Genomic DNA, 72,089 nt, shown 5'->3' with positions numbered 1-72,089 from the left:
AATAAAATGTATTTTTATTTTTATTTTTATTTTTCTCTGTAAATTTGGCTATAAAAGCCGATGATTGTACCTGCAAATTTTACGAAGAGATTACGCACATTGTATGCATACTATACGTTTATGCAAATACACAGAATATAGAAAAATCAGAGATATCAAAGGTGATCTCAAGTGTTTTTTTTTCCTTTTCTTTTCTCTTTCGATTTATCTCTTTAGTTGGCATGATTTTTTTGTTAAGAAATAAGTCGATACCGATGAAAACCCACACGTCTCAGGAATGAAGAGACTCGGGGAGGGTCGACCGTTTTCTTCGATCTTTGTTTATCTATTTTTTTGGTTTTCGAAGAAGTAAAATATGATTTGAGGTTGTTTTAAAACAAAAAAAAAAAACGAAGGAGAAAGGGGGGCTTACCGGATCTCCATGGTTGCGACTTGCGTGGGAAGGATTTGGCCGTTGATCGCATGTTGTCGGCCTTTGATGGAGCTATTTGCATGTCGGCTGCTAGCCAAGTGAAACCCTATCAATTGGGGGTTAATGGCTGCTGTTACTACTAAGAAATAATGAAAATCAGGTTCTGTTTGAAGGAAAAAGGGTTTAAAGTCACCTATAAAGCCAAACGGCAGCGTTTGCTGGCCATGAAGGTCCGCGCATTGGCCCGAATTGTGAATCGGATCTGCGCCAATTTTGTATGCAAGGGAAATTTGCACGCTAAGTCCTTTGCATTCACATGGGGCTTCGACTGCATCCTTTTTGCTTTGCTTTGTTTTTCAATTTGGCTTACTGATTTGAGCGCATTTTTTGTTTAAATTCATGATACAGTGATGTGATTTAGGCCTGGGAGAATTTACAATATCAGTCCCTATATATTTATGCATGTTATGCATTGATATATTTTATGGTCATTTTATTTACAAATTATCCTTCTTATCTTGATGTATTTTCAATTGAGTCTTATATTTGTATAATCGGTTAATTTAGAATACATTCAATATGTGTATGCCTTAATACATGTAAATAATTTTGTTTGTTACATTTGTATAATTATGGTAGATTATTTTTTTACATCATTTCTTTAAATATTTTACATATATTTGTATATTAATCATTCTTTTTAGTTTTTTATAATAACTATTGTTTTGCATGTTGTAAAATTTTTTTTATATTACATTGTTTTAATACCTTATTAATAAGTGTTGTCAATATATTTATATACATAAATTATTTAAAATATTTCTTAACTTATGTTTAATTTACATGTCTTTATGTACATATGATATTGTTTTGGAAATCTATCTTGGTATTTATAAAATTGTTATTTTGAAATATGTCTCCTTATTATGTTATCCTAATATGTTATTTAGTATTTCTTTTAAGTATTTTTGAGCATAATAGTATGTATATAATTTTCTAATTTCACATGTGTTTATTTTATACATAAGTTTTTAAATAAAAAATCTACCATGTGTATAATACCTTGCCATGTATTATTATTTCTTCATATTAAGTATATTATTTGAATTATTATTAAACATATATTTAGTACTTATATTTAACTTACATACATTATCAAAGCAATATTTTTTTACATGTAATTTTAGCAAATTTGTATATAATTGCAATTTTTTTTATGTTATTGATTATATATATAATTTATGCTAATTTTAAGTTAAATTTATAATTCATTTTTTATTTTATATTATTTTAATATTCAATTATTTTAAAAATGCTTTCACATGTATATAACACATATTAAATTATTTTTACTATAGTACATGTTACTATTTTCATATAACTTTATGTAAATATTTTTCACGTATATATCCTATTTTAAAGTTATTTATGTGTATAATATATTTCTTTTGAAAACCATATTTTAAATCATACCACTTATTTATTGTATACACTTATATATTATCCTTATGTATTTTTTTATATATATATTTTTTACCTATATAACTTAAATATTTACTTTGTTTTTCATACATTATTAATTTCATTTTTTTCCTTTTGTTACATTATACATAGAGTGATCATGGGCAGGCGGCCTGCCCAAAGCCCGCCTAAAAATGGGAGGTTTGGGTAAAAATATAGGCCTGAAAAATGGGCTTGGGTAAAAAACGAGGCCGTTTAGAAAATGGGTCGGGCCTCGGGTAAGTTTTTGACCGGGCCGACCTGGCCCGACCAGCCCAAATCAATTATATATTAATATATTTTTTTTATTTTTAAAATTATTTTAAATTTTTAATATAACTATTTTTATTATATTGTTAATTTGTGTATTGTTTTAAGAATTGTTTTAGTATTATTTTTATTTGTTTTAATATTTGTTTTATGTTTTTAAATATATTTGATTTATTATATTTTTAATTTTTATTTAATAAAATAAGAAAAAAATTTAATATGGGCCGGGCTCGGGCTTAGTAATTTTATTTCGGGCCGGGCTTGGACAAAATTTTAGGCCCATATTTAGGGCCGGGCCGGGCCCGAGCCTAGTAGACGGGCCTAAAATTTTATCTTGGCCCTGCCCAAACCCGGCTCGGCCCATGATCACCTCTAATTATACATAGAATAATTGTATTTAATTGTTGGATGTATTAAGTGAGGTTGTACTTTGTGTATATTATTTCATATTCTTTAACCTTTTTTTATATATACGTTTTGTTGCCATGCATTAATTTTTTTTTTAAAACAAATAAACATATTTCTTGAGCAAATTTCTAATTTTCTACCATTCAAAAAAATTCTGAAATAAGACAATATCCAATATTTGGGGAATTCGGAAAATCGTGCTCAATCGTACTAGGTATGATTTTTCTGATGAACTAAATATTTGGATAACCTTTTTATTTTAGTATGTGAGTTTTCAAAAGTCAAAAATCAATCGCATTTTAAAGGTATAAGGGATCGTATCCAATCGTACTGGGTATGAAACTGCATATATTTGAAACGAGAGAATTTTGACTACTAATTTAAACTATTTAAACATTTTAAAAAGAGTCATACTTTGGAAAATCTTTTCTTTTGATATAAGGATAGCATCAAATCAATTTGGTACCAATTTTTGGGCGTAATGAGGGTGCTAATCCTTCCTCATGCGTAACCGACTCCCGAACCCACTTTTTGATTTTTCATTAATAAAACATTTTAGTAGGTGACCCAATCACACCTAAATAAAGGGATTGGTGGCGACTCCACATTTTCGTTTTAAAAAGTCGATCCCCATTGTTTTCAAAATAAAAAGGGTTTCGACAACTGCCCCTCTTTGCTCATTGTCGTGTAATGAGAATAGAGCAAAGACTTCAAATAGGACCAATTTTACCCTGGTTTTGCTGAAATCTGACTGTAAGGAAATAGGACTGGTGACTTAAATCTGCTCCATTGCCAGTACATGAAGATAAGATTTGTCATCCCCGATCTGCTCCGCTACTACTTAGGGAGATAAAATCTTCAATTCTCAGCCTGCTTCCTTGCTACCTCAAGAAGATGAGACTCATTCTTCAACCTGCTCTCTTGCTACTTCAGAGAGATAAGGCTTAAGGCTTAAATCTGCTCCATTGCCGATACATAGAGATAATATTAGCCATCTGTGAAGATCTGCTCCCCTGCAACTTCAGGGAGATAGAATCTTCAATCTTCGGTCTGCTTCTTTGCTACCTCAAGAAGATAAGACTCATTCTTCAACTTGCTCTCTTGCTACCTCAGAGAGATGAGGTTAGTGGTAAAATCTGCTCCATTGCCGATACACGGAGATAAGATTCACCGTCTTCGATTTGCTCCACTACTGTTTAGGGAGATAAAACCTTCAATCTTCAGTCTGCTTTCTTGCTACCTCAGAAAGATAAGACTCAATCTTCAACTTGCTCTCTTGCTACCTCAGAGAGATAAGGCTTAAGGCTTAAATCTGCTCCATTGCCGATACATGGAGATAAGATTAGCCATCTGTGAAGATCTGCTCCGCTGTAACTTCAGGGAGATAAAATCTTTAATTCTCAGTCTGCTTCATTGCTACCTCAGGAAGATAAGACTCATTCTTCAACCTACTCTCTTGCTACCTTAGAGAGATAAGGCTTGGTGGTAAAATCTGCTCCATTATCGATACATGGAGATAAGATTCACCATCTCCAAAGATCTACTCCACTGCAACTTCAGGGAAATAAGATCTTCAATTTTTACCAATGTTGCTACACTGCCCTCTGGGGGACCTATCCTGTAGACTTCATTTTATATGCACATGCTTATGCCAAATAATTAGGATGCTATGATCGAAATGACCCAATGCTCCTAACTAAATGTGTTATGAATAATATATGCAGAAATGAGGATGATTCCATTTTAACAATTTAGGGTATCGTCACTCGTTGCTCATTAATATGCTGTTACTGACGTATTTGCTCAACCATCATCTTGAAGGGGTATCCCAAAGAAACAACCTATCTCGTCTGGCGAGCTTGCCCCACTGTAATTCCAACGTCCCTTCTACTACTCTTTTTGAGACAAAACATTGCAACTCATAGTTGAATTTTCCTTTGTTTAATCTACTACCTTACTCCTCAGGTGTTATAGCCAAGTGTGCATTTTTGCTCTTTGTATGAGTACAAAATGTCCTTTCCCTTTTCTCGAGAATAAAATTGTATCATCAATACTATATCTTGCCTGTTCGCTCTATCATCATTTTGGATAGAGATCTCAAAAAGGCGATTCATCCAAATATATCCTTGAACTTGAGCATATTCTAAACAATTATTCCACCTCAGATTCTTGTATTATCTAGAAACTCCTAGAATAATATGCAAAACTTCTATTGTGAAAACATCACTAGTTCATTCATCATTATGTCAATGCAACATGCTTGCAATCAAATCGTGATAATGAACAAGAATGGAATTAATCTTGAATTCAAAGTAAATTATCAAAAGAACAACAATAGCCATTAATTTGGGAATGTATATCTTGAAAAAGTAAGGATAATTCAAAGATAACCAATTTACTGAACATGAAGACTAGGTACCCTTGTTATCACAACCTGAGCTTCTCTGTACAAACTTCTTGAAGACCAATTCAAGCTCGACATGTGTTTTAGATATCAGAAGCACTTTGTCAATACCCCAAGATGCAACATATCCCCTTCATGGTTAATTCCAGTATATCAAGATCACAACCTCCTCACTTTGGATCCATATTTGAGCTGCCCTTTTTGGGTTTTCAACTCAAATTCCCTTTAGTCACAAGGCGCCCTTTGCGGGTTTTCACCTTGGCCTCTCTTTTTTATCTTTTTCTTTCTTTTTTATTATTGGGTCTCAAAGCTCCCTTTGTGGGTTTTCACTTTGGCCCTTTCCATTTTTATTCGAGTCCCAAAGTACCCTTTGCGGGTTTTCACTTTGGCCCATTTTTTTTTATTTTAAGAAGTCTCAAAGCACCTTTTGTGAGTTTTCACTTTGGCTTCATTCCCTTGTCAAGTGTAGTACCTTTTGACTGAATCCGAGTTCACCGGATTAGACAAATTTCTTCCATCCATTTCAGCTAGAATTAATGTACCACCGGAGAAAGCTTTCTTCACCACATAAGGCCCCTCCCAATTCAGCATCCATTTTCCTCTGAAATCCTTTTGTATGGGGAGAATCTTCTTTAAAACCAAATCTCCCTCATGAAATTCTCTTGGGCGGACCTTTTTATCATAAACCCGCATCATTCTTTTTTGATACATCTGTCCATGCTGAATAGCCTTTAGCCTCTTTTCCTCAATCAAGTTCAACTGATCATAACGAGATTGTATCCATTCTGCTTCATCTAACTTCAATTCTGACAAAACTCGAAGAGAAGGTATCTCCACTTCAATGGGTAGAACTGCTTCTATTCCATAGACCAATGAGAAAGGTGTTGCCCCAGTAGAAGTTCTGACAGATGTTCGATAAGCATAAAAAGCAAATGGCAACTTCTCATGCCAATCTTTGTAAGTTTCAGTCATTTTCCCCACAATCTTCTTAATATTTTTGTTAGCTGCTTCCACTGCCCCATTCATCTTCGAGCGATACGGTGATGAGTTATGATGTCTGATCTTAAACTGACTGCAAACCTCCACTATCGTACTATTGTTCAAGTTCAGTGCATTATCAGATATGATTTTCTCAGGCATTCCATATCGACATATAATTTCCTTCTTAAGAATCTACTGACTGTCGATTTAGTTACATTGGTATACGAAGTAGCTTCCACCCACTTGGTAAAATAATCAATGACCACAAAAATGAAACGATGCCCATTTGAAGCCTTTGGTGAAATTGGCCCTATGACATCCATGCCCCACATGGAAAACGGCAATGGAGAAGTCATAACATGCAAAGGCGAGGGAGGCACATGAATCTTATCACCATAAATTTGACATTTATGACATTTTTTGGCATAATTGATGCAGTCTCCTTCCATGGTTGACTAATAATATCCAAACCTCATAATTTGTCTGGCTATTGTGAACCCATTGGCATGCATTCCACAAACACTTTCGTGTATTTCTTCTAAGATTTTCTTGGACTCCACGGCATCCACACATCTCAAAAGTACCTGATCTTTCCTTCTTTTGTACAGGATCTCTCCATCTAGAACATAATCGCAGGCAAGCCTTCTCAATGTTTTTTTGTCATTCTCCGTGGCTTGATCTGGATATTCACGGTTTCTCATATATCGCAATATATCCTGATACCAAGGATGATTACCTCTTTCTTCTTCCTCTATATTATAACAATAAGACGGGGCCTCATAAATACTCATCTAAATGGGCTTCACATCCTCTTGTCTGCTTACTTTGATCATAGAAGCCAAAGTAGCCAAAGTATCTGCCATTTGGTTTTCATCACGCAGGAGATAATTGAAAGTAATATCATCAAACTCTTCAACTAACCCCAACACCAGCCTTCTATAATTGATTAGCTTGGAATCTCTTGTCTCCCATTCACCTCGAAGTTGGTAAATTACCAATGCAGAATCTTCATATACTTCCAATGATTTGATCTTGCGCTCTACAGCTGCTCTGCGCCCCATGATACATACTTCATATTCTGCCATATTATTCGTACAATAAAAATCCAATTTACATGTGAATGGATAATGATCTCCACCTGGGAATACTAGAACTGCCCCAACTCCATTACCCACAGCATTTGAAGCTCCGTCAAAATTCAATTTCCAACAGTGACTTTTTGTATTGTCCTCTTCAGCAGCTGCTACATACACTATCTTTTCATTGGGGAAGTCAAAATTCAAGGGCTCATAATCTTCTAGAGCTCGACTAGCCAGAAAATCTACTATTGCGCTCCCCTTTACAGCTTTTTAACTCATGTAGATTATATCAAATTCAGAAAGTAAAATTTTCCACCTAGCCATCCTTCCATTCAAGGCATTTGACTCCATCATATACTTTAAAGGATCCAACTTTGAAATTAGCCAGGTTGTATGATACAACATATATTGCCTCAATCTTCGTGCTGTCCAAACCAAAGTGCAATACAATTTTTCTATTGGTGAATATCTCAATTCACACTCAGTGAATTTCTTACTGAGGTAATATATTGCCCTTTCCTTTCTGCCTGACTCGTCATGTTGACCAAGCACACATCCCATTGATTACCAAACACTGTTAAATACAATATCAACGGCCTGTCTGAACTTGGAGGTGATAATACTGGAGGACTTGACAAATATTCTTTAACTTTATCAAAAGCCTTTTGACATTCATCATCTCATTCTCCTGGATTATGCTTTTTAAGAAGACGGAATATAGGGTCACACTTCTCTGTTAATTGAGAAATAAACTGCACAATGTAATTTAGTCTTCCGAGGAAACATCGAACTTCTTTTTGGGTGCGTGGTGGAGGCAACTCTTGTATGGCCCGAACTTTGTCTGAATCAATCTCAATTCCCTTCTCACTAACCAAAAAGCCTAATAGCTTTCCAGATCTAGCCCCAAAAGTATATTTTGTGGGATTAAGCTTTAACTGAAACTTTCTCAATCTCATGAACAGCTTTCTCAATACTTCGATATGCTCTTTTTCAGTTCGAGATTTGGCTATCATGTCGTCAACATACACTTCGATTTCCTTATGCATCATATCATGAAATAAAGTCACCATAGCTCTTTGATAAGTTGCTCCGGCATTCTTTAATCCAAATGGCATCACCTTGTAACAGAACGTGCCCCACAAAGTTATGAAGGTAGTCTTCCCCATGTCTTCAGGATGCATCTTTATCTGATTATACCTCGAGAAGCTATCCATGAAAGAAAACAACGAGTAGCTAGTCGTATTGTCTACCAGCGTATCAATATGAGGCAAAGGGAAATTGTCTTTTGGACTAGCCTTATTTAGATCTCTATAATCCATACACATTCGCACATTGCCATCTTTCTTGGGAACAGGCACAACATTGGCTACCTACTCTGAATACTTGATCACCTGAAGGAATCCTGCATCAAACTGCTTTTTGACCTCCTCCTTGATTTTTAAGACAATATCTGGCCTCATTCGTTGAAGCTTCTGTTGTACTGGTTTGCAATCTTCTCTTATGGGAAGGCAATGTACCGTAATATCAGGACTTAAACCAGGTATATCCTGGTATGACCATGCAAAAACGTCTTTGAATTCCTGAAGTAACCCAACAAGGTCTCACTTTGTTTCTTCAGCTATGCATGTTCCAATTTTTACAACTTTCCCCTCTTCCAAAGTCACCATGTCTATGGTTTCTTTATAAGGAAAAATTTACTTTTCCTCTTGTTCTACCATTCTTAACAAGTCCGGAGATAAATCACAATCTTTGTCATCTTCAAAGTCCTAAGATCCCTCTAAACACATGTCTTGCTCAAATAGTGATTCTGAGTCAGTAACAGCGTCACTCATGATATTGATATCCAGGGACCTATTATAAGTACAAGAATATACAAAGAATGAATGAATTTGGTAATTATTACTTTGTATGAATTTGGTAATTATTGCTTTGTATGATATGTTTATGAATAAAATAATGATTGAAGAAAGAATCAAGATAATTATTTAGATAGAAAGAATAACACAATTGATTGTGAAAAGAATAACATTTACTCAAAATGATAGCAAAAAATGTACTTCATTGAAATAATGATGTTTGAACATGAGCCTATCTCACAAAGAAATCTTTATTGTTTCTACGCTTAAAACAACAAGTTTGTTTTGAACATTACACTGAATGAGCTCTAAAAACTACAGGGAGATCCTCCGCAGTCCAATTGTCTAGAACACTCCCAGGCTCATATGGACGAATATTTGATGAAATCCCCTCTTTAATTGTCTCTTCAAAAATAGCATTGATGTACATGTTTTCTAATGCTTCTTTCATGCTTTCTTTCTCCAGCATCCCTCGTTTAGGATAAATAATTCCCCCTGATACAAAAGCCTTGGAGATATGAGGAATTATTATGGGCTCCCACTTGATTTCCCCACCACTCACTCATACTCTTCTTCTTTCTTGTATTCTTTCTAGTTCTTTTTTCTTTCGTCTTGCATCTGGCCTGAACCTCAAACCAAAGCGATCCTGTTTGTCTTTCAGCATTGGAACTGTAATTCTTCCTTGAAGGCATCTTCCAAGTCCCTTTCCTGGTACAGCTCCCCGGCCTACCATCAACTATAAACCTATCATCGTAGTTTTGGATATTTTGGGGTCTAGAATTCTACTGCCCTCAGTGATGAATGTTGCATTCACAAACTCCAAAGACCGAAAAGAACATTCAATGGCTTCCTCATCTGTCTCTACATATGGTGCACTACTACTCACGGTCGCGATAATATCTTCTTCAGCATTTACCGTTACCAATCGCCCTTCTGACACCAACTTTAGCTTTTGATGTAATGATGAAGGTACTGCCCCTGCCGAGTGTATCTAAGGCCTTCCCAGCAAGCAGTTATAAGAGGGATTAATATCCATTACTAGAAAATCTACCTCATACGTGGTTGGATCGATTAACAAGGGTATCTCTATTCTCCCCATGACTCTCCTCTTCGTGCCATCAAATGCTCGTACAATGTTCTGTCATCCTTTCATGTGAGAACTGTCCACCAGTAACTTGTTTAGCATTGACAAAGGCAACACATTCAATGCTGAACCATTATCTACCAATACCCCTAGTAACGTATACCCTTTACATCTAGTAGTTATATGCAAAGCTTTGGTAGATCCCATCCCTCCTGGCGGAATCTCATCATCATTGCAAAAGATAAAGTTGTCTGCACTTATGTTGTTAACCAACCAATCCAGCTTATTGACGGAAATATCGTTGGTTACATAGGTCTCATTTAGCACCTTCATCAGTGCACTCCGATGCACCTCTGAACTCAGAAGTAAGGCCAATATAGATATGCGGGCTGGCTGTTTACGCAACTGTTCCACCAGACTGTATTCACTGTGTTTCAGAAATTTCAAGAATTTTTTAGCTTCTTCTTCTTTCACTGGTTCATTAACAGGCACGTCAAGTTCAACTGCTTTTCTTTTTTTTTTTGCTTGACCAACATATTCCTTTCTTTCACTGGTTCTACTCGGGTATCATATCATCTTCCACTGCGTGTATGAGAGCCTATATTTTAATCCTCCTTTATTGGGCTCTCCTTTCCTGGGATTGTCACATTACATTTATACTTCCAGGGGACCTGTTTACTATCCTTGTAAGAAAAAACTGCTGGCTTCTGAATTGTAATATTTGGCGCCATTTGAACTCCTGCTTCATTCTTAGGATGCAAGATAATAACCACAAGCTAATTGACTTTTGGACTTGATGTAGATTTTGACGCATATATATACTCCTCCTCATTGACCACTTCATAAAACTCTATTTCCTTACTATCAATCAGGCCCTGAATAACAGTTCTATATTCTTCACATTCCTGGATTCTGTGTCCCTCTTTATGATGATAATTACAATAATTCTCCACCCCATTATCACTTGCTTCTGTGCTCGAAGTAACTAACCCTCTTCTTGCCATCTCCTTCCAAACTCGTTTCAAAGGAGTCTTTACTTCTAAAACATTCATCTTGGTCCTCTTTCCAACACTTCCATCTATTGCATTTACCCTGCTGTCAGCATAATTAGGCAGTGGATTTTCAGTGCTGGGCGCATTATCGAATTTCACAATATCTATCTGGATAAATCTCTCAACTAGCTTCTTAAAAGTGGTGCAATTTTCTATCGAATGACCCACAATTCCTGCATGATATTCATATTGAGAATTAGCATCGTACTATTTAGGGAACGGAGGCTGCAATGGCTTTAAGTAAAAAGGTGCCACCACATGTGCATCGAACAAACTTTGATATAATTCTTTGTATGTCATGGGAATTGGTGTAAATTGAATCTTCTCATTATTTGGTCTAGTTCCTGACTCTTGCCGTGATGAACCCTGACTAGCAGTTGTCGCCTTTGGTTGACTCACAGTAATAGACTTCGAATATCCCATATTCGCATTGTTCACCTCATTCTCTTTCTTCCGTGGCACAGACCTTTTAGCACTTTCTCCTGCGCCTATCCTTCCATTTCTTATGGCATTCTCAATCATTTCTCCTGTCATGACCACATCTGCAAAGCTCCTCGTCGCACTTCCTAGTATATGAGTTATAAACGGAGCCTTTAAGGTGTTAATAAAGAGCATCGTAGTTTCTTTCTCCAAGAGTGGTGGCTGAACTTGAATGGCCATTTCCTTCACCTCTGCGCATACTGCTTAAAACTTTCGTTTGGCTTCTTCTCCATATTTTGTGGAGTAATATCTGTCACATGACTGTACTGTTTCATGAACGCATGTGCTAAATCTCTCCATGAACTAATTCTGTTTCGATTCAATTGATTGTACCATTTAGCAGCTACTCCTACCAAGCTATCTTGGAAGCAATGAATCAACAATTAATTGTTATGAACATATCCCATCATTCTTCTGCAAAACATAGTGATATGAGCTTCAAGACAGCTCGTTCCATTATATTTCTCGAATTCTGGCATCTTGAACTTGTATGGAAGTACTAATTCTGGGACCAAACTCAAATCCTTTGCATCAATCCTAGGATGTCTATCACCACCCTCCATTGCTCTGACCTTTTCCTCCAGCTATTTGTACCGTTCTTCCAACTGCCTTTGTAATTCTGCTTTTGCTTTTTCCTCTTTTGCAACTCCATCCAAATCAGGGACTATTGGATTATGTGAGTTATTACCAAGATTATAACCTGAACCAGCTTGAAAATTCATTGAAACTGAAACCCCGGCCTGAATCTGCTGAGGCCTAATCGTAACAAATAGCTTCTGCAAATTAATCTCAAGTTGTGTCTGCGCATGTACAGGAGTGAAACTAGGAGGATATTGAGGGTTTTCGTTACTTTCTCCAATATTGTTCATAGGACCTTTCCCTTTATCCACTCTTCCCATCAACAATTGGGACAACTGACTCATCATCTCTCTTTGGGACTCCATCATCTGTTCTTTCATCTATTGTTGAATGCTCTTGCATCTATGACTGCATTTGCTCTTGCATATCCTTTTGCATTTGTTTTAACTTTTCCAGTCTTTTGTCCATTGACGTAGTTTTTTTTCTCGTACCGTAGGGATGCGTATTTGGTGTGTTTTGGTTGGTTTCCAGATTACTGAAATAATTTTTAATTAATTAGAATCTTATTATGACTTTTAATGCATATGATGTAATGTAATGCAAAATGCATGAATGCAAAAGAGGCATCAATTCTGATTCAATTCCTTTTAGAAAATTTCACTAGAAAATAAAACTCTTTACATAAAACTGAGTTACAAATACGACTTCGCCCTAACACTCAGGGCCTTAATTTTCCTAAGTAATGAAGCTAGTTCTTGTCCCCTATCTGACTCCAGCTCGTACTTCACACTTAATACGTCTGCTTGTACTGCCAAAGACTACAAGTAGTCAGCTACTTCTCGAATTTGCGTTACGGCTTCTCCCATGATGTAATCCTTGTTTCTCACTTGGTCTTGAGAGTGATGAAGCTGATTCTTCCATTGCTCCTCATTTGCCTCCAAGAACCCAATCCTTATTTCACAACTCTGTAATGCCGTTTCTAATTCTTTTATTTTCCCTTTCATCTCCTCGATCTTACTTAAGCTTGCTTTCAACTCGGTCACAGAATTGCGATTCCGGTATAAACACAGAGATCTCTCAAGTTCCGCCACTCTGGCTCTTAGTTCATCCTTCTCATTCTTACTCTCTGACAGACTTCTTTCCAAAGCTTCGTTCCGAACTTAAGCCTCCTGGAACCTCTTTTCCCATTGATCTGCCTTAGCCCTTTCTTCTCGAACCTCTTGGCGCCATTGTTCTGAAGTCTTTCCTAGCACAGCGGTCCTCATTGATAAGTGCAGCTTCTTATAATCTATTTTCAAACTTTCCAAATCTTCCTCAACTTTACCCATCCTTTTCTGTAGTTTTTCTGCCTCTGAATTTTGAATCTCTACTTTTAAATTCAAGTGCATCTTTTATTCTTCCAACAACTCGATTTTCTTCCCAAACTCAGAACTCTTCTTCTCAAAATCCTGCTTTATAATTTCCAACTCTGACGGGGCAATTTGTAACTGTTCCTCCATTAGCCGAGCGCTTTTTAAACTTGGTCTAGGAATATTATCATTGACCCTTTTCCTAAACTATCTGCTGTATTCAGGTGTTACCATGGAACCAACAGTCAGCCTTTTCATCCAATGCATTTGCCTCCAAGCGTCAGACAAATCCCGAACCTTCTTCCTATAGTGGTCTCCTTTATATGGAAGTTCACACTGAGCCAACCCATGCGTCGTAGGTATGAACTGCCTCAATTTATACTGCCTTAGTGCAAGTAAAGGAGTATATCCAGTAGCTCCTCAAATTCTTAACAATAGCACCCAATTATAGCTCCCACATCGATACAAGATTTCATCAGGAACCATCCAGAAAGCCCTCCACTCTACATCATCTTCCTTGAGACTTTGGAGAATTTCCATCCATTTCTCTTCTGAAATATCATCCCTCCTTTGCATCGCTATCTCTTCTTTTAACGGGGAGTAACCTTCAGAGAAAACCCGGTACGATACCTAATCTACTTTCCAAAAATGCCCATGAAACCATACCATTAACAACTGTGCACATCCAATAAATCGACCTTCCCCTGCCCTTCGGGACATGCTTAAAGATCTAAATGTCTCAGCCAGTATTGCAGGTACGGGCGTGACTCCCTTCCCGAGACGATCAAACAAATCAGTGACTGCCTCATCAACATGTCTTAAAGCCCTAGGAAAAATCACCAATCCATAGATGCTCAAGGCAAAGATTTCAACCTTTTTTTTTCATCCGGGTGCGTCAAAATCAAATCTCTCAAATTTTCCCAAGAAATACACTTACTATCCCCCTTCTGTTGAATTCGAGCAGTGACCCAAGATTCACTCATTCTTGAAATATTTACCAGCCTCTTCACAAAAGTTTGACTATTAGTAAGCTTAGCATAAATTTTCCTGGCTTGAGCCTTTGGACTCCTTAATAAAGTAGTGTATTCTTCTAAGGTGGGAACCAAATCTACTTATCCAAATGTGAAACAATTATAAGCAGCATTCCAAAATTGAGCCATACCTCGGAACAAGTGTTTATCCACCTTAATATCGAGCAAGTATGGTATATCACCATAACTCTGGTAGAACAACTGTTTAGTACCCTCATCCCAACGAGTCCATATATCCCTCAACTCCTGCAGCTCATTCTGCGGGACATTGATGCGAGTAAAGTTCTGCAACTCTGAAGTATATCCCTCTGTCAGGCTATCCCCTTTCTCGGTTTGCAACTTCTCTGACCATGCACGAACGGCCGCATTATCTTCAACTTTACTAAGAAATTCATTCTCCATGTTTAACTTTCTAACTTAGTAATCGAATACGAACCAACACCTCCTTTAGTATGCAATGTCATGTAAAACACAACCAAAACCAAAACACAAGTTAGTATCAAATACGAGTAATAAAATACAAGTATAACAACAAAGATAATCACAACACTCATATGGGTAATGACTAAGGTTCGACGCGGCTCTACCTAAGGATAGCTCCTAAGGTTCACTATATGAACTTCGGTTCTAGAGTAAAGGTACCCGAACCAGCAGATTCCTCAATCCTTACCCATTATAGGCTCATATAGATCGAGTTCGGTTCAGGGGAATACATTTCCCTATGATCATGCGGAGATGAAAATCTCACGAAATCATAGGTACGGATGTATCCCGGAAGCAATCCACTAGCCCATACGGAGGTGAAAACCTCACGAAAGCATAGTTTCTTACTCCCACTTAACAGGTATAACCACAGCGACCATGTAATGTAATGCCATATTAGATAAGATTCGAAACACAATAATCATACACGCAAAAGCCAATAAAAGAATCATAATCTTCAAAACAAATTTTCAATTTTTTGAAGGACAGCAAACAATCAATTTGATGGCCTGACTCTCTTTGTTCAATCCTCAATGGAGTCGCCAAGCTGTCGAAACCCTTTTTATTTTGAAAACAATGGGGATCGACTTTTTAAAACAAAAATCTGGAGTCGCCACCAATCCCTTTATTTAGGTGTGATTGGGTCTGTCGAAACCATTCTTTTGAAAACGGGGATCGACTTTGTTTGAAAGTGAAAATTAAAACGGGAGTCACCACCAATCTTTTATTAGGTGTGATCGGATCACCTTTGTTTTAATAAATTAATTTTAGTTTACTAAAACAGGGCCTTTAGTCTACAAAACTTGAGAGAATGAGTTCGAGAGTCAGTTACGTGCGATGAAGGATTAACACCCTCGACACGCCCAAAAATTGGTATCGAATTGATTAGTTAGTGTCTTAATGTCGAAAATTAAAAATCGGGAAGGGACTTGAAATACGATCTTTTCTATTAATACTGATTTTAAAATTCTTGAATTGGCTTAAATCGATTTGTTTAAAGATTTCCTTATCTCGAGATATCGGAGTATCACATCCCGTAAGTTAGGACACAATACCATAAATTCCCGAGCACAAGGTCGTCTTTTAATTTAAATTGGAAATCCGTGTATTTCAAAACTCAAAAGGATATTTAGCTATTTAGAACCAACGAGAGAACCGAAACCCCGTAAGTTAGGGCACAATTCTTCAATGTTCCAAAATGCGAAACATTACCTTATTTATTGAAATTAATTAAAGCATGAGAAAAAATATTCCTAAAGTGAGAAATTAAAAATAGATAAACGACGCAAAAAATGATATCATTAATGAAAAATATTAACATGGAATACTAGAATATTAGAATAACAATAATAATGATATTTTCAAAAAGGAAAATAAAAACAAATCATGTACTAATAATAAAATAGGAAAAATGATATATTTGGTAATAATAATAATAATAATAATAATAATAATAATAATATGTACATAAAATACATACATATATATATATATATATATATAAAATAAAAGTATGTAATAATAATAATATCTACAATAAAAGAAAATATTAGGAAGCGTACATAAAAATATATACATAAAATATTTTTACAACAATAATATAAAATAATGATATGTACAAAATATATATATGTATATAATATAGTTATAAAAATATATATATATTAAATTCAAATAGGTAAATAATAATAAAAAAGGTAAGAATATACTGAAGCCCCAATATTATGGATTACTGAAATTAATCTCTTTTCTTCTCGGGCTGTTGAAATGGGCCTTTGTGGGTGATCTTAACGGATCGATTGTCGCCAATAGAGTCGGGTTGACCCGACCATTTTCAAATTTAATATTTTTTTTATTGTTTTTTTTATTTTTTAAGACCAATTTTTGTTTAGACCAATTACAAATAAAATCTACATAAAATATACAAAATCCAAATTACTTCAACCCAACATAAACCAATCTCATTACACTAACTTAATAATCCAACACAACCAACCCAATCCACTAACTTAACATATCATCACCCAACCCACTAATTAACCCAAACTAAATTTAACCCATCATACTTTACATAAACCAACCCATTAACTAAAATATTTCTTTTTTTAATACTAACCCCCCCCAAAAAAAACAAATAAATCTCCAGCAGCAAACAAAAAAAGAAAGAAGAGATCCAAGCTTCAAGCCGCCGAACCCCTCTTTCTCCTTCCACTGCACACCACCAACACCATCATATGCGCGCGTGAAATCAAGCTATGGGTAGTTGAGGTTTGGGTTTTGGGGTGGCTTATAATCGATTGGCTCAGGTATTTAGAGTGGGTTTCGGTTTGGGAGCTTGGTTGTGGTGTTAATGGTGGTTAGTCCTTGGTTGCTTGGTTGCTTGCCGGATATTGAAGTTTTTTCTTGCTTAGATTGCTGAATGTTCCTTTTTTTAGTTTTTTTTTTGCTGGAAATTTTTTTTGCTAGAATTTTTTTGCTGAAATTTTTTTTTTGCTCTTTTTTCTCAAATGGGAGAATCCCTTCTTTTTGGTGTGGTCTCCTCCTTTATTTCTACCATTTTGCTTCTTTTTTATGCCATTTGCAAGTAGTGGGTGAAGAAGGAACAACCACCCATGTTTTTGGCCTGAAAATCTGAGAAGTGGGTGCCCCAAATCACGTAATCAGCCTGAAGGACCAAATCAAAAATGCAGCAAAACTTCTGGGGCTAAATGTAATTTTTAGAAAATTTAAGGTTAAAATGTAATTTAAGGAAAGTTTAGGGGTCTAAGTGAAATTTAAAGAAAAGTTTAGGGGTCAAAATGCAAATTTTTTATTTTTTTATTTTTTTTGAAATTTTGTAAATTAAACACGAATTCTAGTCGGACAAAAATTTAGTGCTTACAGCTGCCCCTCTTTGCTCATCATTGTGAAACAAGGATAGTGCAAAGACTTAAAAGCACTAAATTTTGTTCAAATGTCCAATCTTTATTCTTTATTGAAAAACAAGAAATTGAAAATAGCTCGGGATGCTACCCAGAGTTTAACTCACCTCTCGAATTATGAGTTGATTTTTAAAAAAGCCAAAAAAATTGAAAATACCTCAGCGTGTGACCTGAGGCTTAACTCACCTCTCGCAATATGAGTTGATTTTTTTTTGAAAAACAGAAATTGAAAAATACCTCGGCGTGTGACCCGAGGTTCAACTCATCTCTCGCAATATTAGTTGATTTTTTTTTTTGAAAAACAGAAATTAAAAATACCTCAGTGCGTGATTTGAGGCTCAACTCACCTCTCCTAATATGAGTTGATTTTTTTGAAAAATAGAAATTAAAAAATACCTCGGCGCGTGACTCGAGCATCAACTCATCTCTCGCAATATGAGTTGATTTTTTTTTTGAAAAACAGAAATTGAAAAATACCTCGGCGTATGACCTGAGGCTCAACTCACCTCTCACAATATGAGTTGATTTTTTTTGAAAAATAGAAATTAAAAATAGAATTTGAAAAGACCTCGGCATGTGGCCCGAGACTCAACTCATCTCTCGCAATATGAGTTGATTTTTGACGAACAGAAATTGAAAATACCTCAGCGTGTAAGCCAAGGCTCAACTCACCTCTCACAATATGAGTTAATTTTTTTTTTGAAAAATAGAAATTAAAAACAGAATTTGAAAAGACCTCGGTATGTGGCCCGAGACTCAACTCACCTCTGACAATATGAGTTGATTTTTGACGAACATAAATTGAAAATACCTCAGCGTGTGAGCAAAGGCTCAACTCACCTCTTGCAATATGAGTTGATTTTTTTGACGAACAGAAATTGAAAATAGATTTTGAAAATACCTCGACATTTGACCAGAGGCTCAACTCACATCTCGCAATGTGAGTTGATTTTTTTGAAAAATATAAATTGAAAAAATACCTCAGTGTGTGATCTGAAGCTCAACTCACCTCTCACAATATGAGTTGATTTTTTTGAAAGGCAGAAATTGAAAATAGCTCAGCGCGTGAGCCAAGGCTCAACTCACCTCTCGCAATATGAGTCGATTTTTTTTTTTGAAAGGCAGAAATTAAAAAATGGAAATTGAAAATACCTCGGCGTGTAACCTGAGGCTCAACTCGCCTCTCGCAATACGAGTTGATTTTTTTGACAATAGAAATTGAAATTACCTCAGCGTGTCCTGAGGCTCAACTCACCTCTCGCAATATGAGTTGATTTTTTTTTTGAAAGATAAAAATTGAAAATACCTCAGCATGTCTTGAGGCTCAACTCATTTCTCACAATATGAGTTGATTTTTTTTTTTGAAAAACAGAAATTGAAAATACCTCAGCATGTCTTGAAGCTCAACTCATTTCTCGCAATATGAGTTGAATTTTAAAAACAGAAATTGAAATGACCTCAACGTGTCTTGAGGCTCAACTCATTTCTCGCAATATGAGTTGAATTTTGAAAACAGAAATTGAAAATACCTTAACGTGTCTTGAGGCTCAACTCATTTCTCGCAATATGAGTTGAATTTTGAAAACAGAAATTGAAAATACCTCAACGTGTCTTGAGGCTCAACTCATTTCTCGCAATATGAGTTGATTTTTGAAAAACATAAATTGAACAGAAATTGAAAATACCTCAATGTGTCTTGAGGCTCAACTCACCTCTCGCAATATGAGCTCAACTCACCTCTCGCAATATGAGTTGATTTTTTGAAAAGCAGATATTGAAAATACCTCAATGTGTCTTGAGGCTCAACTCATTTCTCGCAATATGAGTTGAATTTTGAAAACAGAAATTGAAATTACCTTAACGTGTCTTGAGGCTCAACTCATTTCTCGCAATATGAGTTGAATTTTTGAAGCAGAAATAAAAGTATCAGAATACCAAAACATGTTATCTGGTGGAACTCAGGTGTCTTTTCTTTTAATTCAGTACAGCTATCATCACGTCCTCTCGCTCTACTGGAGTACCTGTAGATGTCATGCATAATGTTATCATGATATGCATATGTTTGCCTTAAATGCCTTTATGCCTACATGATTATGCTATGCGCCTTTGGCATGTTTCTCTTATGTCCTTTTTCGTCACGATTTTTTTGTGATGATCTGCATTCATTTCTTCGGCTCTTGACTTTCTATTTAGGCCCTGTACCTGTCTTCAAGATTTACAAGTAATCAACATTTCTCAGATGCCCCTGGTTGAACTTTGTCCTTACCTTGAGACTCTTGTACTTATCAAATTCTTATCCGGGTAATGCTCAACATTTCTTTTGTCTAGAGTATGTCATTTCACTATTTATCATTTAAATAAACCACATAATGAGATACATGAAAATGGTCAGGTAGGGGTAAAGGGACACCTCACATTTATTTATTTCAAATGTAGCAAACAAAGAAAATTATTCAATGATAGTGAAAAAGTGTCATAAAAAGAAAAGGGATCACATTCAACGGATACAAATGCCCTAGATATTCAACACATGAACTCTTCCAAGTTTCTTATCAAGAATCTTTTCAAGCATGGCTTCTTGCGTAGAAGATTTCGAGCTGCTGTAAAATGCTTCAAATGCTGTAGTCTCGTTGTTTGACCCAATCGCCTTGCTCTTTAAGCCCAGGTTTGCTTCATTAGAATGCCCTTTCGGGTTTTCATTCTAATCCTTTGTGTTAATCAAGACACCCTTTTCGGGTTTTCATCTTGATCCTTTTTTTTTTAGGCATAATACTTCTTCACAGCATCTGAATTAACTGGATTAGGTAACTCCTTCCCATCCATCTCAATGAGAATCAAAGCTCCACCCGAGAATGCCTTCTTTACGACGTATGAATCTTTCCAATTTAGTGCCCATTCTCCTCGTAAGTCCTTCTGTATTGGGAGAATCTTTCTCAGTACGAGTTCTCCTTCGTAAAATTCTCTTGGCCGTGCTTTCTTGTCATGGGCCGCGATCATTCTCTTCTGGTACATCTGTCCGTGACAAATTGCCTTTAAACGTTTTTCTTCGATGAGGTTTAACTGGTCATATGAAGCTCAAACCCACTCTGCCTCTTCTAGTTTCGACTCCTTTAAGACTCGTAAAGAGGGGATTTGAACTTTGATGGGTAGCACAGCCTCCATTCCATAGACCAGAGAGAAAGGAGTTTCTCCCGTAGATGTCCGTACAGATGTGCGATATGCATACAAAGCAAATGGTAGCTTCTCGTACCAGTCTTTATATGTCTCGGTCATTTTCCCAATAATCTTCTTAATATTCTTGTTGGCCGCTTCAACAGCTCCGTTCATTTTTGAGCGATAGGGCGATGAGTTATGATGTTTTATTTGAAATTGCTCACACACTTCCTTCATCATCTTGTTGTTCAGATTCAAAGTGTTATCTGAAATAATTCATTCAGGCAAACCATATCGACAAATGATTTCTTTTTTCAAAAATCTGCAAACTGCAGTCTTTGTCACATTGGCAAACGAAGCAGCTTCTATCCATTTTGTGAAGTAATCAATAACCACAAAAATGAACCGGCGTCTATTAGAAGCTTTTGGGGAAATTGGTCCTATAACATCCATGCCCGACATAGAAAAGGGCCATGGAGAAGCCATGACATGAAGGGGCGAAGGGGCTACATGAATCTTATCGCCATAAATTTGACATTTGTGACATTTTCTTGCAAAACTAATACAGTCGCTTTCCATCGTCAGCCAGTAGCAACTGAGTCTCATAATCTTCCTAGCCATAGTGAAGCCATTGGCATGTGTCCCGCAAATTCCTTCATGGACATCTTCAAGTATTTTTCTGGCTTCAATAGCATCTATGCATATCAAGAGCACCTGATCTTTTCCTCTTTTATACAGGATATCCCCATTAAGAACGAATCCCGCTGCCATTCTTCTGATTGTTCTTTTGTCGTTCTCATTTGCTTGTTCGGGATACTTTTGATTCTTGATATATTCTAAGACATCATGGAACCATGACTGTCCATCTGGCTCTTTTTCAATGCTGAAACAATGTGCAGGGACTTCATATATGCTCATTTGAAGATATATTATTTCTGTTTCTCTGTTTGCTTTGAACATTGAAGCCAAAGTGGCCAGGGCATTAGCCAATTGGTTTTCTTCTCGTGAGAGGTAATTAAAAGTTATTTCTTCAAATTCTTTAATCAGCTCTGCCACTAGATCACTGTATTTGACTAGTTTCGAATCTCTCACTTCCCAATCTCCACGGATTTGGTATATCACCAAGGCTGAGTCTCCATATACCTCTAAAGTTTTGATGTTTCGTCCAATTGCTGCACGAAGTCCCATGATACAAGCCTCATATTCTGCTATGTTATTGGTACAGAAGAAGTTTAGCCTAGCAGTGAATGGGTAATGGTTCCCTTCTGGCGATACTAAGACTACTCCAATCCCATGTCCCAATGCGTTCGATGTACCATTAAAGCTCATCTTCCATGCTTTCTCTTTTGATGACTCGCACTCTTTTTCTGTAGCGCACATCAAGTCTTCATCCGGAAAATCAAATCTCACTGGCTCGTATTATTCCATTGTTCGAGTGGCTAAGAAGTCAGCTATTGCGCTCTCCTTTATCAACTTCTGACTTACATAGGTAATGTCGTATTCCAATAGGAAGATCTGCCATCGTGCTATTCTTTTTGAGAGTGCCGGTGATTCCATCATGTATTTTATTAGGTCCAGTTTTGAGATTAACCATATCGTATGATACAACATATATTGCCTGAGTCTCCGAGCTATATAAACCAGAGCGCAACAGTATTTTTCAATAGATGAATACTTTGCCTCATATTCAGTGAACTTTTTGTTAAGGTAGTAGATCGCCTTTTCTTTCTTTCCTGACTCGTCGTGTTGCCCCAGTACGCAACCCATTGAATTTTCGAACACAGTCAAATACAATATCAATGGCCTTCCCGAAGTTGGCGGTACCAGCACTGGAGGACTAGACAAATATTTTTTTTATTTTATCAAAGGTCATTTGGCATTCCTCATTCCATTCTCCCGGGTTATGTTTTCGAAAAAGCCGAAAGATTGGGTCACATTGGTTGGTAAGTTGAGCGATGAATCAGGCTATGTAGTTTAGCCTTCCCAAAAATCCTCTGACTTTCTTTTGCGTACGCGGACGTGGTAACTCTTGAATGGCTTTTATTTTATCTGGATCGACCTCGATACCTCTTTCACTGACAATGAAGCCTAGAAATTTTCCCGAGGTAGCCCCAAACGTACATTTGGCTGGATTGAGCTTTAGTTGGAACTTTCTCAATCTGTCGAACAACTTCTTGAGGTTTACTACATGCTTTTCTTCCCCTCGAGATTTAGCAATCATATCGTCGACGTAGACCTCTATTTCTTTATGCATCATGTCATGGAATAACGTCACCATCGCCCTCTGATATGTTTCCCTAGCATTCTTTAACCCAAATGGCATTACTTTGTAGCAGAGCGTTCCCCATATCATTATGAATGTAGTTTTCTCCATATCTTCTGGGGTCATTTTGATCTGATTGTACCCCGAGAATCCATCTATGAAGGAAAATAACGAATGTTTTTCTGTGTTATCCACCAATGTGTCAATATGTGGTAAGGGGAAGTTATCTTTAAGACTTGCTCGATTCAGGTCACGATAATCCACACACATTCATACTTTGCCGTCTTTCTTTGATACTGAGACTATATTAGCCACCCATTCTGGATATTTGGAGGCTTGTAGGAAGCCAGCATCAAATTGCTTCTTGACTTCCTCTTTTATTTTCAACAACATCTCAGGTCTTATCCGTCTTAGCTTTTGTTGAATGGGTTTGCATTTTGGCTTTAATGGGAACTTATGAACCACTACATCTTCATCCAATCCTGGCATTTCTTGATATGACCATGTGAATACATCATTATACTCGCGGAGCAAAGTAATCAAATTATGCCTAGTGCCCCCTGAAATAGAGGTCCCAATCTTCACTTCTTGCTTCATTTCTTCAATTCCCAAATTTATTGTTTCAACAGATTCTTGATGAGGCAAAATCTATTTATCCTCTTGTTCCACCATTCTTAGCAAGTCAGGAGACGAGACATAGTCTTCAGCATTTTCTTCGACTTCAAATTCTCCTAAACAAACAGCCTTCTCAAAATCGATTTCAGGACTCGTAACGGGTTTGTTCACGCTGTTGACATCTAAGCACCTGAAAGTTGAATGAAAAAGGAGACTACAGAGGGGCATCCAAATATTAGAACCAACAAACGAAATGTTATGGCATGGCATGAGGCAAATGTAAGGACAGGCTATGAAATGGGAAAATGATTATGAAATTAGTGATAATGCGAAAGATCATGACAAAATGCATCTTCATTGATATTCATTTGAATGATAAAGAGCGAATGCAAGCTCTTACAAAATAATTCTATTATATCTAAGGACACAATAGAATGTTAATGCTTGAGCATTACTCTGAAGACTTATAAACTACAAGAAGGTCCTCGGTAGTCCAATTGTTCAACATGAAACCAGGGGGACAAAGGCGTATCCTTGAGACATCTTTACTTGTGTCAGCTCCTTTGTCAATGACATTTATACTGATGTTCTGAAAACCCTTTTCAATCATTAACATTGTGCCTTGTGCATTGTCCTGCCTCGGGTATATCATTCCCGCAGACGTAAATGTTCTTGACAAAGAAGGGAATTCCATAGGCTCTCATTCTGGTTCTCGGCCTAAGGTTCTCGCGATCCTTCTTTCTTGATCTTTCTTCCACTGTCTTCTTCTTTGACGCATGTCTGGCTGGAACCCCAAACCGTATTGGGCCTTGTGGTGCACTGGTTTTAGAGCCCTGACTATTCCTTGCAGATATCTCCCTAAACCTCTTCTCGCTCGAGCTCCCCTTCCTACAGTCAACTTGACACCCATTCTAGTATTTCTCGACAATTTAGGCACGGGAATTTTGTTTCTCTCAGTGACGAATGTGGCATTGACGAATTCAAGGGATCGGAAGGAGCATTCCACTGCGTCCTTGCTCACTTTAAGGTATGGCTCATCAGCAGAGATAGATGCGACAATGTCTTCTTCTCCCTCGACAGTGACCAAACAACCATCCATGATAAATTTCACCTTTTGATGGAGGGATGATGGGACCACTCCAGCAGAATAGATCCAGGGTCTTCCCAAAAGGTAGTTATATGAGGGTGTAATGTCCATGACTTGGAACTCAACATCATATATGTAGGGCCCCACTTCCAGAGGGATCTCAATTTTTCCCATGACTTCACGCATTGTCCCGTCGAATGCCCTTACCGTAGAACGATAGGACCTTAAATGGGACAGATCCATTGGAATTCTGGAAAGCGTGGCCAAAGGCATAACGTTGAGTGCCGACTCATTATCGATGAGCACGTTCGGTATTATGTAGCCCTTGCAGCGAGTCGTAATATACAGTGCTTTCACTGAGCCTCTACCATTGGGTGGTATTTCGTCATCACTAAAAGAAATGAAATTATCCGCATTCAAGTTGTTCACCCATCTGTCCAGCTTCTCCACGGATATATTGTTTGCCACGTAAGCTTGATTCAACACCTTCAGCAAAGTGTTCCGGTGTGGCTCTGAATTTAGCAGCAGAGATAAAATCGAGATTCGTGCTGGTTGCTTATTCAATTATTCCACCACATTGTATTCACTGTGTTTGATAAATTTCAAGAACTCCTGTGCTTCCTCCTTATCCACAGGCTTTTTAGTTTCTTGCACGGGTGGAATTTCTTGCTCGACTTCGGCCTCATGCATCACTGCTTTCCATTTTGCTTCCATCCTTTCTTCTTCTTCCTTTGGTTCGACCTCTTTCGAATAACATCTTCCACTTCGGGTAAAATGACCTACCTTTCCAACATAATTATGGCTTTGAGCTTTTCATCTTCCGGTGTGACGATATTGATGTCATATTTCCATGGTACGGCTTTGTCGTCCTTGTACGAGAAAGGAGACGGTACTTCAATTATCATTTTTGGTTTCACCGGCTCTTTCGTCACGTCGTAATAAATTACTAACGGTTGATCCGCGCTATAAAGGAGACCTGATGACTGGCTGTCAGAGGTGCATATTTCTCTTTTGTTGGCCTCTTCTCTCTTATTAAGGACCTTAATCTCCTTATTATCCATCCGGTCTTGAAGTAACCTTTTAAATTCCTCACATGATTGAATGTCGTGCCCTACAATTCCATAGAAATCACAAAAAACCTGACCTTCTTCTCTGAGATTATCATTGGGGCGACAGAGCAATCCCTTCTTAACCAGTGCTTCCCAAATTTTCTGCAGAGGCGTCCTTTTTTCCGAAACACATCTTCTAACTTGCCATTCCCCTTCTTTCCCTACTGCGCCCACATTTTCTTCGGAATGGTTAGGGAACGGGTTCCCAGTTGCATTACTGGCATTATCGAATCGTAGAATACCCGCATCAATGAGTCCTTGAACTCTCCTCTTAAAGGCTAGGCAGTTTTCCGTGGAATATCCCTGGTTTCCCACATGGTATGCACAACTAGCGTTTGGATCGTACCATTTCGGGTACGGGGGTTTTAGGGGTTTTATGTAAAAAGGGGATACGACATGTGCGTCAAACAAAATATGGTACAACTCCCTACACGTGATTGGAGTGGACGCGGACTAGGGTTTTCTTGAGTTCAGTCTCGGATTGGGTCCTTGCCTTTGGAAAACTTGATAGCTGGCAGTTGCCTTCGAACGACCCTCGTTATACCTACTCGTATCATTCGATTCATTTTTCTTTTTCTCCGGGGCCTTTAAAGTCCACTCTCCCTTTTCTTTCATATTTGCCAGAACAACTAGTTTGGCTCGATCATTTTCTGGGTTAAAACCTAAACCTATCGGGAAGTTCGACAGTACCGAGGCATCAGTCTGATATTGGGGTCTGATAATGACGGGTGCCCCTTGCATGTTTGTTTGGGTTAGGACGCTTACTGGGGCAAGACTTGGGGAATAGACGATGTCTTCATCATCCTCACTATTAACCACTGGGCTACTTTTTTTTTCAAATTCTTTGGCCAATAAATGGGTTAACTGGCCCATCATATTTTTTTGGAGTTCCAGCATTTGTTCTCGCATATCTTGTTAAATTTGGATCAATTGCTCTTGCATCCGTATTTGCCTTTACTCTATTCTTTCCAACCTTTGGTCCATATCCTTTGTCGGTTCTGAAATAATTTTACCTAATTAGGGTCTTTTAATGAAAGTTTAATGCAAATGATGCAATGCAATGCAATGCAAATGTATGGAATGAATGCAAAAGAAAGGAAGGCGTTGATTCTGAATTCAATTCCATTAGAACAACTTTTCTAGAAAACAAATTCCCTTACATGAAAATAGATTACATATGCGGTCTTGCCCTTCATAGTCCAAGTAAACACTGATCTTTTCTTCATGGTCGAATCTTGTAAATTCTCCAAATATGCCTTTGCTAGCTCATTGCTGCTTAATCTGAGCCTCGATCTCTTGCTCACTTATCTCCATGATACTTATCAAAAAGTACCGGCTCTCGGATAATCTTCATCGGTAATTAAATCCAGTCATGTATTCCTTCGTGGACTTCTAGCTTTCTCTCGTTATGCACTTGGATAACCTTTGTTGGCTTGAATCTCCGGCAATTACATCATGTATTCCTCCATGGACATCAGCTTTCTCTCGTCGTGTTTATTTGGACTATATTTAGATGACTGCACTATAATTTACTTTATCAAAAAATTCGTTTCCTTATGACAAACTATTCTATTTAGGAATCGAATTTCAAATCAACACATTCTTTTCTTTGATGTAATGTAATGCAAATGCATGAATGTAAAAAAAAAGAAGGCATTGATTCTAAATTTAATTTCATTAGAAAAACTTTTCTAGAAAGCAAATTCCTTTACATAAAACGGACTACATATACGGCTTTTCTCTCATATTCTAAGTGAAGACACCTATCTTCCTCTTCATATCCGGATCTTATGGTCGAGTCTGACGAATTCTCCAAGAGATGTCTATATTAACTCCTTTTTTGCTCGATCCAGGCTGCAACTCGTTGCTCACTTATTACTGTGATACTTGTCAGCTCCTTTAAGAAAGTCAAGACGTGACGGCTCTCGAATAGTCTTTGTCAGTTTCTGTCTTCAGGCAATGAAGCAAAGTCTTGTATTTCTTCACGGGCTATCAGTCTTCTTTCATGTGTTCACTTGGACCATATTTAGACAACCGTATTATAATCCACTTTATCAAAAAATTCGTTTTCTTATGACAAACTGCTCTGTTTAGCAATCAAATATGAATCAATACCTCCTTTCTATAATGATGTAATGCAATACATTTATATAAAAAAACAAAAACAAAACACGTTAGCACAGGAGAAATAAATCAAATAAAGCACCTAGTCGGGTGACTGCTAGAAGTTCGGAGTGGCTTTACCTAGGGTGAGCTCCTAGGTTTCTCTATATGCTGCTTAGTTCTAAAGTAGGGGTACCCAAACCGGCAGATTCCTCGATCCTCACCCATTATAGGTTCATACAGACTGAGTTCGATTCAGGGGAATACATTTCCCTGCGGCTATACGGAGGTGAAAACCTCACGAAGACGCAGTTACGGATGTATCCCGAAAGTGATCCACTATCCTATATGGAGGTGAAGACCTCACGAAGGAGTAGTTTTTCACTTCCACTTAAGAGGGTAAAATTGACCAATAATGCGATGCGATATGCAAAGATACCTCAAAGAATTAAACCACTTAAAGTAAGCATATTATGAAGAGAGTCGTGAAAATAACAGACAACGTGCAATGCAGTAAATTTAAAACAGATTTTTGATTTTTGACAAAAGACAAAAATAATCAATTTAAGGCTCGACTCTCGAGGTCCCCAGCGGAGTCGCCAAGCTGTTGAAACCATTCTTTTGAAAACGGGGATCGACTTTGTTTGAAAGTGAAAATTAAAACGAGAGTTGCCACCAATCTTTTATTAGGTGTGATCAGATCACCTTTGTTTTAATAAATCAATTTTAGCTTACTAAAACAGGGCCTTTAGTCTACGAAACTTGAGAGAATGAGTTCGGGAGTCAGTTACGTGCGAGGAAGGATTAGCACCCTCGACACGCCCAAAAATTGGTACCGAATTGATTAGTTAGTGTCTTAATGTCGAAAATTAAAAATCGGGAAGGGACTTGAAATACGATCTTTTCTATTAATACTGATTTTAAAATTCTTGAATTGGCTTAAATCGATTTGTTTAAAGATTTCCTTATCTCGAGATATCGGAGTATCACATCCCGTAAGTTAGGACACAATACCATAAATTCCCGAGCACAAGGTCGTCTTTTAATTTAAATTGGAAATCCGTGTATTTCAAAACTCAAAAGGATATTTAGCTATTTAGAACCAACGAGAGAACCGAAACCCCGTAAGTTAGGGCACAATTCTTTAATGTTCCAAAATGCGAAACATTACCTTATTTATTGAAATTAATTAAAGCATGAGAAAAATATTCCTAAAGTGAGAAATTAAAATAGATAAACAGCATAAAAAATGATATCATTAATGAAAAATATTAACATGGAATACTAGAATATTAGAATAACAATAATAATGATATTTTCAAAAAGGAAAATAAAAACAAATCATGTACTAATAATAAAATAGGAAAAATGATATATTTGGTAATAATAATAATAATATGTACATAAAATACATACATATATATATATATATATATAAAATAAAAGTATGTAATAATAATAATAATAATATCTACAATAAAAGAAAATATTAGGAAACGTACATAAAAAATATATACATAAAATTTTTTTACAACAATAATATAAAATAATGATATATACAAAATATATATATGTATATAATATAGTTATAAAAAATATATATATTAAATTCGAAATAGGTAAATAATAATAAAAAAGGTAAGAATATACCGAAGCCCCAATATTATGGATTACTGAAATTAATCTCTTTTCTTCTCGGGCTGTTGAAATGGGCCTTTGTGGGTGATCTTAACCGGATCAGATTGCCGCCAATAGAGTCGGGTTGACCCGACCATTTTCAAATTTAATATTTTTTTTATTGTTTTTTTATTTTTTTAAGATCAATTTTTGTTTAGACCAATTACAAATAAAATCTACATAAAATATACAAAATCCAAATTACTTCAACCCAACATAAACCAATCTCAGTCCACTAACTTAATAATCCAACACAACCAACCCAACCCACTAACTTAACATATCATCACCCAACCCACTAATTAACCCAAACTAAATTTAACCCATCAAACCTTACATAAACCAACCCATGAACTAAAATATTTCTTTTTTTAATACTAAACCCCCCTCCCAAAACAAACAAATCTCCAGCAGCAAACAAAGAAAGAAAGAAGAGATCCAAGCTTCAAGCCGCCGAACCCCTCTTTCTCCTTCCACCGTGCGCGCCATCAACAGCCATCGTATGCGCCGCGTGAAATCAATCTATGGGTAGTTGAGGTTTGGGTTTTGGGGTGGCTTACAATCGATTGGCTCGAGTATTTAGAGTGGGTTTCGGTTTGGGAGCTTGGTTGTGGTGTTAATGGTGGTTAGTCCTTGGTTACTTGGTTGCTTGCCGGATATTGAAGTTTTTTCTTTCTTAGATTGCTAAATGTTCCTTTTTTTGGTTTTTTTTTGCTGGAAATTTTTTTTGCTGGAATTTTTTTTGCTGGAATTTTTTTTTTGCTCTTTTTTCTCAAATGGGAGAATCCCTTCTTTTTGGTGTGGTCTCCTCCTTTATTTCTACCCTTCTGCTTCTTTTTTATGCCATTTGCAAGTAGTGGGTGAAGAAGGAACAACCACCCATGTTTTTGGCCTGAAAATCTGGGAAGTGGGTGCCTTAAATCACGTAATCTGTCTGAAGGACCAAATAAAAAATGCAGCAAAACTTCTGAGGCTAAATGTAATTTTTAGAAAATTTAGGGTTAAAATGTAATTTAAGGAAAGTTTAGGGGTCTAAGTGAAATTTAAAGAAAAGTTTAGGGGTCAAAATACAAATTTTTTATTTTTTTATTTTTTTGAAATTTTGTAAATTAAACACGAATTCTAGTCGGGCAAAAATTTAGTGCTTACAGGGTCACCTACTATAATGCTTTATTCATGAAAAATCAAGAAGTGGGTTCGGGAGTCAGTTGCGCATGAAGAAGGATTAGCACCCTCATTACGCCCAAAAATTGGTACCAAATTGATTTGATGCTATCCTTATATCAAAAGAAAAGATTTTTCAAAGTATGACTCTTTTTAAAATGTTTAAATAGTTTAAATTAGTAGTCAAAATTCTCTCATTTCAAAGATATGCAGTTTCATACCCAGTACGATTGGATACGATCCCTTATACCTTTAAAATGCGATTGATTTTTGACTTTTGAAAACTCGCATACTAAAATTAAAAGGTTATCCAAATATTTAGTTCATCAGAAAAATCATACCCAGTATGATTGAGCACGATTTTCCGAATTCCCCAAATATTGGATATTGCCTTATTTCAGAATTTTTTTGAATGGTAGAAAATTGGAAATTTGCTCAAGAAATATGTTTATTTGTTTTAAAATAAATAAAAAAATTAAATACAATTAAATATAAAAAAGGTTAATGAATATGAAATAATATACACAAAGTACAACCTCACTTAATACATCCAACAATTAAATACAATTATTCTATGTATAATGTAACAAAAGGAAAAAATGAAATTAATAATGTATGAAAAAACAAAGTAAATATTTAAGTTATATAGGTAAAAAATATATATATAAAAAAATACATAAGGATAATATATAAGTGTATACAATAAATAAGTGGTATGATTTAAAATATGGTTTTCAAAAGAAATATATTATACACATAAATAACTTTAAAATAGGATATATACGTAGAAAAATATTTACATAAAGTTATATGAAAATAGTAACATGTACTATAGTAAAAATAATTTAATATGTGTTATATACATGTGAAAGCATTTTTAAAATAATTGAATATTAAAATAATATAAAATAAAAAATGAATTATAAATTTAACTTAAAATTAGCATAAATTATATATATAATCAATAACATAAAAAAAATTGCAATTATATACAAATTTGCTAAAATTACATGTAAAAAAATATTGCTTTGATAATGTATGTAAGTTAAATATAAGTACTAAATATATGTTTAATAATAATTCAAATAATATACTTAATATGAAGAAATAATAATACATGGCAAGGTATTATACACATGGTAGATTTTTTATTTAAAACTTATGTATAAAATAAACACATGTGAAATTAGAAAATTATATACATACTATTATGCTCAAAAATACTTAAAAGAAATACTAAATAACATATTAGGATAACATAATAAGGAGACATATTTCAAAATAACAATTTTATAAATACCAAGATAGATTTCCAAAACAATATCATATGTACATAAAGACATGTAAATTAAACATAAGTTAAGAAATATTTTAAATAATTTATGTATATAAATATATTGACAACACTTATTAATAAGGTATTAAAACAATGTAATATAAAAAAATTTTACAACATGCAAAACAATAGTTATTATAAAAAACTAAAAAGAATGATTAATATACAAATATATGTAAAATATTTAAAGAAATGATGTAAAAAAATAATCTACCATAATTATACAAATGTAACAAACAAAATTATTTACATGTATTAAGGCATACACATATTGAATGTATTCTAAATTAACCGATTATACAAATATAAGACTCAATTGAAAATACATCAAGATAAGAAGGATAATTTGTAAATAAAATGACCATAAAATATATCAATGCATAACATGCATAAATATATAGGGACTGATATTGTAAATTCTCCCAGGCCTAAATCACATCACTGTATCATGAATTTAAACAAAAAATGCGCTCAAATCAGTAAGCCAAATTGAAAAACAAAGCAAAGCAAAAGGATGCAGTCGAAGCCCCATGTGAATGCAAAGGACTTAGCGTGCAAATTTCCTTGCATACAAAATTGGCGCAGATCCGATTCACAATTCGGGCCAATGCGCGGACCTTCATGGCCAGCAAACGCTGCCGTTTGGCTTTATAGGTGACTTTAAACCCTTTTTCCTTCAAACAGAACCTGATTTTCATTATTTCTTAGTAGTAACAGCAGCCATTAACCCCCAATTGATAGGGTTTCACTTCGCTAGCAGCCGACATGCAAATAGCTCCATCAAAGGCCGACAACATGCGATCAACGGCCAAATCCTTCCCACGCAAGTCGCAACCATGGAGATCCGGTAAGCCCCCCTTTCTCCTTCGTTTTTTTTTTTTGTTTTAAAACAACCTCAAATCATATTTTACTTCTTCGAAAACCAAAAAAAAAAAAATAGATAAACAAAGATCGAAGAAAATGTTCGACCCTCCCCGAGTCTCTTCATTCCTGAGACGTGTGGATTTTCATCGGTATCGACTTATTTCTTAACAAAAAACATGCCAACTAAAGAGATAAATCGAAAGAGAAAAGAAAGGGAAAAAAAAAACACTTGTGATCACCTTTGATATCTCTGATTTTTCTATATTCTGTGTATTTGCATAAACGTATAGTATGCATACAGTGTGCGTAATCTCTTCGTAAAAATTTGCAGGTACAATCATCGGCTTTTATAGCCAAATTTACAGAGAAAAAATAAAAAATAAAAATAAAAATACATTTTATTGGCTGTCATCTTTTGTATTCTGTTATCTTGGCCTCTTCTCGTGTATTCCTTTTGCAGGGATGGCCGTACGGAGGAGCAAAGAGACGCGCGAAGGAGACCGTGCAAGGAGCCTCTCATGGGAGCCCAACTCTCTGGTCATTCGAGAAGCTTCTGGTGCTCTCGACTGCTATGTTTCCTTTTGGGTGTACTGGGCCTCGGATTTGGGTTGTTAATTTTATGGGATTTTGGGTTTAAATTATTTTTGGCCCAAATATTTGTAACTGGACATTGGATTTCTGATTTTGGGTTTTTTATTTGTGTGTTTTTATTTTTGTTTTATTTTTGATTTTTTAATTTCTATTTTTTTATTCTAATGGGCCCGGGCGAAATGGGCCTATTACAGTCAATACTCCCCAGAACTCCTCTGTCACCCATCAATTCAAAACCCATGAAATGCAATATGACATGTAAATGTAGCATATCATGCTTTATCAATAACAGTTTTCACTACGGTGGCATGCTATACATGTATTTGGTGAAACGGTATTGATGGTATACTTCGCATACATACAGTAAACATAATCGGTGGCATGCTTTCATGCAAGCAATATCACTGTACAATCAATAGCATGGAAAACGTACAATCAGTTTCACAAGAATAATTGTACAAAGCACCCAATTAAAATAGTCATACAATCGGCTAGCCTTTACAGTACCCACGCTATGGAATAATTACCTCTTAAGGTCTTAGAACTGTCGACAATTGCCAATTAGTCCTCGGTTTGCAATCGACCACCACCTTTAAACTTCTTACCAATTTAGACCAATTCCTGAATGGCACTTTGCCGTTTGACCATTCACCGTAACATAAGCCTATTTGGCCAATCATCATATTATCACAATTTCATGCTATTAACAATTTTCACACATGTTGAGGACCCACACCTGATTTTCACAAATCCGTAGTACCATCGTTAATCCGCAAATTTAGATAACAGTAAATCAAATCTAAACACAACACACAAATTGTGAGTTAGAACCAATCTTTGTCACCCTATAGGGTTCGGTCGAAACTAGGATTAGCAGTACTAAACAAATTTTGATTTTTGATCGCTACCTACCCTTCCAACATTAACCAGGAGATGCGGATTATCCTTTAACGCTATTGCTGATCCAAGGTGTTCAAATTAGGTCTTTCAAACAAAATAACATACCAAAAATCAGCATATGGAATTCAACCATCATATTAACAGTACTCAACCATTACACAACACTTACGCTACCCAATTCAGAATCGTTGACGATTGGAATGCAGATATGACAACAAAAATAAAAGAAAGAAGGGTGATTAAGGTGCTCCATGGGGGCGACAATGGTAGACAGTTCACTAGGTGGTGGTAACAAATGGAAAAAGAAAGGAATTATGAGAGGAATATAGGGCTTAGGGATGACACGATGGAGGAAGAAAAGAAAGAAAAGGAAAAAAAAGAAAACGGAGATGAAAAGAGGAGGGAAATGAGAGGGTGGCAATAGGGAAGCAGAATGAGCAAATGAGGCTGACAGGAAAAGAAAAATAACTTTTATACTGAGGGTTTCAAGGTAGGGATGACACACTAAGGTTTTGGACAAAAATACAATAAATAAAAATGATACAAAAAAAGAGAATCAAACTCAAGTCTAAAAGTAATTTCATTAACTTTTAATCATCTTTTTATCATTTAACCAATAACTCAATTTTGTCACGACCATGCAACATTATCAATAAAAATTCAGGACATTTCACATACATGAAATTCTTGAAACTTAGAAATAACTTGCACATTCTTTCTTTCTTTCTTTCTTACATTTCTTACATGTTTCCGTACGTATATATCCTATAATCATATTTACTCACTTGATAAACATATTGTTCATGTGTAACTTTCATTTACATATTCTATATTGTATATAGTCACTTATATTCTTGTTCAACTTGCATACTTGTAATTCACATCTTACTTTCATTAAACATATTTCTTGTAATCATTTGTACATACTTCATAATTCATTTACTATCATATTTATCACATAATCTCATATATGAAAGTAAGTTATAATTTTAGCCCTTAAAAAAACAGGGTCGTCCATCTCATGGCACACAATTGTCTTTCATTGTACAATCCCACTCATTAGCACAACTGTCAATTTGTTTGTGCAATGAAAGATTGGGACAAGACTCACCAATTACTTTAGGCTCATTCTATTTCAATTAGATTTCATTTCCGTACTATTTAAATTCACTTAAAAATATATCTTGCAAAATGATGTAATATGTCCATATTCCAATCATGTTTATGTAACAGTGAGAGAGTCAAAATAGTTAACATTGAGCTTACTTTCTTAAATAAAGGTAAATAATTATGCAATTATAATGTCAATTTCTTTCTCATTTGATTATTTCTACGTGCTTATATCAGTTTCAAAAATAAAGATAAAATTATATCATTAATAAAATTATATCATTAACTTGAATGTTAGTAAATCAAATACATTGTGCCAAATATATAAGAATAGACACAATAACCAAAATATATAAACATAAAGGGAGTGATAAAAAGTGGAGAAATACAGAAACATGAAGTAATTCCGAGAAAATACAAAAATAATACCAAAGTCAACCTCTTCACTTTTTGTTTACTAATTCCAAGAAAATACAAAAGTAAGACCAAAAATCAATCTCTTGTATTCATTTCTGAGTTGGTAGAATTTTTGTTTGCAGTATCGGGTGAGAAAACATTATCCACATTTATCAAACCTTCAACACTAACGTCTAGTTGTGGGGGAAAATCGAAACTCCAAACATCTTCTTCCAATCTATCATTTAGATATTTGGTAGGAAAAGACGATGGAAATTGATCATTAAAAATGTATTGAAATTCAGGAAATGCTTGATTCATAAAATTACCACCCATTCCCATTCCCATTGTGCTTAAATAATTCATCGTGTCCTCCGAACCCATCATCTCATCTCTTTCTTGTTTTTGAGTCAATGCCAATCCATCTTCAGTTTTGGTTTGCGTTCTCCCAGATTTATCAACTTTTTTGTAAATCCTACATAGAACATAATCATCTAGCTGCAACCAATAACAATCAATCAACACTAATAATGATCAAACATGTCCAGAAAGCTATTTAAATTTAAGAATTTATACCCTCATGTCAGTGTAACCCTCTTTCTTGCTGCATAAGGGAGGAGGATCATTCACTCTATATTCATGCATAATCCAACTAGTTTTATCACCTTTAGGAGGTCTTCCTTTGTAAAAAACCAATGCCTTCCTATATCCCACAATACGATCTTTAAATCTAACTTCTCGATCAGCACCGGTAGCCTTCCAGTACCCACCCATGGCTGCCCGATTAGGTCGGGTTCCATTTCGGTACTTCTTATCTCTAGGGGTAAAGAAATACCACTCTTTTTCTCCATATTGCTTATATAGTTCTAATTAAGAAACAATAAAACAATAAAAAATATAATCATAAAAAAAACAATGTATTCAATCTTGATTAAAATAGACGACGATGTGCATTTGATGATAATACCTGCAAGTCTTTCAGGATTATATTGATACAAATTAACTTCCACGATCCTATTCTGAGGCAAAGGTAAATTCAAGACCTTTTTCTTCAAATAATAAAGCACAAGCTCTTCATCGAGCGGACAAAACCGATATCCCGGAGGGAATGAATCAAGATAGCCATCATCATCAATCTTGTCTTTGTTGTTGGTACCGTTTACAATCGGTTCCTCGTTCTCGGGTGCCTCAACAATGCCGAGGGCGTCGCTGGAGGATGCATGGTGAAGAGACAGTGGTGGGGTCTTTTCAGGTGTTTGGTTGGTATCACAAAGCTCACGTTTAGGTTCAACTTCCATGCTCCGGTTGCCAAGATAGGAAAATAAATGGGACGAAGAAGAATTCTAAATGTAATCCAACATTTAAACCATTAATAAATATAATCTGATTGGTTTGTTTCACTTTATCTTTTAAAAAATCTCTGTTTGTTTTAAAAGATTTTTTGTTTTTTGTTTTTCGAATTTTTATTTTAAAAGATTTTGAATGTATATCAAAAGCCATATCATTATCGTATCAACAAGATTTTAAATCTTTTTTAAATCCTCAATCACAATATTATATAAGTTTGAGTTATTTTTGTGACCTTACCTTCTAGAGGGAATAAGGATATGGTAATTCTTAGCCATACCTGCTGAATTCATACTTGTTCCAGGTGGGATCATATGAATACATTTTTATTTTTAATTAAACAGAGATGCAGACCGACATAAATTGAAAATTTTCTATTTTCAGTCCATTGGTTAGGTAATGTTTCATTTAAAATTTTCTAATGCTTAAGATCATATGTGTTGAATTCATCCTGACCCACCACTAATAGGCCAGACGAAGAAATGGCAGGTTTATGTAATCAATTTCAATATATAAGTGTTTCGTATGTTCATTTGGTTGATTGTACAGTTGTTATTACAATGAGGAGAAGGTGAGATTCAACGTATCATTTAAAGAATTATGGGTAAATATTATATAAAAATAACCTATTGATTTATTATTAATTTGATATGTACCAAAACATATGAAGATATATAATAACTGCAATTTTTGAGTTGTTTTAAAATTAAAAGAAATTATTTTGAAATTTTCTATTTTAAGGAACTCTTATTTGAATTGATTTCTTTATTGATTAATGAATTTAAAAGAATAATGAATTGATTTTTGGTAAAAGTTGAGATTTTGAGCTTATGAGTATCAAGGTTTGAGTTCATATATAAGTTTTGGTCTTATCATGTATGATTCTTATTTGTGGATTTTAGTTTAGAGTATTTGATTCTTAATTCAATTATATTTTGTTTACATCATAATTAAACTAAAATTATACTTATATTGTATTTTAACATGTAAAAAAAAAAACCATGCTTTGTAAGTCTCAATACCCTACCCCTTTAAAAGTTGTGTTAGATCTTGAAGGGTATCAATACTTACAAGACTTAGGCCTGGAAAGTTTTAAAAAGGTTTAGAAACATGTTTTTGAGTTTATATAACACGTAATAGGACAATTTATTATGAGAATTTTTAGATTATTTTGTTATATAAAACCATTTAAAATACAAGCAAACTGCTAGGTTAATAATGATTTAGTTAGATGGTTGGAGTCAACTCTTGTATCTTCCCAGAAGTTTACTAACATAACGTCTCCCATATTTGCAACTTGTTAAGCAATCCGAAGCTCCTCCTGAAATTGTATCAGAATCCTTGTTAGGTGGCGAGTTCCAAAATCGATACAAGGCCTTATGCAAAGAAGCAGAGGATACATAGGCTGTTGGCAAGTTATTAGGTATAAAAGCTTTTTACAATGATGATATTATAATAATAATAAAAATAATAAAACTTGTGGAGTTGGAACGTGCATCATCTAAGAAAGCATGATTGTATGGTTTTATTAGCGAAAAGATCTTTTGTTGAAAAGAAATGTTGCAAAATGCTCGAGAGTCTACATAAGGCAAATTACTTGCTGTATTTTTGGACATTTAGGAGTAATATTTGAAGCTGACTTCGTAAAATTGGAAGCTATAAAAGTTGGTCTTGAGATGTTTGGCAGGCTCCTTGACGGAAGCAGCATACGAAGTTATAGTCGAATCAGATTTACTGTGGCGACTTAGTGGGTATCAGGGTATGTCTTAGGTTTCCCAGTCGGATGTCGATAAGTTGCAATGTCACGTCCAACACTTTTGGGTGTTTATTTGATGCTCCTAACTCTTGTTTTTATGCTAGTTCTGGCTAGAACAAAGTTGTATTTGTTATTCATGGGTTTGAGGCAGTATTTTTGGAACTATGCTGTAGGTTTGTCTCGTTTGGTCTTAAGAGATGGGGTAGACTATTATTCAAGTCCATCTCAATACGGGCCACCCAAATTTTGGGATATGAATTCATTAAGAGTGAGAACTGAACCTTATGCATGTACATCGTTCGCCATAAGGATAGGTAAAATGTACACTATGAGTCTTGTCATGGTTTCGTTTGACTACATTGAACTTAGAGAACTAAGTTGGGTATTCACCATGAATTCCTCAATCATTGGGCTTAAAACCCATCCCACTCGACGAATTAAGAACTATTTTCCTACTTAACCCTTCGGTTAGTAGATCAGTTAGGTTCCTTTCAAACCTCAAGCACTTCAAAGCAAGTACTTCATTCTTCAATGAAGAAATCTTTACGAGTAGATTCCTAAGCTACTTAGCCTCTTGCTCGGCTCAATCAAGAGTTATAAACTCAGATTCTATTATGGAGCGACCAATACATGTCTATTTAACAGACTTCCAAGAAATAACTGCTCCACCCAAAATAAAGGCATACCTACTTGTAAAGCTAACTTTATCAGTTACCCAGTTTGCATCACAACATCCCTCTAGGGCTGTAGGGCATTCAACAAATTCCAGCTTCCAAGTTATTTTACTTTAATTTCATTCAAGACCATTTGGGAAATTAAGCTCAACCTTGATAACTAAATTGCGAACCATGATACTCCCCCACTTACTATGTCAATGCCCTCAACGACATGAAGCTACACTTTTAGTAACTTTATTGCACTGAGTTGGCATTTTGATCTCAAGCCCATCTTGGGTCTTCAAGGCCTAAGGTTATGATCCATTCAATGTATATCAGACATTCAATTATTGGTGTAGTCTTGTCTATGCCTATTCCTTCATCGAACACTCGAACTCAATGCCATAACACATAATCATCAGGTTACAACCTTGAGGAATCCTTAATGGTATAACCCTTTCTCGACTGAATATTACCATGTATTTGATACTCAAAAGGCATCCCTCTGGACATGGCACCAATCACACTTTTGTGGCATCCCATCGGATGCGTGTCTCTGGACGTGTTTTATGCCAACTGTCCCTTGCGGCAGGAAAAGTTCTCAACATGGGAAATTTAGACGCATTGACCATCCTCAACTTAGTCCCTCTCGACCCCTCGATGGTCACCCCATTGGGTATGGCCATCTTGGCCAACCACAACACATACAGCACCACCGAACTAGGTCGATCTCAATCTTAATTTCAGGCTTTAATGCTCATTCACACAAAGTTTGACACCCTGCTCCTTCCTCAGCACAATCTCATAGGTTACCTGAACAAGACATCCCCCGTTAGTTCTCTTGTTTAAGCTCTCGGACTTGATAATCCTCTAGTTTACTATAGTTAGAAATTCAATGATTCTTGGACTAGCTTCACAATCTCATGTATTAGTAGCTTATCATGCATTAGGGCATCGTAAGCCCTATCCTAGACACAAGGATCCAACGAACTGCTCATGGTTCTCCGACCAACTCAAACTCAAGGGTCCTTAGAACCACTTAAACTCAATAGACCTCTGACCAAATCAAATAGGAGAATAATGCGCATCAACACACTCAAACCTACATCCTCCTACATTGGCAATAATACCCATACCAATAGAGCTAAGACTCAATCAACCCAATCTCGTTAGGATTTCCAAGCCCACTTTGATCACAATGGCCCACTGGTCAACACAAATGGAGCTTACAACCACTCCAATGCTATTTAGGCACTATCTTGCACTACTCAGATGCCCTCAAATTGATTGCCTCAATAGGACACTACACTTGCTCCAATGATCCTTTAGTGTACATTAGCTCGTTGTCTGTAAAAGCCTTCATTGGTTCCAGTAGTGGGAAACAGAAACGACTTTCATGTTTAAATAGTAGTATAATTTGCTTCTAAATTTTTGGAAATATACTACTACAAAACAAAACCGTTAGTGTTGACAGGAAACCAAATTGAGTGTAAATAAAATAGCAATTCCTGTGCCGTGGAATAACCACTGCCTTAGAAGCAAATTCACCCTGATCAGTGTAACCGTGTAGTGGACGTTGTCTTTTAATGTTAACACAGTACTTCAATATTCGTATACCCAAATAAAGAAGATGGAACACAATTAGTATTACTCTTATTGAAAGAAATGGAAATTGAAAAACAAAAGTAGTTGATCAAAAATAAACTAGAAGAAATCAGCGAAACCAACTAGGTTCAATTCCTAGGAAAGATTGGAAGGGTCACAGATATAAGTTTTCTCTCGTGTAATTTCGTAGAACACCAGAATTTAAAGAATAGAAGAATGAGAAAAGTTGTTTTTCTCTCTATTTTTCTTTTGTTGTGTTCTGTCTAAAATGAGGAGAATAACCTCCTATTTATACAATTTCATGAAGGGCAAAGTGGTAAAATACATAAGGACAAAAATGTAAAACTGATAGAAATAGTTTTCTACAAATCTACAATAGTCAAATAAAAATATCATTTGTTGACCAGATTTTTCTAAAACGAATTTCTGGAATCTAAACAAATTTATTTTCTAGAAAAATAACACAGAAATTTTATCCAAAAATAAACACGCACAGTAAATATTGTAAATACAGGTTGAGCAGTGGTGGCAACGACGTATGTGTGTTAGGCCTTTATGCTTACCCAATGTCGGATTTCCTTTTCTTTTACATTATCAACACTATTAACTTAAAATACACTTAAATAATAGTTAATTCTCTAAAAAAAACCTTGACTGTCTATGTTAAAATTTTTAAGGAACTGTATATCTTGAATTAAAAATGATATACAAGTATTATTACATTTAATTAATTACCTTTATTACACAAAATTACATTACTTACATAATTAAGGCTTTGATATTTTCCTAAAAAAAAAAAAGAAAATTGATACAAAATTTTCCAATATTTCCTGTTATAAAAGGCATTGATATTGCCTTCTGTAGCGACGTAAAAATTTTAGCTTGGTCACTAATTGTGGCGATTTATTGAAAATTTGAAAATGAAATCTCGGTTTTAAAAAAAAAGAGAGTCGCCACCGATCCTTTTTCTAGGTGTGATCGGACACCTAATAAATCATCTTCTTTTGAAAAGAAACTTAAGGCCGAGTTTAGGTCTACGTCAAAATCCAAAAAAAAATTAGGGTTCGGGAGTCGGTTACGCTCGAGGAAGGTATTAACACCCTTGCAACGCCCAAAATTGGTATCTTATAAAACACGCGTTGTCTTGATTTTTAAAAATACGAGTTCAATGTAAGATTTAATCGTGATCTGGTTGAAAAGACGAGAATTTTTTAAATTTTGATTGGTTAAAAAGGTGTTCCGTTTTCAACACGAGCCGATATGATTCACCCAACATAGCGATGAAATCAACGACTTAGTGTTAAACCGATACGTCGCCTCATGTATTGAAATTAATTAGAAAATGCGAATAAGATTTTCGAAGTAATGCAGAGCAAATTGACATGAAATAAAAATAAATAAAAGAACTAAAAACATTTTGAAGCAAATAATAAATATGACAATAATATCAAAAACGATAAAGATGTATGCGGTATTAAACGTAATATGAGAATTAAATATGAAATGGAAACAATGTGTGTATATATATACGCATATAATAATGGTTAATATAGTTATGAAAACATGATATTAAAAATATTAATGATGCTACACATACGTATACTTAATAGTAACAAATAAAAACTATATACATAATGGTATTTAAAGGATAGATATAATATGAAAACATAATATAGTATTAGAAATATATATATGACATATATAAAGATATAATATTAAAAGATATGTATATATAAATAAAAATGTATACATAAAAGGTATTAATATATTTACATAGTTTATACATATTAAAAATAATAACATTAAAAAAATAACTATTTATAACATTATATAAGTATACACACACACATATATATATATATATAAACATAATATTATTAAAATACGTTCATAATATACATATATATACGTATAATATAGTTATGCAAAAATACATACAACATATAGTATTTAGAATAAACACAATAGATATGGTATTAAACGTGATAGTGATAGCATTAAACACGAAATAAAATCATGAATATATATATAAAATAAATGAAGTGACGCAAACATAATATTAAAAATACTAATATTGCTATATATATATATAAAAATAAGTGACAATAGGAATGAAAAATATAGACATAATAATACTAAATATATACATACTAAATATATATACATAATATAAATAAACATATACAATATATATTAGGAATATTAATAACATAGAAAATATACTAATAATAATTGTAGCGACGTGAAAATTTTTAGCTTGGTCGCTAATTGTGGCGATCTATTGAAAACTTGAAAACTGAAATTTGATTTTAAAATAAACAGGGAGTCACCACCGATCCTTTTTCCTAGGTGTAACCGGACACCTATTAGATTCCTTTTTTAAAACAAAAAGAAGGCCGAGTTTAGGTCTACGTTAAAAGTCAGAGACGAATTAGGGTTCGGGAGTCGGTTACACGCGAGGAAGGTATTAGCACCCTCGCGACGCCCAAAATTGGTATCTTATAAACACGTGTTGTCTTGATTTTCAAAAATACGAGTTCAATGTAAGATTTAATCATGATCCGATTGAAATACAAGAATTTTCAATTTTTTTGATTTTTGAGAAGGATATACCGTTTTAACACGAGTCAATTGATATTCACCCAACATAGCGATGAAATCGATGACTTAAATGTTAAATCGGTACGTTGCCTCGCTTATTGAAAATTAATTAGAAAAAGATTTTCGTTTAAACGTAAAGCAAATTGACATAAAATAAAGATAAATAAATGACAGATCTAGAGGTACATTGAAACAAATATAAGTGTGACAATAATATTATAAACAATAAAGATATAATGTAATACTAAAATTAAATATGAGATGGAAACAATGAATGTATACGTAATAATGACATTAAGAATATGTACATAAAATAGGAATAATATGGGTAAATAATATATGTAAACACTAAATTTTTATCCGACTAGAGTTTGTTGTTTAATTTTCAAAATTTTAAAAAATAAAAATAAAAATTTTCAAAAATAAAAATTGCATTTTGACCCCTAAACTTTTCCTAAATTTCATTTTGACCCTTAAACTTTCTTTAAATTCACTTAGACCCTTAAACTTTCCTTAAATTACATTTTAACCCTAAATTTTCTAAAAATTACATTTAGCCCCAAAAGCTTTGCTGCATTTGTGATTTGGTCCTTCAGACAGATTATGTGATTTGGGGTACCCACTTCTTAGATTTTCAGGCCACAAACATGGGTGGCTGCTCCTTCTTCACCCACTACCTGCAAATAGCATAAAAACAAGCAAAATAGGAGAAATAAAAAAAAACCACAAAAAAAAGAGGAGGATTCTCCCATTTGAGAAAAAAGAGCAAAAAAAAATTCAGCAAAAAAATTTTCCAGCAAAAAAAAACAACAAAAAAGGAACATTCAGCAATCTAAGCAAGAAAAAACTCCAATATCCGGCAAGCAACCAAGCAACCAAGGACAAACCACTATTAACACCACAATCAAGCTCCCAAACTGAAACCCACTCTAAATACCCGAGCCAATCGATTATCAGCCACCCCAAAACCCAAACCTCAACTACCGTAGCCTGATTTCATGTGGTGCATACGGTGGCTGCTGGTGACGCGCTGCAGTGGAAGGAGAGGAGAATAGGCACTTGAAGTTTGGATTTTCTTTGTTTGCTGCTGGAACTTGTTTGTTTTTTTGGGGGGGGGGGAGTTTAGTATTAAAAAAGAAAGAAATATTTTAGTTATTGGGTTGGTTTATGTAAGGTTTGATGGGTTAAATTTAGTTTGGGTTAATTAGTGGGTTGGGTGATATGTTAACTTAATTTGGATTATTAATGTAATTGGACTAAACAAAAATTGGTCTAAAAAAACTACAATAATAAAAAATATTAAATTTTAAAATGGTCGGGTCAACCTGACTCTATTTGCGGCAATCTGATCCGGTGAAGATCACCAACAAAGGCCCATTTCAACAGCCCGAGAAGAAAAGAGATTAATTTCAGTAATCCATAACATTGGAGCTTCGTATATTCTTACCCTTTTATTATTATTTACCTATTCAATTTAATATATATATTTTATAACTATATTATGTACAATATATATATATATATATATATATATTGTACATATCATTATTTTATATTATTGTTGTAAAAAAATTTTATGTATATATTTTTATGTATGTTTCCTAATATTTTCTTTTATTGTAGATATTATTATTATTACATATATTTATTATATGCATATATATATATATATATATATATGTATTTTATGTACATATTATTATTTTATATTATTATTACCAAATATTTCATTTTTCCTATTTTATTATTAGTACATGATTTGTTTTTATTTATTTTTTTGTAAATATCATTATTATTGTTATTCTAATATTCTAGTATTCCATGTTAATATTTTTCATTAATGATATCTTTTTTTTTGTATCGTTTATCTATTTTAATTTCTCACTTTAGGAATATTTTTTCTCATGTTTTAATTAATTTAAAAATAAGGCAATGTACCGATTTAACATTAAGCCATCGATTTCATCGCTATGTTGGGTGAAATTCATCGGCTCGTGTTAAAAGCAGGACACCCTTTCTAAAAATCGAAAACTAAAATTCTCATTTTTCAATTGGATCACGAGTAAATGTCGATTGAATTTGTACTTTTGAAAATCAAGACAACACAAGTTTAATAAGATACCAATTTTGGACGTCGCGAGGTGCTAATACCTTCCTCGTGCGTAACCGACTCCCGAACCCTATTTTTTTCTCTGGCTTTAAACGTAGACCTAAACTCGGCCTTCTTTTTGTTTAAAAAATAAATTTTCTTTTGAAAAAGAGGATTTATTAGGTGTCCGATCACACTAAATTTTTGTCCGACTATAGTTTGTTGTTTAATTTTCAAAATTTTAAAAAAATAAAAAAAAAAATTTTCAAAAAATAAAAATTACATTTTGACCCCTAAACTTTTCCTAAATTTCATTTTAACCCTTAAACTTTCTTTAAATTCACTTAGACCCCTAAACTTTCCTTAAATTACATTTTAACCTTAAATTTTATAAAAATTACATTTAGCCCCAAAAGTTTTGCTTCATTTGTGATTTGGTCCTTTAGACGGATTACGTGATTTGGGGTACCCACTTTCGAGATTTTCAGGCCACAAACATGGGTGGCTGCTCCTTCTTCACCCACTACCTGCAAATAGCATAAAAACAAGCAAAATGAGAGAAATTAAAAAAAAACCACACAAAAAAGAGGAGGAATCTCCCATTTGAGAAAAAAGAGCAAAAAAAAAATTTCAGCAAAAAAATTTCCAGCAAAAAAAAAACAACAAAAAAGGAACATTCAGCAATCTAAGCAAGAAAAAACTCCAATATCCGGTAAGCAACCAAGCAACCAAGGACTAACCACCATTAACACCACAACCAAGCTCCCAAACCGAAACCCACTCTAAATACCCGAGCCAATCGATTATCAACCACCCCAAAACCCAAACCTCAACTACTCATAGCCTGATTTCATGTGGTGCATACGGTGGCTGCTGGTGACGCGCACGGTGGAAGGAGAGGGAGAATAGGCAGCTTGAAGTTTGGATTTTCTTTGTTTGCTGCTGGAACTTGTTTGTTTTGGGGGGGTTTAGTCTTAAAAAAAAAGAAATATTTTAGTTAATGGGTTGGTTTATGTAAGGTTTGATGGGTTAAATTTAGTTTGGGTTAATTAGTGGGTTGGGTGATATGTTAAGTTAGTGGGTTGGGTTAGTTGTGTTGGATTATTAAGTTAGTGGGCTGAGGTTGGTTTGTGTTGGGTTGAAGTAATTTGGATTTTGTATTTTTTATGTAGATTTTATTTGTAATTGGGCTAAACAAAATTAGTCTAAAAAACTACAATAATAAAAATATTAAATTTTAAAATGGTCGGGTCAACTGACTCTATTTTGACAATCGATCCGTGAAGATCACCAACAAAGGCCCATTTCAACAGCCGAGAAGAAAAGAGATTAATTTCAGAATCCATAACATTGGGGCTTCGGTATATTCTTACCCTTTTATTATTATTTACCTATTCAATTTAATATATATATTTTATAACTATATTATGTACAATATATATATATATATATTGTACATATCATTATTTTATATTATTGTTGTAAAAAAATTTTATGTATATATTTTTATGTACGTTTCCTAATATTTTCTTTTATTGTAGATATTATTATTATTACATATATTTATTATATGCATATATATATGTATTTTTATGTACATATTATTATTTTATATTATTATTACCAAATATATCATTTTTCCTATTTTATTATTAGTACATGATTTGTTTTATTTATTTTTTTTTGTAAATATCATTATTATTGTTATTCTAATATTCTAGTATTCCATGTTAATATTTTTCATTAATGATATCTTTTTTTTTTGTATCGTTTATCTATTTTTAATTTCTCACTTTAGGAATATTTTTTCTCATGTTTTAATTAATTTAAAAAATAAGGCAATGTACCGATTTAACATTAAGCCATCGATTTCATCGCTATGTTGGGTGAAATTCATCGGCTCGTGTTAAAAACGGGACACCCTTTCTAAAAATCGAAAACTAAAATTCTCATTTTTCAATTGGATCACGAGTAAATGTCAGATTGAATTTGTACTTTTGAAAATCAAGACAACACAAGTTTAATAAGATACCAATTTTGGACGTCGCGAGGGTGCTAATACCTTCCTCGTGTTAACCAACTCCCGAACCCTATTTTTTTCTTTGGCTTTAAACGTAGACCTAAACTCGGCCTTCTTTTTGTTTAAAAAATAAATTTTCTATTGAAAAAGAGGATTTATTAGGTATCCGATCACACCTAGGAAAAAGGATCGGTGGCGACTCCCTTTTTTAATAAAATCGAAAGTCGATTTTTAAATTTCCAATAAATCGCCTCAATTAGTGACCAAAAGAAGAAATTTTTACGTCGCTACAGCTGGCGACTCCACTGGGGACGTCAGTTTTTGAGCGTCGAGTCACTTAAACGCGTGTTATCAAAATTTTCAAAATTCCTTGTTCGAATTAATATTTAGTCGTGATTCCAAAATTGGTTTTTTGAAGTGTTGTATATATTCTCCCAAATTGTTTTATCCGATTTTTATTCAGCTTTAAATTTTTATGGTTTTAGTTTTGGTCTAGTTTTTTAAATAAAACGTAAAGGTTTGTGAGTTACTCCCACACACCGTGCACTTGCATTTTGCATAACATGAGCTCTCTACCCGGGCCTCGTCCGTTTAAGTGAAAGTAAATGCTCCGCCTTCGTGAGTTAACTCGTCCCTCCGTACAGGCTAGTGAATACTTTCGGGTTACATATGACTTATGCTTTCGTGAGTTAACTTGTCCCTCCGCATAGGCATAAGTAAATATAACCCCTCGAATTGAACTCGTGAGCCTGTGATGGGCTATGACCGAAGCGTCGTACTAATCTTAGCAGATGACAGTACGGGCAATTCGAGTACCTATCTAGAACCAAAACAGCATATAGTGAACCGTACGAGCCATTTAACTAGAGCCATGCCAAACCTCCGTCCGTTTAGTAGTCACCAAAATAAGTGCACGGGAGGAATGCCTCTTATCTTTTGTATCTTCACTTTCTATACAAGAAGACTAGGTGTGTTTAATAAATTAGATTTGGGTAGTTCGATTTGTTAAATTTTCCATGTTTTTCTGCCTATACTTAATTACTAATCAAGGTTGTTTGTCTTTGCCTTATTTTTTTTCCATCATGCATTATAGGCATTATATTAGGAAGGTGTTGACTAGAGATCGGTTACCAAAAAATGGGTTTCTAATGGAAGAGTTAATTATACAAATAACCGAGAGGAATGTTGCGGTTCGGGACTAGTCTATAAAGACTTAGAAAGAAAGAAGGGATAGTCTAGTGGAGGGATGTATTGCCAATTTGCTCGAGCACGTAACTGTGAATGTTCGCCAGAATAACCTTGAAGATTTGGTTCGGGTTTGGAATCCGTGGGACTTGGACACTAGGGGTATTTTCACTGAAAGATATGGGGACATAGCCAACTTGATTACTGTCAACGTAGACGAATGATTGATCCAAGCCATGGTCAGATTTTGGGATCCGGCCTACCAATGTTTTACTTTCAATCAGAAAGATATAACCCCGACTATAGAAGAGTATTCTGCTTTGCTTCGTGTCAAAAACGTACAACCTTATAAGATATATGTGAAAGAACCTAAGCCTATGACCTTCAAGAAAAAGTTAGTGAGATTAACAGACATGACTGACGCGTGGGCCGAAAAACAGTTAAAGAAGAAGAATGAAACCATTTGCATTCCATGGTCTTCCCTACGAGACTTGGTTTTGAACCATCCTGACATGTTGAAAAGGGTAAATCTATTCGCTCTGGCCATTTACAGTTTGATCATTTTCCCGAAGGTCCTTGGACACATAGAAGTTGCGGTGGTAGATTTCTTCGAAAGGTTAAAATAAGGAATCAACCCGTCCCAACTATCCTGGCCGAAACCTTCAGATCAATAAGTAGCTGTAGGAAGAAAGGAGAAGGTCGTTTTATCGGATGCGCCCAGTTACTCAATGTTTGGATTCTGAGCCACTTTTGGAAAGTAGAGCGTACACCGTTCCATATGTTTTCTAAAACATTCTCCCCGTTAGAAGCCTATCTTAAGAAAGAATGGCCGAAGGAGGTTACTGAACAACACTGGGTCTCAGTCTTTCAGAATCTTCGCGCCGATGACGTAACTTGGAGAGCCCCGTGGATACGCCCGTCAATTCTGCTATACAAGGTCGGAGATCAAGATTGGGTGCCACTACTCGGGTTATGGAGAGAGTTGGATATGCTCCGTTAATGGTCCAAAGGTAATTTTCTTCGCGACAATTCATACCTGCCACTGGAGGATTAGCACAGTCTGAGTTTGCTTTTGCGGGTGAGGGATATAGGAAGAGGGTTCGAGCTATCGCAAAGTCTTGGAAAAGAATTCATCTCATGGAATTAGCTTTATACGCTGACACTCTCACCCAAGATTACGACATATGGAGAAAGCAACGGGTGAATAGTCAACAAATCTCGTCAATGAACTACACCGTCCAGAATCCTTTCTTAGAGGAAATGCCATCTGAGCTAGAAATGGAAAAACAAGAATTTGAACGAGAAAAGGCCAAGATGTCTCGGGACCTTAGTGCTCTTCAAGAGGAAAACTACCAATTGAAGATCGACGTTCAGATTGAAAGATCCAGAACTGAGAAAGTGCAAAAAGAAGTTGAAGTCGCGAGAAATGACTTAAAGGACCTCCATCTGGAAAATAAAAAGTTAAGAGGCACAATAAAAAATAGTGGGCTGGGCAAGTCGTCGGCAGAATGGAAAGAAGAGATAAGCAACATTAAAGGCGGGATGGAATTTTGGAAAGGAAAAGCGAAGAAAGAGAAAGAAAAGGCTGCGCGGGCTATGATAGAATTGAGGAAGAAGAACGCCGAATATGAAGCTGTGTCTGCCGAGGTAATGACTAGTCGATCTAAACGTCAAGAACTAAAAAGAAAGGATAAGAGAGTTAGAAGGTATGCTGCAAGATCGTCAACAACAACTAGATACTCTCTTGAAGGCTTTGGAAGAAAAAGATAGTCAGTATGATAGAGACGTTCGTGCTTACGAAGAGGTCCTTCAAGAAAAAGAAATGCAACTTAGCTATTTGATCAATGAAGTTCGTGGGGTAGCCATGCACGTGGTGCAATTATCGGAAGAAGTTGAAATTCTCATTTGCCAATTCCCTCCAAGTCAAAGATCAAATATATCAGAGTTCTTAGCGCGAGTAAAGAAATACGACGATATAGCTAGGAAGTTTGTGTAATAGCTGAATCGAAAACGGCAAAATGACGGGTCGGGTCGGATCGGGTAAGGGCTTAAACGACGTCGTTTTGGGGCTTAAATACAGCCCCCAAAATGACGTCGTTTCGGAGGGTTATAAATAGCCCATTTTCAGAAAAAAAATCATTTGTGAAGGGAGAAAAGAAAAAAAAAGAGAGAAGAAAGGAGAGGAAGAGAAAGGAGGGAGAGGGGAAAGGAGAGAGGGGGGCTACCGGCCGATCGTCGGCCCGTCATCGGCGCCGGCACCGGCCACAGTGCACGGTAGACGGAAAAGGTAATTTTTTTTATATTTTTTTTACGCTTTATGATATTATTTTTTATTTGTATTTATGTGTTTATAAATATAGGAGAAATAAGTTTGAAAATAAAAATAAAAAGATTCACCTCAATGCTTTGATGTCGGTGTTTTTGCTGCTGAATTGGTATTATTCTTGTGTTTTCTTCCTATATATTTTCGATCTGTTTATGTATATATTAAAATCCAATCCTTGTATTCAGAAAAAATCCCCCCTTTTTGTTTTTACATTTGGCTTTTATAGCCTTACATGGTCTGTTTCTTATTGTTGCGTGTCTGCTTGACCTTGCAGGTGAGTTGGTGGCCGGTGGAGGTGACCATGGGGCAGGTGGCGCCAGGGGATGGTGTTGGCAGAGGCAAGTGGGAGGGTGGTTGCGGCGCTAAGGCAAGTGGGGAGAGGCTAGGGTTTGTGATAGCTTTTTTTGAATTTGGTTTAGGGTTTGAGTGTAATTGGGCTGTTGGGTATTTGGGTTTTTTAGTGGGTTTAATGGATTGATTTAATTGTAATGGGTTTTGGGTAAGGGTCATTGTTTAGGTTTGGTGTAATGGAAGTGGGCCAAATTGGCCTATAACACCTTCCATAATGAAAGTTAAATATGCAATATTTTATTTTAAAATTTTAATTACTTTCTATATTTATTTCTTACCAATTTAAGACATATACTAACAAAAATTCATTATTAAATTGTAATAGTAAATAAATGGTTACCATAATAAATGAAAATCCAAGCTAATTAAATTGATATTATGTACTCTTCATTATATTGTGTTAATCTATTATGTGCATCTTCCTTACATAAATCTTTTATTATACCTATAATTTATGTTATTAAATTCATTCCTATTACCTTCTATGTATAAAGGTATTATTCTACAATTTTGTATTACAATTTACATAATTTCATAATTTATTCCATCAATAATATGTTTGCTTTAAAAACACAACATTTATGAAAGGTTCGGTAGAAATGGTTTTATTTACAACCAAATCATACTGCAAAAACACTATTCACCTTAATTTTTGACATTTTATACAACATATTAATACAAAGCCAAGTAAAAATAAAAAGGAATTTATTTAATTTTTTTTAATATCATTTTCTGGCTTCCCATTTATATCTACTCCACCCAAAAAAGGAAAAATGTGCGTTATTTTAACTAGCTAAAGATTAAACTAGAACTTATAATGGGTCAGATCATTCGTCCAAATTTAAAGGTTAACTTGAAAAATGAGAAGATTTTGACAAAAACATATGTCAAAAAAATAGATTTGGACAAAAAAATAATGTTTATTTTTTAACGGATCGAACCTCTAGTAAGATTTTTGAACTTTTTTAATCTGAATCAAGTTTAAATAAAATTGTAGACTTAATTTTTAAATCAAACCCAACCTGAACATAAAATTTTACATTAGGCTGCCCGGCATATTATCATGCGTAGAACAAACTAAAAGCAAAGAAGGCATTTAACTTTTTTTTTCCTGGACGTACGTAAAAACAATTCTTTTAGCAAATATTATAGGGAATGAAAAAAAAAATAGAGTTTAGCTTATTTACTCTTTATAAATTGGATTAATTGAGGGAATGTATTTCATTGTTTTTGGTTCAACTATTGAGGACTTCCACTTATACCAATACTTTTTTTTCATTATATGTAAACAATGGTTCAATTATACAAACATCCTTCCATGCTTTAATTTATGCTATATAAGTTTTTCTATTTTTTACCAATTTATAATTTAGTACTCAAATTATATTTACTTTATATAATTTATAATTTCCATGTTCTTGATTATAGATTAGAAAGAGATTATAATTGTTAATGTATTTAAAAATAAGAAATAATCAAAAGAATTTAGTCTGTATATATATTTTTATAGAAATATTCATGATAAATTTTATATTATTTAAAGATTAAATAACACTAACACGATTGATTATAAATTAGTTAAATATTTTTAAAAATATTTTGTAATTAGATTACCTTTTAATTCTTTAATTAGTTTTGAGAAAATTCATGTAAACAAAAATATTATAAAATTAATATACACAACTAGTCTGTGCATCACACAATACAAACTAGTTAAAATTTAAGCCAATTATATATTAGTTTAATTAAGTTACTCGCCATTAACTTTAAATTTCCTAATCACTTATAATTAAGTATGAAATTTCATACACTACGAAAAGAGCATTTTTGATATCCTTATATTCATTATGCTTTACATTAAAGATGAATTCGATCTGAATGATTTGAAAATTCAAATCAACATTACTAAACTAAAAACTAAACTTTACAGCTCTCTCCCCTTTAACTCTATGATTATTCTATGTTTTACAAGGGCTGGGCTTTTAGGGTTAACACATGGTTTAGAGGGAAAATACCAAAATGAGCTTTATCAAAATGCAGTGTTTTGGGAATATAGAAAGTTGACATCAACACAAGTTTTTGCTTATGCCTTATCCTTCCACTCATTTCATTCAAATTCATCTTAATCTACATAAAACCATGTAATCACTTGCGCAAAAATAAAAACTAACCATATTTAAGCACATGAAATGCAAAATATCTAAAATGCTATGAAAACAAACAACAGTTCTCAAGAAACAAAGTAAATGCAACCTAAAAAAGCTTATTATGATCAACACTCATCATATCTTGCACTTACATTTTTACCTGTCCTTTTAGATTAAAAACAAAACAAGCCCACGATAAACTAAATTTAGTGCATTGATTACTCAATTATAATTTATACAATTTGTAATTGAATTCCTTTTAACGCTACACATTAAATTACATTAATGGCTCAATTTGAAACCTCTCTATAAGATAAAGTGGGGCATTTCCAATTGTTTACCTTGTTCATTCTGGCTTCTTCCTTTATTGCTACTGTGTATTTTTTATGCGTGAGGTTAGATATGTGCATGGCTCGGATAGTTCGTTGAGCTTCACTTGAATAAATATTTTGTACTTTTAATTCAACTCGAATTCAATTTAAAAAATAAAAAATATTTTAAAATTAATATTTAATTATAAAAATATATTATTAATTTTTAAATTGTAAAACATGTTTTTCTGGACAGTCTAACTTGACCTCAAAACAGGGTTGGACTTGAAAAATATTTTGGAATCGGACCTCAGCTTGGCTCAACCTATCGACCCATGAAAGGTATTTTGAAAAACAAATAAGTTAAATACTCAATTTGTATTAGATATTATAATTATTTAACTTTATTTTTACGTAACTAATATTTAGATACCATTTATACTTAGATATTTCAATCACTAAACTTTATTTTTACCAAATTAATATATAGATACTACTTTGTATTAGTTTACCAAATTAAATTAAAAATGTTACTAAATTTATCATAAAAATTATAAAGTCTATAAAAACCCAATTAAAAAAAACTTTGAAAACCTTTGGGGGCCAAACATAAATTTGCCCTTTTTTCTAAATATTAATTATAATATCAAAATAAAAATTTTAAAATTTAAAAGACTTTTAAAAAAATATTACAACATTTAGGGCCAACCCCTCTAAATTCACCTCGGAAATGGATATGAGCAAGTTGAAGGGAAAAGCGACTCGGATCAATGAAATTTTGTTTTTAACAAAGCTTCGATCCTTATTCTAGGTTAAGGCAAGCTATTCGGAGGATATTATTGATGCTCGATGGTGGGATAACCCTTTAAATATTTCATCACCAGTTGCCCATAAAGGTGTTCGCTACTATACTTGTTGGTGTCCTCCGGCACAAGGGTCTCTGAAATTTAATATCGACGAAGCCTCAAGGTAAGTCCAAGGCAAGCTGGTTGCGAAGGAGTCCGACCTTGGTAAGTTACTGAATATTTTTTCGTGTCCTTTAGGAAAAGTTGAGGCTGAGCTTTTGGCCATAAAACAAGCTGTGGAGATTTTTGCTAATTCTGAATGGGTTGGGAGCAAAGAGATAGGTATAGTGAGACCTTTTAAAGATATTGATAGATTTAAGTCACTGATCGGAAATGTTAGACTAGTTTTTGCATATAGAGAGGTCAATAGCTGGGAAGATTCACTAGCAAAATCTGGTATTGACCGATAATCTATGCTTCTGGTGTAACTTCTGTATTGAACTGTATGTTAATTTCTAGTCTTAATATATTTTAATGATTGAGAAAGAAAAACCTTGATCCCTTAGATTTCTATTTATGTTCATCCCTTAGATTTATTAGATAAACTATAAAATTATTGAATTGTTTAGAGTTCACCAAACTTTAAGTAGATTGGACTTCTAAAATATTTCAAGAATTGAATCAATTCTAGTTAATTACGAACAACTTAAACAAATCCTTATGTAAAGGTCATACCTAATAAAAAGATAAAATAAAATAACCTAGTATTTTACAAAATTCCTCCATAATCACAATTATATATAAAAGGATACAGTACAAACTAAATTAAATTACAATGGCATAATCTTTATAAGACTAACTCTATATTTTCTAACAAGTGTAGAATATATATTTGCATGATATGAAATAAATGTGACTATCTATGTTTTTGAGTCTTGCTAGGGCTATAAACTGAGAACTTAATATCTGAAAGGATTAACGCTTACAAGCCACCTGCAAAAAGGGCCAAAATCTCCATTCTCAAGTAAAAATGAACACCAAAATAAATAAATAAATAAAAGAATGTAGCCAATACCAACCATTTATTTATTACAGAGACTGCAAAATTAAGAGCTGAAGAGAGAGTCCTCAAAAATCAACAAATCCCTTTTCCTTCAAGCTTTCAACCGTTTCCTTGAGACTCAAATCCAAAGGAATGAATCCTATACCCAAACTTCTTGCTTTTTCCTTGGACACCTGATATGTTGGCACATAAGGCTTGTCATTTGCACATCTGCCAATATTTACCAAAACAAAACACCGTTTCAAACATATTTAGATGGTTTCTTTATAGGGTTGGATTTGATTATCTAAAGAATTGCAAAAAAGGGGGAAAAAAACCATACAATGACAATATGATAAGCTTTTGGGTTAAAAACAAAGGCAAGTTTGCCCCCATTTAGATACGGCAATGCTTTAAAATTTGCAAGTAAAAAACTTACTTCTTTGGGAGTTGGAATGAACGATATAGTTGGTGTAAGAACTTGACAACTTCCGCGTAATGCGCAACTCTTTCAACTAAACAATATCTTCCACTAGCTGATGGGATCTCAAATGCCTGGATATGTGCATTTGCTACATCTTTAACATTCACCGAACCAAATGTTGCATTCGGAAATGTCTGCACTCCTACATAAAACAAGAGTGCATTTTTTGTTTTTCGGAAGATCACCAAAGAACGCTTTCATGTAAAGCAAGTAGTAGCCTGGCAAAAAAAAAAAAAAATACCTTTAATCAAGCTTAAAACGGCTGCAGCACGGGTATTAAGTGTTGGTTGTAAAAGAGGACCGATCACCATTCCAGGGTTTATGGCAACCATGTCAACGCCCTTCTCTTTTGAAAATTTCCAAGCAGCATCCTCAGCCATTGTTTTTGAGACGACATGCCAAAGCTGAATATATGTATAGCAAAGAAGAGAAAACCTTAATTAATTAAAAATGAGGAAATTTCAGTCATTTAAGATCCCCTATATGTATGTGTGTGTGTGTATAGTGATGCACTAAAGTACTAGTAGCAACAAAAAAAAAAAAAGAAATATTTGAATGATGCACAAACATAGAAATTGGTTGTAAATTATAGCAGTAACAAGTACCCAGTCATGCAACCTAGCAAAATTTGTTTCAGAAGGCTACATTACTTAGACTTAGCTGTAAGTATAGGATACGAGCATACGTTTGACACAAAAATGTCTTTCTTTTTTCCAAGTTTTTCTACGTATGAACCCATGCTCATGTCCAAATATGGGTTAAATACGGGTTTCGAGCAAACATACTTCAAGGCAAATGAAGAGCAACGTAGCCAAAAGTGTGATCCGATCTCCTTAAAAATTTATCGCAGCATTAGCTGCTAGAATAAGAATCAAATCTTAAATTTAGTTTGCAAGATAAGAGGAGGAAAATAAGTAAACCTTTCTGCTATTATACATCAAAAAATAAAAAGAAATCCTAAAATATGATACCAAATAGGGCCACAGTTTCCACTCTTAATCCAATCAATCTACAATTCCTTGAAAACAAAGTAGTTCTTATGAGAATATACCTACAACAATTTAGATCCTAATCTTCAGATACATGAAGGATAAGTCAGAGGATTAGATTGGCACGTTGGACAACATTTAGCGGTCAAATTCGAATATCTCATACTGGAAATCTATAGAAATAATGGGACAGGCGCGCATTCTTCAATCCATAGACAATTCTTGTTTTATATATACTTCATAAGTTGCATGTAAAGTGCAACAGCTCCGATGTCAATATGGCATGAGAGGAGGTAGCAGGGATACACACACACCCCTTTAAGCCCCTTCCGTAATCAAGATCAGTAAACCAAGATTCATCAACAACATCAGGAGTTCGAGGTTTCCCATTGTGAAAAATAAAATAGAATAAAATAAATAAAAATAAAGAACACATAAATTTTACGTGGAAACCCTTTCGGGAAAAAAACCACGGGCAGAGGAGAAGAAAATTCACTATGTCGAAAATTTTTTTACTCAAATACAAGAGGAATAGACTATGTCTATTTATAGGCTTGCAAAGCCATATTCTAGTAGGATTGAAACACCTTATCCTAATCAATATAAAATAGATGGAGTTTAATAAGGTTTAAAAACCTTATTCTAAAATAAAATAAAAGAAGTCTAGTTCTATATGGATTTTACTTTTATTTTATTTTCCATCGTATTTTATTTAAATAAGAATTTGGGTCACTTAATTCTAACAATCTCCACCTTGACACAAATTCTCAATGAACAAGTTCTTCATCGCGAACTTTCAATAAACAAGTTCTTCACCTCTTCCAAAAAACCCCTTAAGGGTTTAACTTCAACAATGAACACCAACCAAGTCTAAGCAATGCTCAAACTTGGTTATAGGAAGTGACTTAGTCATCATATCTGCAGGATTTTCATGAGTGCTAATTTTGCTCACAACAATATCACCACGAGCAATAATATCACGAACAAAATGATACCGAATATCAATGTGTTTTGTTCTCTCATGAAACATTTGATCTTTTGTAAGAAAGATGGCACTCTGTTGTCACAAAATCTGTCTGATTTGAAGGTCTTCATTGAGTTCACTAAATAGTCCCTTCAACCAAATAGCTTCTTTACAAGCCTCGATAATCGCCATGTACTCAACTTCAGTGGTAGACAAAGCGATGTAGTTTGCAAAGTGGCTTTGAACTAATTGCACAACCTCCGATTGTAAAGACGTAACTGTGAGAGATCTTCTTCTATTAAGGTCTCCAAGAAAATCAGCATCAACATACCCTATAACTCCATCTTTAGTTCTTCCAAACTGTAAGCAAACATTAGTAGTGCCTCGTAAGTATCTTAAAATCCATTGAATCGCTTTCCGGTGTTCTTTACCGAGATTCGCCATGTATCGCTAAGCTGCACCGATCGCATATGATAAATCGGACGTGAACAAACCATAGCATACATGAGAGATCCTCTTGCACTAGAGTATGGAACATGTGACATGTACTCAATCTCATTATCGATTGAGGAGATAAGGCCGATGAAAGTCCGAAATGGGTCGCTAAAGGAGTACTAACAGCTTAGCACTCTGCATATTGAACTCCGCAAAGAACTTTCTCAATGTACCCCTTCCGACTTAGGTACAATTTACTTGCTTTTCTATCTCAGAATCTCCATACCAAGTATCTTCTTTGCTGGTCCTAAATCTTTCATCTCAAATTCTTCACTTAGTTGGGCTTTAACCTTTCTTATCTCTCTTTTATCTTTTCTTTGCTATCAACATGTCATCAACATAAAGAAGTAGATACACAAAAGAACCATCACTTTTTTTTCTTAAAGTAGACACAACTGTCAAAACTACTTCTTTTGAAATCATGAGAAGTCATAAAGGAATCAAACCTCTTGTACCATTGTCTTGGTGATGTTTCAAATCGTAAAGGGACTTTTTCACAAGCAAACATAGTCCTCTTTTTCGAGACTATAAAACCCTCTGGTTGTTGCATGTAAATATCTTCCTCAAGTTCTCCATGCAAAAATGCGTTTTACATCTAACTGCTCAAGCTCCAAATCATGCATGGCAACAATACCAAGCAAAGCTCGAATCGAACTATGCTTAACAACCGGAGAGAACACATCTGTGAAGTCCACTCACGATTTGATTGTAACCCTTTGCAACAAGCCTTGCTTTATATCCGGGTTCTTCAACTCCTGAGTCCCTTCTTTCTTTTAAACACCCATTTACAACGAATGCCTTTTTACCTTTAGGAAGTTTTACAAGATCCCATGTTACTGTTTTTGTGGAGTGATTCCATCTCCTCTTGCATAGCAAACATCCACTTTTCGAGTCTTCACACTAATCGCCTCGAATAATTAAATGGCTCTTGATTCGCATCTATATCTTCACCACATTTAAAGCATAAGCAACTAGATCAACCTCGGCATACTTCTTTGGAGGTTTAATTTCTCTTCTTGTCCTGTTTTTGGCGATAGAGTATTGCGGTGAAAAAGCAACTCTATTCTCAATTTTGTATCTTGGCTTGAGGAGTTGATTACGTATTAATCGATGCTCCACCGCTTTTGGTTTTCTTTATTGGAAGAGTCTTTAAGAGATAAGTTAGGTAGCATAGCGGTTTCATCAAAAACAACATCTCTGCTAATCACAACTTTTCTATTTTCAGGACACCATAACTTATAGCCTTTTACACCACTTTATAACCAAGAAAACGCATTTAATGGATCTCGGTTCCAATTTTCCATTATCAACATGAGCATACGCAGACACCCAAAAATCTTTAAATCGAATAATTAGCGGGATTACGGACCATACCTCTTGTGGAGTCTTTTCTCAATGGCAGCGGATGGAGATCGGTTGATCAAAAACATGTAGTAGAGGTCGCTTACGCCCAAAATGACTTGATAAGTTGGCATTTGACAACATACATCGAACCTTCTCCATGATCGTTCGTTCATTCGCTCGCAACGCCGCTTTTGTGGAGTATGACGAATCGTCAAGTGTCTCATGATCCTTCGACTTGCACAATCTATTAAACTCATCGAGCGAACTCTAAGCCATTGTGCATGCGGAGGTATTTTATCTGTTTTCTCGTCTGTTTTTCAATCATAATTTTCCAAGACTTAAATGTGGAAAACACATCGCTTTTACGCTTCGGAAGAACGCCCAAACTTTTCGGAAAAATCATCAATAAAGGTTAGCATATAATTAGCTCCACCTCTCGAAGGCACTCGGACGGCCCCCACGATCGAATGGATATACTCCAACGTTTCCTTCGTGTTATGGATTCCTCTAGTGAATCGAACTCTCTTTTGCTTCCCAAAAACACGGTGCTCACGAAATTCGGTTTGCAAATTCCTTACCCATTAAGAAGTCCTCTTTTGCTTAATTACGCCATGCCATTCTCACTCATATGCCCTAGGCGCATATGCCAAAGTTTAGTAATATCATCATCGACAAGGAAGAGGAAGCGGCAATTTGCATCACCGATATGATAGAACCACATAAAACATATAACTTGGCAATCTTTCTTTGCCCTTTCATCACAACAAGGGACCCTTTGAAATCTTTAAAACCCACTTTCACCGTGTGTATCATGCCCTTTTGAATCAAGAGTACTCAACGAAATTAAATTTCTTTTCAATTCGGAACATGCCGCACGTCACTAAGTGTTCGACAACTCCATCAAACATCTTAACTTTAATTGTTCCAACACTGCGATTTTACATGAAGCATTATTTCCCATCAAAACAACACCTTCAGAATCTTGTTTCATAAGTTGTAAACCAATCCGATTGGGACTCATGTGGAAGGTGCACTGAATCAAGTATCCACTCCTCGCTTACTTTAGAATCATTGATGAAGCAACTAGAAGTTCACCATCGCTATAGTCTTCTACAACATCGACTTCACCGAATTTTCGTTTGTTTTCCTTTTGATTCGCACCTCCTTTTAATCTTATTTTGTAGCTTATAGCACTCGATTTAATGTGCCCTTTCTTCTTGCGAAGTTGCAAGTTTTACCTCTGTTTGAAGATTTCGATCTACCCTTAGATTTACCACGAGGATTCCGTTCTGTGTTCTACCACGATCATCATCAACATTCGGTCTTGTCTCCCACGAACAATGAGACCCTCTCCACGAGAGTTGGGTTTAACCACAAGATGCTTCATCTTATCATACGAGGTTAAAGAATCATAAACCTCATCAACTGTGAGAGACTCGCGGCTATATAAAATCGTGTCTCTAAAGGTTGAATAAGACGGGCAACGAACAAAGTAGAATCAACCCTAGATCTTCCTTATCATCTTGAACCTCCATGGCCTCCAAGTTTGAGAGAATTTCTTTAAACACCGTTAAGTGTTCGTGTCTGACGCACCTTCCTCCAAACGATGAGCATAAAGACGCCGCTTCATATGCAACTTGCTTGTTAGAGTTTTCGACATACATATTTGTTCTAGCCTCTTCCATAATGTAGCGGCGGTTTTCTCTTTCATCACATCCTGCAAAATTTCGTTGGACAAATGCGGATGTAATTGTGTTAATGCCTTTCGATCCTTACGCTTCTTCTCTTCATCTGTTAATGTCGAAGGCATCTTATCTATCCTAGCAGGGCATCCTCTAGATCCATCTGCAAGAAGCGCTTGCATCTTAATTTGCCACAACGCAAATCGGTGTTGCGATCCAACAATGAATTTCATACTTCAAAGACGCCATTACCGTGATCGAGATGAATAACCCGAAGCTCGATACCAATTTGTGAAAAATAAAATAGAATAAAATAAATAAAAATAAAGAACACATAAATTTTACGTGGAAACCCTTTCGGAAAAAAACCACGGCGGAGGAGAAGAAAATTCACTATGTCGAAAAATTTTTTTACTCAAATACAAGAGGAATAGACTATGTCTATTTATAGGCTTGCAAAGCCATATTCTAGTAGGATTGAAACACCTTATCCTAATCAATATAAAATAGATGGAGTTTAATAAGGTTTAAAAACCTTATTCTAAAATAAAATAAAAGAAGTCTAGTTCTATATGGATTTTACTTTTATTTTATTTTCCATCGTATTTTATTTAAATAAGAATTTGGGTCACTTAATTCTAACACCCATTGTAGGTGACTGCGGCAATAGAAGCTGTCAAGACCACGCGTTTTATTGAAGAGGAGTTAGCACATAAGTTAAGCACTTCAATGTTCCTTTCACAGCCGGACCAAGTAATTCTGCCTGATAAAAGAAAGGATGAGTTAAAAGACTTAATAATCATCAAAGACAGATATAAAAGATCACTCCATTAATGCAAAAGCGAAATGGTCCGAGTCTTTTAAATTTGAAGCACTAAATAAGTTGCTTCCTTTCCACTTAGTATCCATATGGCTCAGATCAAGACCACTAGTAGTAGGTAAAGACAATGTTTAAGAACGTTAAATGTCAAAATGATGATCTAATGAAATCTCCTTACTATTTAGCCCGCAAAAACGGCTTCAACAATGGAATTTGTCATCGAATTGATGACTTGTAATCCTCATCAAAAGCATGTTCAAAAGATTCAAATATAAAGAAAGCAGTTCATTCCCCAACAAGAATGCCTGAAGAAAGTAACATAAAAATAATAATAATAAAAGGAACACGAATCTCTTAGAACCAAGTTGTTTCATTTATGTTGTACAAACACGGGATGCATTTTAAGGGTTCCTTTGCATTTTCCTTTTTCCTTTTTCCTTTTAAATGAAAAAAATCCAACAAAAGTGACAAGTTTTCACTGTGGTCAATGAAAACAAAAGTGGAAACAAAAAGAGTTATGTTAGATAAATAATGCAAGATCAACCTCGGGATCTTTGACATCATGATAAAAGGGAGATGCTGTGTGAAAAACACCTTCGCAACCTTCAACAGCGAAATCATAGGAACCTTCTTCCAATAGGTTTGCTTTAAACAACTTCAGCCTGTCCTCAGCTCCCTCAAGAGCAAGTAAGTGTTATGTCTTTCTTGGATCATCTTTTGAGGAATAATAACTAATTGCAATTATCGTAGTTTAGGCAACATCTAGGTAACACTTAGAAGGACAAGAAAGAGTAATGCAAAAGAAAATAAAAGATCCATGATCACGCATGCAATGCCGAAAACAAGGGGACGTGGCGTTTTCTAAAAAAACGCCACTAATGATTCACATTTTGAGCGTTTTTTTAAAAACGCCGCTAATTCCTCTATAGCTAACTAATGGATGGAGCCGTTTTGCTCAAAACTTCTGCGGCGTTTCCAAACAACCGCCGCTAATATATCACCTATTGCAGCGTTTTCAAAAAACGCCGCTATTGCTTGAATTTTTTGTGGCGTTTTGGTAAAACGCCGCTAATGCCTCAACAGATCACCATCAAAACGGCGCCATTTTGGTCAACACATTTGGGGCGTTTTTCGACAACCGCCCGCTAATGCATCACCTATTGCGGTGTTTTTAAGAAAATGCCGCTAATTCTCACTTTTTTGCGGTGTTTTCTATATAAGCGCCGCTAATACTGATATTTTGCGGAATTTTTTTGACAAGCGCCACTATAACCCTGACCTATAGCGGCGTTTTTATACAAACACCACTAATGTGTAAATTCATCCAAACGCCACTGAAAGCGCCGCTAAAAGTCTATTCAGTGAAATTAAATGGCTTCGATCATGAAACAAGGACAAGAATGAATTGATATATATATATATATATATATATATATATATATATATATAAAAGAACTGACCAGGGTCACGAACGGAGGCTTTGACAGTGTAACCACAAAGGAGAAGCTGCTTAACAAGGCATGACGCAATGTAACCAAAGGCACCTGTTACACACACAGTTTTCCTTTCCTCACTGCTCATTTCTTTTTTTATTTGTTTTGTGTGTGTGTGTGTGTGGTTGAGGTTTGCACTTGCAATTTTCTTATTTCTTTGTTTCCGTTATTCTCTTCGACAGTTACCTTTTCAAATGTTTTGTTTGCTATATTTAACAAGGCATAACTCATATCATTCATATACCTTAGCCCATTTATCACTGCAAGAGGCCTGGTTCAAGCAATAATTAAACTGTAATGAAGAATAAATTAGTGGATTTTTTTAGATTGGCCCTGCTTTTTCTTTTTCAATATTTTACATGTACATAATGAAAGTAACCTTTATGCCGATTTTTGTACACTAATTTGATTTTACAAACTCATTAGGTTAATTTGGTCTAACAAACACAAAATAAATTTCATATAACTCGTTTATCCAAATTTCAGTCACTTCCCCTTGCAAAAATTCACATCTATAACCTCACCAAAACGATAATTCGTCAAAATTTGAGCTTCTTGAATATAAGTACACGCAACATTAGAACTCCTATGATCTATTTCACCAAGTACAGATGTTGGGTCATTCTTCACATGGCTCACACATGTAATCTCAACTAATCATCTTCATTCCACTGTCGCCTATTTGGAAAACTACGGTGCTCCTCAAATATCCAACCAATATGTGACTTGTGCCATACACCCATAACTAAGAGAGGGTACAATAAATACTCATCTTAGCCTTGGGAGGATTTTGTCTCTCTATTATAACTTTTCCATTACAAGAACAAGATACCTCTACATACAATTCTCCGCACATCCCCCACCTTGTGAACTATCATCATATCCTCCTCCCCCTATTTGTCATCAACAATTGTTGCCAATGTGGACCAGCATGACTTTTCCCGGTGACAATATCTCTACAACCTCCGCCCATCCATCAATATGTTGGTTAGGCTAGCAATCCACAAGCAAGATATCCTTTCAACCTGTTTTACTTTGATGTTTATGAGGGTTTGTTCCCTCAACAACCAACATAGAAAGGGCAATTGTTTTACGTTTACACCTTACTTCAACTTCTTTATGTGCCATTCACACGTCCTTCTTGCTTCTCCAGTTACTAGATCACAAATAAACACAAAATTTTTTAACTCGAAAAGTAGCTACCCTTCTTAGATACTTCACCAAAGCTAAAGAGACCTCGCCAAAGACTCTTTTATCTCAAAAAATGTCTCTTTATAACATCACAATTCTAATATGCCTACATCTTGCTAAACTTACCCTATCAGATCAACACCTCTAACTAATGGAGACTAAAAAGGAGCGTAAGGGATACCTTACCAAGCAACATACCTCTCTAAGTAGGTTATTTTACCCAAATAACCCAAAAAAAAAAATTATATAAATGATTCTGATTCAAAAATAATTACTTAAATAACCTAAAAGGAACAGTAAAATTAGGTTATGGGGACTAGATGGCCAACACTCATATATTTTTTTCAATCCATACCATACTAGTATATATTTATACCAATATTTAAAAAAAATTTGAGGTGTTGGCATATTGATGGCCTACATCGCTTTATATGATTAAAAAAATTTTTTTTTTTTGGATGTCAGGTGTCGGCCAACAAACACCCAAACTCACCCAACAAAAGGGGATGAGAATATTGCAACATTAACCCCTCCTTATTTTGTCATATTTTTTATTTCCCAAGTTTGATTACATATTTTATATTTTAAAATAATATTGAACTACTTATATATCATGTTGTTAATTACTATTGCATCACTTTATATTATTATTACTAAATTTAAAAATTAATTTAAATTTATTATGCACAATTAAACTAGAATTTTTTTGAAAAAATTAGAACTGTTTTAATGATTTTCATCTTTTATAACAATTCAAATAAACATCGCTAAATTATTGTTTCTTTTATTTTAAAAATAACATATAATATATTTAAAATTTTAATTTTAAATAGATTAAAATTTTAAATTTAGAAACAATGTGTAATATATTTATAAAATTAATTTAATCTATAAGGCGTAATTTTTATATTTTAAAATTTAATTTTATAAATTAATTTAATCTATAAGGTAAGTTTTTCTTTTATAAATATATTTCACATTGTTCATATTTAATTTAATTTAATAATAACGTGCATATTAAAATAATTGTACATATTAATTTAATTGTGCATATTAAATTTAAATTAATTTTAAATTTAATAATAATGTGAGTGATGCAATAATAATTAACAACATGATAAATAGTTTAATATTATTTTAAAATATAAAATATGTAATTAAACTTGGGAAATAAAAAATAGGAAAATAAGGAAGGGTTAATGTTGCAATATTATCATCCCCTTTTGTTGGGTGAGTTTGGGCCTTTATTGACCGGCTATTGATATCCCAAAAAATTAATTTTTTAATAGATAAAGGGGTGCCAACCAACAAATAAAATACTAATATAAATATATGCAGTGTGATACAATTTGAAAAAAAATAAGGATGTCGATTATCTACTGTTCAAAACCCTAAAAATTATTTTTTAATAGAAAAATAGTAGTGTCGACTATCTAATTTCATAATTCAATTCTACTGTTCATTTCAGATTATTTAGGTGGTTGTTTTGAATTAAGATCATTTAAGTAATTAATTATTATTTTTAAGTTATTTAGGTAAAATAGCCTTCTAAGTAAAATATCTTACTTTGTAAATCACTATCATCCATTGTTCACTCATCCTTTACTTGAGTCTCATCAAATTACATCACAACTTACCTAAAAATACTCGAGGTTGAGAATGAATATCCACCAATCCTTAAGGGACACCTAACTCCTTGGGATTAGGTGGAAGCTCCCATTAAATACATTTAGAAAACTCAAGCAAGGGGACCAAAAAACCCTCTCTTTTAGCCTCACTCAAGAGCTTCCACTACTCCAGAACCACAAAACCACCTTACAACTCTTGGTTTACTTGGTCAACCATCCACTGCCTTCAAGCCCACTTCTTTGTATCAACACATGACTTCGACTTTGATTTTTAAACATAAGAATAAGATTTTCAATAATTCATTCACTTAAATAAAAATAGTTAATATACAAAAAGGTACTTGAACTTAATAACTTACACCTATTTAATATCTAAACCTTTTGTACTTAACTAGCTAGCACCTAAAAGTTAAAAATTATAAGCCAAGTTGGTACTCCTTATGGTACTTGACTAATATCTTTAAATTTTGGGCTGACAACCAATAGAATATTGACATGTATTACAAAAAAGTAAAAATATTTTTTGGAAATTAAAGAATTAGGTAATTTATTTTTATTTTTCTATTTTGTATGCATAATGAACATGGGCAAATTAAATATGGACAATCTTTTGTCTAGGTTCATTTTGAATATTTGTAGTAATTTTATATTTTATAATTCAATAACAAAATATAATTTTTAAAAAATAAAATATTGTATTTTATAATTTTTATGTTCTCGTATTTTTCTTATACTTTAGGATTTTTATTTTTATTTTATTTTACGTGCACAAAGATCCTGAATGAGATGGTTATCCAAATTCATTACGAACGTAATTTTTATTTTTATAATTTCAAAAATAATGATATAAATTTTTAAAAATAAATTTAGAATTAAAATAAAATTTATTTTATTGCTTAAGTAATAAATTTAAAATATTCTAGATTTTAAAATTATTATAAATAATTTAAGTGATAAAATTGGAACTTATTTTTAAAAATATTTTATATTATTATTTTTAAGTTAAAAAATATATAAAATTACTAGACAAATTCACGTTGATAACGAAATTGGTTCATATTCATTGTACCCTTTGAAATAAAAAAAATCCTAAAATTAAAAGAAATGCTAAAAATATAAAAAAAATAAGATACAAAAATTTATAAAATACAAGAGTTTACTTTTTTAAAATATTTTTATTTTATAATATTAAAAATATCAAAAACATTCTGAACAAACCTGGATAATTGATTGTCCAAGTGCAAATGAATATGGACAATTATATGTCTAAGTTCATTATGCTTGCAAAATAAAAAAAAATCTAATTTTTAATTTTTAAATTTTTGAGAAAATATTTCTTTATTAACTTCTTTGTGCTCCACACATCCCATTACGATGATTTGATTATCGATTCATTACATTAAAATTACTCGACATGGAATTTCTCGTATACAGGGGCGAAATCGGGGGGGGAGGCATGGGCCCGGCCCCCCCTAAAATGGGAAATTTTTATTTAGGCCTTTTAGATTTTTTTAAAATTTTAAATTAGTAAAGGTAAAATTTCACTTTGTCCCCCCTAAAATTATAAAAATTCAATTTAATCCTTTAAAAATTATAAATATATAAACTATAAAAAATTAAAATTTCCTTCGCCTCAAAAATTTTTTTTTTTCGCCCCTGCTCGTATAAATAATGTCTAGGACGATGAAAAAAAAATCACTCTCCAACACACTCTTATCTACACTATGCGAATTTATTCATAATTTCAACATTCACTAGCTTCAATCTTTCTATTCTCCGACCATCACTTTCTCTTGGGGATCTCCTCCTTATTCATCCTACGCATCAACACTTGTATATATATTAACCTAACAAATATATCGTGAAATTCACGTGTGAATGTGTTAATTATCACATTTAGTTCGACTTATTTTGAAAAGAAAAAGAGGTTGTGAGTCAAACCACGTGAAAGTAAGAGAAATGCAAATTCTTTTTCTTATGATCACGTTGGCCTCCACTTGTTTTTAAAATAATAAAGAAAGAAAACCAAAACATTGCAGAAATTAATCGTTTTCATTGAAGGAGCAGATGAGGGGAGATCCACATATATTGCGCTCTACCTTTTGATTTCAAGCACGTGTTTTGTATTACCCTTCGAACTCATTAATAATTTGAACTCCACTTATATTCGTTTGATGTTCCCTCGCTCTCACCCTCCCTCTCCACCTATTACAAAAACCACTTTTCATTTCCACCTCAATAATTAATTCTCTCATTACACTTGTTCATAAGTCGAGTTATCCGTTTAAGTCTGAAAGCTCGTCCGAAATTTAAGAAAGTTTAGGTAAAAATATTAGGCTCAAAAAATGGACTTAAGAAAAAAAATTAAGCCCGTTTAAAATATCATCTAGGCTCGAACTTGAACATTCAATGCTCAAGCTTAACTCGGCCCGTTTTTAAGTTCACAATGTTTTATGAGATATGTTATTTTATATACTATGTAATTTATAACACATAAAAATTAAATTTATAGTAGTATATTATACTACTACTATTATGTAAACATTAAAATTATTAAGGTGACTATATATAAAATTTTAATAAATAAAATTGTATAAAATTATTAAATATTAAATTAAAAATAATATAAATATATATTTTTAAATTTTTTAATAAATAACATGGGCGGGCGTAAAATTGGTTTGCGTTAGCCATTTAGGCTTGGGCAAAATTTTAGACCCATATTTTGGGTCAAGTTGAGCTTGGATAAGCATAAAATGTATTAATGTCATGCATAAGCCAAACTCGAACCCGACACATGAACACCTTTAATTGTGTGTACCGCACTGGGATAATATAATTTTTGCCACTCAATTTAGTAACTAGGTTTATTTTGGTATTTAAACTTTTTTGTTTAGTATTTAAACTTTTTTGTTTACTTTAGTCCTTGAATGTGGTAACTAGATCATTTTGATCATTATACTTGGATTCTATCAATATTTGATGATATGACTAGTGTTAATCGAATAGAACTAAATTGAATCAATATAATGATTCAGAATTGATCAATATAATGATTCGAACAAAAGCATTGAACCGATCAACTAGAAAACTGCTTGAAATTGGTAAAAATAGAAAACTAAGACAAAAACCGGCAATTGAATCTGTATAATAAAGTTTCTTTTTTTTTTTTAGACTTTTATAATTTTTTAATCATTTATCTACTTGTTGTTGGTCCGACGATTGAATCGATTGAACTAATTGAATCAAGAATCGGTAATCCAACCTGTTCAACCATTAGTCAGGTTATTAAAATATTGAATGTGACGCTATAAGATTATACCACATCATCACCAAAAAATTATATAAATTTTTAAATTTTTAAGTGATAATGTGGCACAATCTTAGAGTGCCGCATCATCAAACTTTTATAATGTTCAAGTTCAAGGGCTAAAAAGTATATTATCCCTTTTATAAATTATTAAAAATTCTATATCACGCGTATGCTTGTAGAAACCACGTAATTAGAAGACAAATGTGTATTTAAAATAATATACAATAAATAATGGAATGTATGATTTGAAACTAATTAACAATAAAATATTAAATATTTCAATCTTAAAATGAAAAAATTTAGACTAACTTGTGAGTAAAACGAAATTTAAACACATAAATGCATCAGATTAAGAATACTAAATGAATACAACACATGAAATTAGTATGATATTAAAATGAAAAAATAAATTAAATTGTGAATAAAATAAAATTTAAACACACAGCAATTACATCAAATTAATACTAAATAAATAAAACACGTGAAATATATACGATATTAAAATAAAAATAGATTAAATTATGAGAAAATAAAATTCAGACACATAAATACATAAGATTAATAATACTAAATGAATATAATTATTTATCATGTTGTTATTACATAATTTAATTTTTTAAAAATATATTAATTATTATAAAATTATCGATTACACTTAGAAAATATTTTCTAAGTAATAAATTTCAAAAAAAATTATCAGGAATAAGATTACTAACAAATAATAATAAGAAAATTGAAGCTTCTTTTTTTTTTCTACTGTTTTGGAAATTTTCCTTTCATTGGCAGTTTTTTTCTGCCTTTTTTAACTCTGTTTTTATTGTGCACTGTTTTTGCCTACTTAAATAAAATATTTATTTTTCCTATTGAGAAAAAAAAAGAAAAAGAAGAAATTAAAATAATATATGCATTTTATCTAGTTGCATTAACATTCTAAATTTGTTAGATTATTCCTTCTAAAACATTTAACATATACTTCTTATTATCATTTGTTAGAGTTGAGTAAGAAAAATCAAAATTGACTGAACCGAGGTGTTTGGACGATTTATAGGATGCAAGTTTAAAAACCGCGATTACCTGAAACCAAACCAAATTATATTTTTAATTTAATATTTAATTAATTTTAGTTTTTATTATATAAAAATATTTGATATTTAAATTAGTGAAAATAATTTAAAAGTTCTTGAAAAATTATTGTTTTTTACAACTAT

The 72,089-nt window shown here is 34.0% G+C and overlaps 3 protein-coding genes across 3 annotated transcripts; all 3 read right to left on the bottom strand.

Moving 5' to 3' along the window:
• Window positions 1-6,766: 6,766 nt before the first annotated feature.
• LOC108455549 (uncharacterized) lies at window positions 6,767-7,615 on the bottom strand. The gene is made up of 2 exons (XM_017754095.1): window positions 7,552-7,615; window positions 6,767-7,320 (listed from the first exon to the last, which is right to left on the bottom strand). The coding sequence occupies exons 1-2, from the start codon at window positions 7,613-7,615 to the stop codon at window positions 6,767-6,769; spliced, it is 618 nt and encodes a 205-aa protein (XP_017609584.1).
• A 28,674-nt stretch (window positions 7,616-36,289) lies between these two features.
• LOC108456505 (NAC domain-containing protein 1-like) lies at window positions 36,290-37,634 on the bottom strand. Its single transcript, XM_017755066.1, has 3 exons — window positions 37,225-37,634; window positions 36,834-37,123; window positions 36,290-36,755 (listed from the first exon to the last, which is right to left on the bottom strand). The coding sequence occupies exons 1-3, from the start codon at window positions 37,553-37,555 to the stop codon at window positions 36,354-36,356; spliced, it is 1,023 nt and encodes a 340-aa protein (XP_017610555.1). The 5' UTR covers window positions 37,556-37,634; the 3' UTR covers window positions 36,290-36,353.
• Window positions 37,635-56,564: 18,930 nt separating this feature from the next.
• LOC108456252 (phenylacetaldehyde reductase) lies at window positions 56,565-64,837 on the bottom strand. The gene is given in 8 exon segments (XM_017754851.1): window positions 56,565-56,709; window positions 56,918-57,104; window positions 57,204-57,366; window positions 58,262-58,344; window positions 63,089-63,163; window positions 63,166-63,199; window positions 63,801-63,970; window positions 64,717-64,837. Coding segments are annotated over 8 exon segments (978 nt in total).
• Between the last annotated feature and the right edge of the window lie 7,252 nt (window positions 64,838-72,089).

The sequence above is a fragment of the Gossypium arboreum genome, chromosome 9, assembly GCF_025698485.1.
Source record: "Gossypium arboreum isolate Shixiya-1 chromosome 9, ASM2569848v2, whole genome shotgun sequence".
NCBI lineage: Eukaryota > Viridiplantae > Streptophyta > Magnoliopsida > Malvales > Malvaceae > Gossypium > Gossypium arboreum.
This window is presented reverse-complemented; position numbering and strand designations above follow the sequence as displayed.

Excerpts from the sequence above, each read along its gene's own strand:
- LOC108456505 (XM_017755066.1), bottom strand. The coding sequence starts at position 37,555 with ATGGAAGTTGAACCTAAACGTGAGCTTTGTGATACCAACCAAACACCT. Across the intron at positions 37,124-37,224 it reads TAATCCTGAAAGACTTGCAG|AACTATATAAGCAATATGGA; the intron begins GTATTATCATCA and ends TTTCTTAATTAG. Across the intron at positions 36,756-36,833 it reads AGGGTTACACTGACATGAGG|CTAGATGATTATGTTCTATG; the intron begins GTATAAATTCTT and ends TATTGGTTGCAG.
- LOC108455549 (XM_017754095.1), bottom strand. The coding sequence starts at position 7,615 with ATGGGATGTGTGCTTGGTCAACATGACGAGTCAGGCAGAAAGGAAAGG. Across the intron at positions 7,321-7,551 it reads AAGGGCAATATATTACCTCA|CTGTAAAGGGGAGCGCAATA; the intron begins GTAAGAAATTCA and ends TGAGTTAAAAAG.